At 50.4% G+C, this 72,089-nt stretch overlaps 1 protein-coding gene across 1 annotated transcript; it reads right to left on the reverse strand.

Moving 5' to 3' along the window:
- Nucleotides 1-12,679: 12,679 nt before the first annotated feature.
- Nucleotides 12,680-31,698, reverse strand: LOC141258655 (uncharacterized). Its single transcript, XM_073673611.1, has 7 exons — nt 30,544-31,698; nt 30,168-30,277; nt 26,214-26,340; nt 25,930-26,010; nt 25,689-25,787; nt 16,405-16,503; nt 12,680-15,883 (listed from the first exon to the last, which is right to left on the reverse strand). The coding sequence occupies exons 1-7, from the start codon at nt 31,490-31,492 to the stop codon at nt 15,441-15,443; spliced, it is 1,908 nt and encodes a 635-aa protein (XP_073529712.1). The 5' UTR covers nt 31,493-31,698; the 3' UTR covers nt 12,680-15,440.
- Between the last annotated feature and the right edge of the window lie 40,391 nt (nt 31,699-72,089).

The following is a 72,089-nucleotide window of genomic DNA, read 5'->3' on the forward strand; positions in this document are numbered from 1 at the left end:
TAGTCTGCATGAAATGCTTTCACCGACACTTCCCTAACAGACCAGCAGGCATTTGAAGGAGTCTCACTACAGCAGCATTGATTGCAGCTGGGCGAGGCTGGACCTCGTCTAGCACAGAGAGAGAGAGAATTAACTCCCTCACTGCCGAAAAACACAAAGCACCAAAAAGTCAGCTGCGAGAAGTCAGGCTGTGTAATCGTGACGATCTTCGTGGCGACACACCCGTGACAATATTTGACTCAGATCTTTCCTTTACTCCTTACTAGTGATGAGCGAGCATGTTCGCATAACGTGTTATCCGAGCATACTCGGATGTTATCAGAGTATCTTGTAGTGGTCAGATAATATGGTCGAGTCCGCGTGGCTGCATGTTTTGTGGCTATTAGACAGCTGCAACACATTATTATTATTATAGCACCATTTATCCCATGGCGCTTTACATGTGTAAAGGGGCATACATAGCAAAAACAATTACAATAATCTTGAACAAAACGAGTCAGCGACTGGTACAGGAGGAGCGAGGACCCTGCCCGCGAGGACTCACAATCTACAAGGGATGGGTGAGGATACAGTAGGTGAGGGTAGAGCTGGCCGTGCAGCGGTATGGTGGAGCAGTGGTTACTGCAGGTTGTAGGCTTATCGGAAGAGGTGGGTCTTCAGATACCTTTTGAAGGCTTCCATGGTAAGCGAGAGTCTGATATGTTGGGGTAGACAGTTCCAGAGTAGGGGCGATGCACGGGAGAAATCTTGTATGCGATTGTGGGAAGAGGAGATAAGAGGGGAGTAGAGAAGGAGATCTTGTGAGGATCGGAGGTTGCGTGTAGGTAAATATCGGGAGACTAGGTCACAGATGTATGGAGGAGACAGGTTGTGGATAGTTTTGTAGGCCAAGGTTAGAGTTTTTAACTGGAGTCTCTGGGCAATGGGGAGCCAGTGAAGGGATTGACAGAGAGGAGAGGCCGGGGGAATAGCAGGGGGACAGGTGGATTAATCGGGCAGCAGAGTTTAGGATAGATTGGAGGGGTGCGAGAGTGATAGGGGAGGTCACAAAAGAGGAGGTTGCAGTCGTCGAGGTGGGAGATGATGAGGGCGTGCACTAGTGTTTTTGCAGATTCGTGTTTAAGGAATGTGCGGATCCTGGAGACATTTTTTAGTTCAAGTTGGCAGGAAGTGGAAAGGGCTTGGATATGTGGTGTAAAGGAGAGTTCAGAGTCCAGGGTTACCCCGAGGCAGCAAGCTTGTGGGACTGGGGAGAGTGGACAGCCATTAACTTTGATGGATAGGTCAGATGGGGGGGTTAAGTGAGATGGGGGAAAGATGATGAATTCAGTTTTATCCATGTTAAGTTTTAGAAATCGGATGAAGGATGATATAGCAGACAGACATTGTGGGATTCTGGTTAGTAAGGAGGTGATATCGGGTCCAGAGAGGTAGGTCTGTGTGTCATCAACATAGAGGCGATACTGAAAGCCGTGAGACTCTATGGGTCGTCCCAGGCCAAAGGTGTAGATAGAGAAGAGCAGGGGTCCTAGGACTGAACCTTGGGGGACACCGACAGATAGGGGGCGAGATGAGGAGGTGGTGTGTGAGTGGGAGACACTGAATGTCCGGTCTGTTAGGTATGAAGAGATCCAAGATAGGGTCAAGTCTGTGATGCCAAGAGATGAGAGAGTCTGGAGTAAGAGGGAATGGTCCACTGTGTCGAATGCAGATGACAGGTCCAAGAGGAGGAGGAAAGAGTAATGTCACTTGGATTTGGTGGTTAGTAGGTCGTTGGTGACTTTAGTCAGGGCAATTTCAAATAAGTGATGTGGTCGGAAACCAGATTGTAAGTGGCTGAATAGGGAGCGGGATGAGAAGAGGGAGGACAGTTTAAAGTGGACGTGTTTTTGCAGTAGTTTTGAGGCAAAGGGGAGAAGTGATATGGGGTGATAGCTGGACATTGAGGATGGGTCAAGGGAGGGCTTTTTGAGGTTGGGTGTGATTGAGGCACATTTGAAGCATGAGGGGTAGACACCAGTTGTTAGTGACAGATTGAAGAGGTGGGTTAGGGTTGGAGTGAAGAGTGTGGTAAAGTTAGGGATGAGGTGGGACAGGATTGGGTCAAGTTCACAGGTAGTGAGATGTGATTTAAAGAGGAAACTTGTTCTTCTGTAATGGTGGAGAAGTTGGTTTTGGAGGAAGAAGGTTGAGTAGATATGAGGGGCTGTAGGGAATTTAGGCAAAAGCTTTGTCTGATGTCAATCTTCGGATTGAAGAATGAGGCAAAGTCTTGGAGGACTATAGAGGAGAGAGTGAAAACTAACAGAAACATTGTTTACTTTGTAGTCTCCTTTAGCTATGTGCTTAAAAGATAGCCAGTCAAAGTGTGGGTTACCTGACACCTGCCCTGACTAATTGCCGCTGAAGTAACTGCAAACTTGGCGCCGATGACATTTGGCGCAAGAAGACACGTGCATACACCCTACACATGCGCTCTATGAACTGGTAGCCAAAAGTGAACTGTATCTACCAGATGAAGCCACACTGATGCTGTAGAAAGTGGTAGGATTAGATCACTTAAAGTTCTGATTCAAACGTGATGGAGTAGGTAAGAGAGGAGGAAGTTGCAGCTCTGGAGTAGTAAAGGTTGCCTGGTCTTGTTCGTCTATCAGGGCTGAAATAAAATCCGTCAACTCGTAGACAGATGAATTACTTGTTCCGACAATTCCACAACTCCATCCAACAGCGATGTCCATATTGCCTCACCATTGGAATTCGTGGCCTGAATATTGCATTACGTCTCACCAGGTGGAGTAAATCGTGAAAGAGCAGTTATAATTCTGCACTTACACCAAAGACGTTGACATCAATGATCTGAATACTCAGACGGCAATTTGCCATATAAGCTGTCTTATGAAGCCATAATATCATTGGTATGCATCAGGCTGAAGAATAGTCAGAAGGGGTCAGGATGAGGAAGCAACACCCAGGCTGGATCCAGGAGTGCTAAAAACTAACTATTTCTCCATCAACAAGGAAAGGGCTGGGAATTACCCGTGCTGTCGTGGAGGGTCTTAGAAACTGAATTACCGGTAAGTCTAATTCTATTTTCGCCAATCCCCTCCACGACAGCACATCTGGAGTAATACCAAAGAATGAATCTTAGGGAGGGACAACAGCCTGAAGGACTTTCCTTCCAAATGCTAAGTCTTTATTTGACATTACATCTAATCTATAATGTTTAGCAAAGGTATGGACAGACGACCACGTAGCTGCCCTGCAAATCTGCTCGATGGATGCACAAGCCTTTTCAGCCCAAGAGACAGACATAGCTCTAGTGGAATGAGCTTTCAAGGATTCCGGAGGAGGCAAATCTTGAACTATGTATGTTTCACAAATTTCTTTTTTAATCCAATTCGCTAGCTTATTTTTTGCAATTTTCTTCCCTTTGTTGGGGCCTCCATATTGAACAAATAAGTTCTGATCCTTCCTCCAAGTTTCAGTCTGACTCAAGTAGTGGATTATTGTCCTTCTTACGCCCAATGCGTGGAATTCTTCTTCCTTGCTATTTGATGGTTTTTGGCAGAAGGACGGGAGAATTATGGACTGAGACATATGAAAATCATACGAAACCTTCTTTTCTTCCCAAGGTGTCAACTGGAGGATGATCCTGTCCTCCAAAATACGACAATAAGGTTCTCTGATGGACAGGGCTTGGATTTCACCCACTCTCCTGGCTGTAGTCAGAGCTATAAGCAATGCTGCTTTCCAAGACAATTTGTCTATGTGTGCATCGGATATTGGTTCGAAAGGATGCATAGCTAGGCCTCTAAGAACTATATTGAGATCCCAAGGTGGAATTATTTTAACTCTTGTTGGATTTATCCGAGAAGCAGCTGTCATGAATCTCCTAATCCATCTGTTCAGGGCCAAATCAGTATCAAAATAGGAGCTTAAAGCCGAGACTTGACATTAAGTCTGCTTGGTCTCAATCCTTTAGACAGACCGTTCTGCAGGAAGTCCAAGAATCTGGCCATGTCCGGCCGAAAGGGATCTAATGGACGAGGTTCATACCATAGTTTGAAAGCTTTCCAGATTTTTTCATAGATGGAATTCGTGACCTGTTTTATGCAGTGTATGGATCACCTCCACTGAGAAGCCTCTGGCTCTTAAGAGGGCCATCTCAGAAGCCAAGCCGCTAAAGACAAATTGTGAGGGGCCGGATGGTAGATCGGGCCCTGATGCAGCAGATTGTGGATTTGAGGAAGCATCAACGGATCCTCCATTTTTAGACTGTTCAATGTTCCGAACCATGCTCTTTTTGGCCACATTGGAGCTATTAGAATCGTCTTGACTCTTTCCGACCTGATTTTTTGTAAGGTCCTTGGTAGCAACGGAATAGGGGGAAAAGCATAAGTGAGTCAGACTTCCCAAGGGTGAGTGAATGGATCTACCCCTGTTGCTGAATCCTCGGGGTCCAAGGAGAAAAAAGCTCTTACTTTCGCGTTTTTCTGGTTCGCAAACAAATCCACCTCTGGATATCCCCACTTTTGTACAATCATCTGAAATATCTTTGAGTTCAGACTCCACTCCCCTGGATGAATGTCTTTCCTGCTCAATAGATCTGCCTGATAGTTGTTGGAGCCCCTCAGGTGCAGAGCCGACAAGGATAGTAGATGATGCTTTGCCCAGTGGAAGATCCTTTCTGAGATCATTTGCAATCTCCAGTTTTTTGTACTTCCCTGATGTCTCAAGTGGGCTAAGGTTGTCATATTGTCCGAGTAGACCCGGACATGTGACCCCTGAAGTAGAGAATTGGCCGCTCATAGGGTTTCTTCCACCGCTTTCAACTCTCTTAGGTTCGAGGATTGTTCTGCAATTTCTTGCGACCAGATTCCTTGAAAGGCCACGTGGGAGACTACTGCCCCTCATCCCCTTTTGCTTGCGTCTGTTTTGACCGATAACAAGGGAAGTTGAATCCATGTTGAACCTTTCTCCAGATTTTCTGGACAGAGCCACCACCTTAAAGATGCTTTCACCTTCTCTGGCAGATAAATCCTGCTGGTGAGGGAACTTGGGAGATCTGTCCCAACGGGAAAGGATGTAGTTTTGAAGGACCCTTGAATGCGCTTGAGCCCAAGGTACAGCTTGAATAGATGAGGTCATGGTCCCGAGGACGGACATGGCGAATCCTTCAAACTCTGCTCCGGTTTTTCAGCGCATAAACTTTCGATCTTAACTGAATTTGTTTCTCTTTTGGCAAAAAGAGACTTTCTGCTGAGAGTCCAGGAGAATTCCCAAGAAAGTCTTCCTGGTGGAGGGAATCAGATCTAACTTCTTGTAATTTATCAGCCATCCCAAATGATTCCAGAATCTGGAGAGTCATCTGAAGGTCTCTTTCCAAACTTGGAACTGAGGGAGCCATCACTAAAAAAATCATCTAAATAGGGGACAATGCTGATATTCCGCCTTCTTAGACAGGCTACCACCTCTGCCATGATCTTTGTAAATAAACTGGGTGCTGACGAAATTCCGAAGGGGAGTACATTGAACTGAAAATGGAGTACCCTTTGATTCTGATTTATGGCAAATCTGAGGAATTTCCTGTAGGCTGGGTGAATTGGCACATGGTAGTATGCCTCTTGCAGGTCTATTCTTGCCAAGACAAACCCTTCCCCAATCAACAGAATCGTGGACCTTATCGACTCCATCTTAAACCTTCTGTATTTCACATATTGGTTGAGATGTTTTAGATTGAGGATTATCCAGTAGGAACCTGAAACCTTTTTCAACAGAAACACTCGAGAATAATGACCTTCTCCTTGTTCTATGTGAGGCACTGGTGATATAACTCCCGAGTTTTGAAGAGTCTGAAGACCTGTCATTAGGATCTTTTGTAATCTTGCAGAAGGTAAGGACGTTACTTCTACCCTTCTTGGAGGGTAGGTAGCAAAGTCTATTTCGGCTCCTACCGCCACCATGTCCAGGATCTCCCTGTCCGTAGATATTAGCTGCCATTGTGGCAGGAAGCTTGCAATCCTGCCTCCTACCTTCTTGGCGTCATTGTCTGTCTTGCCTTCAACTTTGAAAGATATTCTTCCCTCTTCCCCCTTTTGGGTAACTCCAGCGACCGGTTTTACCCTTGCCTCTATACTGAAATGCTTGCTGCTGTTGCTGCTGAATGGGAAGAAATGGTCTCTTCCTGAAGTTCCTTGAAATCTTCGGCTCTGGCAGAGACTTCTTTTTGTCAGATGCTTTCTCCAACAGCTCGTCCAAGACTGCTCCAAACATACACTCTCCTTTAAATGGGATGGAACAAAGCTTAGACTTTGATGCGTTGTCCCCACTCCACATCTTCAACCATAAAGCTCTTCTTGTGGAATTAGATAAGGCTGTCGATCTTGCCGCAATCTTGACAGACTCCGCTGAGGCATCAGCTAGGAATCCAGTGGCTTTTTGTAGCAAAGGAAGAGATGCAAGGAGGTCCTCCTGAGGAGTACCCTTCCAGAGATGTTCCTCTAGTTGTTGTAGCCAGGGGAACATGGAAAATGCTACACAAGTCGAAGCGATATTCGTCTTCAGTGTAGCTGCCGATGTTTCCCCATGTCTTCCTCAGCAAACTGTCCATCTTCCTATCCATAGGACGAGTCTTCAAAGGGAAGGGTTATTTTCTTCGCTACCCTTGCCACTGGCACATCCACTTTCGGAATTTCCGTCCATAGTTAAGCCGTATTTTCATCCAGAGGGAATCTATCCTTCATTTCTCCCGTAACACAATGTTTTTTCAGGTGACTCCCATTCATCCATTATCAGACTCCGAATGTTGTCATGCACTGGGAGCAATAATTTCTTCTTGGATTTCAGACCCCCAAACATCTCGTCCTGAACTGTACGGGTCTTCTTCTCCTCTTCCACCTGCATTGTGTCTCTCACTTGCAACAAAAATTCTTCCATATTTTCGGCAGAAAAGTAATACTTCTTATTCTCCTCACGTTCTTCACTTAGAACACCTTCCTCAGGTTCTTCCATGGATCCCAATTCTTCTGAATCAGAGGTATCCCTAACCGTATACTTTCTCCTTTTCGGTGGAGATGGACCCTCAGCTCTGGCTTGCGAAAATGAAATGACTGCGAGGAGGCTAGGGAGGATTGTATTTCCTGCCGAACCATTCCCCTGACTTCTTCCATAAGGGAAGGCTGTTCCTCCTTCACAATGCTGTTAGTACATTTCTGGCATAGGGGTTTCTTATGCCCTGAAGCAAGCTTTTTTTTCTACAAATGGCACATTTGAGAATTATAGCATTTTCTCCCACTCTCGGTGCAGGATCCTTGTCTCCCTAAAATTAGAAAGGGGAGATTTTAAAATACAATTTGGGATCCTGCTCAAAAGAGAGTTGGGAACAACCTTGGCCCTAAGTACTTACTGGGGCCGGGTTAGCGCTGGGCTCTGCAGACGCAGGCTTTGAGATAACACCCTAAATAGCAGCAGAATATTCTGTCCTACCTTAATGGTGTCTTCTCATCTGGGTCTTTTATAGATGAGATCGATATCCAGCGGCAAATTTCCACCTATCAGGTGAAAGATCCTCTATTCCTGGGCCAAAACCGCGGTTTCCAGTTTGAATTTCCCGCCGCGGCCCCATGCATTTCACGGTGGAACGCAACTGGAAGTGACGTCCCGCAGGCCGAATACCCGACTTCCGACGCATGCTGCATGCGCGCCAGAATGCTGCCATGGAGGACAGAGGAGACTCCGGCTGGGGAGCTACAGGAGGCCCCCAGCCCCAACCTCACTTAACTTTACCCATAGGCGCAGGCAAGTGAGGACGTCCCGCTCCAGAGGGAACGGGAGCTGCCAGGGAAGGAAGGCCGGAGGCGATCGCTCCCTGCAGCCCGGCACAGTTAAATTTAGTAGGGCCCTGCTCACCAGCCGCAGCCACCCTAGGTAACCTCTTCATCCTATAGGGACAGGAAAACACTGGGGGTAGTATCGGGGAGGGGCTATTTAACCTCTTGTTTTCCTGTCCCTAATTAGGATGGGGAGGCTACCTCCAGGTGTGCTGTCGTGGAGGGGATTGGAGAAATACACACTACTAAACTGTCTCCGGCGTATGAGTCACTTGAACGTTTTCCGTGTGCAACGTTAGTCACCGAAACGTCTCCAGAGTGTGAGGTCAGTCACCAGAACGTTTCCCTTTTGTGAGGTCAGTCAACAGAAGTCTCCAGTATGAGAGTTCAGTCACCGGAAAATCTCCTGCGTGCGAAGTCAGTCAGCTAAAGTCTCCTGTGTGCGGTCCATTTTATACCGATTCTGACTCCATCAAAATGGACTCCGACTCCACAGCCCTGTGTGCAAGGGCAGTCATCGGAAAGTCTCCCGTGTACAAGGTCAGTCACCAGAACATCTCCCGTGAGAGAGTTTAATCACTGGAACGTCTTCCGTGTGCGAATTCAGTCACTGGAACATCTCCCACGTGTGATGTCAGTCACCAGAACGTCTGTGTGCGACATCCATCATCAGAACGTCTCCTGTGTGACATAAATCATTGGAACGTCTTCCATTTGCGAGGTCAGTCACTAGAACATCTTACGTGTGCGACGTCAGTCACCAGATCGTCTCCTGCGTGCTACGTCCATCATCTGAACATCTATGTGCCACGTCAGTCACCGGAATGTCTCCTGTGTGTGACGTCCATCACCGGAACGTCTCCTGCATGCTACGTCCATCATCTGAACATCTATGTGCCACGTCAGTCACCGGAATGTCTCCTGTGTGTGACGTCCATCACCGGAACGTCTCCTGCATGCTACGTCCATCATCTGAACATCTATGTGCCACGTCAGTCACCGGAATGTCTCCTGTGTGCGACGTCCATCACTGGAACGTCTCGAATTTGAGGTCAATCACTGCAACGTCTCCGTGTGACATCAGGAATATCTCCCATTTGTAGCATCAGTCGAATGCTGTCCCCACTTGGCACAACGATTACGCTCTACCTGTGAGGATAACGCGGACTCTAGTATATAAAACAGATTTATTGCTGGATATGTCACTACAGGAACAGGACGTTAGAAAAGGTAAAATTAGAAAACAATGTAACGTCGTACATAAGACAGCCTACAATAAGAGTTTGTGTAAAGGCGATGAGATCACAGCGGTCAGTCCGTGCACCATTATAGGAAGGACCTCTGACCTAACTACTAAGAGTGCAAATCTCATCTACACGGCAGAGACTGGCGCCATCACCCTGGAAGTCCTACGCCTGCCCTCCTGTCAGTGCAGCGAGGGCCGGGCGACCGTGTCTTGTGCTTGTCATGTACAGTAGCCAGGACATATCACACCATGGGACAGCGCCCCTGCTGGACACACCTGGTCATACCCTAAATGTAGTGTCTACAACCACCAGCATGGCTGACTACAACTGAGAATCCCACGGTTTTGCTCTGTGACTCCGACTGGATAATGAAACTGAAGGACGATGTTGTAACAGCTTGGTCATTGGCTACGGGGCCACCCAACGACACAAGCCAGGGGCCACAGAGCTGACCACAGACCTGAATGCTGGGACCATAACATGGAGCAGCGAGACTCTGTACCAGTCAGTAATAAAGGAGATGATTTCCGTACATTAAAGTCTACACCACCTGTAAAATCCCTAGCAATATGGTGTAAAAACCACATCTGGTGGCACATGGTTACTAGATGCAGCAGAAGATGGCAGCAGTTTCTATATCCCTGTGCAATAAAATCATAGGGCAAAAGTAAATGCCCCCTCCTCATGTCTAGTAGTCCAGAAGCAGAAACTGTGGAGGACAATATGGGGGAATGATGCCGCGACTTGTGACCTCTATAACGGCAGCATGTTCATCTTCAGTAAAAGCTGTGAGTATTCACCATTGGATTTAACCCTTTCATAACCACCCGACAAGGATGACTTTTCATCAGAAGGGTCCGTCAGTGACCCGAGCTCAGAAGCAAATCCAGACCAATGTCGAGTCCACACGTCAGGACCTGATACCTAAAACGCTGAACGCAAATCCAGAGCATCAAAGGTGGGAGGGGGGCACTTATTTATCAGCACCTGATGTCTGAACGTCAATGCATTAGCGTGTCCCTAAAGTCTGGACACATAGGCAAAAGACATATTTACAAGAAATTACGTTTATTAGCATTTTTATTGAAATGGAATATTAAATAGCTTCAATATGATTCCCATCATTTATGATGAAAATGTTGATGAGCTTTGCAAAATTCTATTAATGTTAATTAAATTAATTACAATGATCGGTAATAAGAATTACCATATGTCCAGACTTTAGGGACACGCTGTAGTATAGAAGCTAAGAATGAGGAGGTGAAGAGACAGAGAGGGGGCACTTATTATTCCCATGGAGGTTTGTATAACTTTCTGGTCACATCCAGAGCTGCAGTCACTATTCTGCTGGTACATCCAGAGCTGCAGTCACTATTCTGCTGGTACATTCAGAGCAAAAGTCACTATTCTGCTGGTATATTCAGAGCAAAAGTCACTATTCTGCTGGTACATCCAGAGCTGCAGTCACTATTCTGCTGGTACATCCAGAGCTGCAGTCACTATTCTGCTGGTACATCCAGAGCTGCAGTCACTATTCTGCTGGTACAGCCAGAGCTGCAGTCACTATTCTGCTGGTACATCCAGAGCTGCAGTCACTATTCTGCTGATACATCCAGAGCTGCAGTCACTATTCTGCTGGTACATCCAGAGCTGCAGTCACTATTCTGCTGGTACATCCACAGCTGCAGTCACTATTCTGCTGGTACATCCACAGCTGCAGTCACTATTCTGCTGGTACATCCACAGCTGCAGTCACTATTCTGCTGGTACAGCCAGAGCTGCAGTCACTATTCTGCTGGTACAGCCAGAGCTGCAGTCACTATTCTGCTGGTACAGCCAGAGCTGCAGTCACTATTCTGCTGGTACAGCCAGAGCTGCAGTCACTATTCTGCTGGTACAGCCAGAGCTGCAGTCACTATTCTGCTGGTACAGCCAGAGCTGCAGTCACTATTCTGCTGGTACAGCCAGAGCTGCAGTCACTATTCTGCTGGTACAGCCAGAGCTGCAGTCACTATTCTGCTGGTACATCCACAGCTGCAGTCACTATTCTGCTGGTACATCCACAGCTGCAGTCACTATTCTGCTGGTACATCCACAGCTGCAGTCACTATTCTGCTGGTACATCCACAGCTGCAGTCACTATTCTGCTGGTACATCCACAGCTGCAGTCACTATTCTGCTGGTACATCCACAGCTGCAGTCACTATTCTGCTGGTACAGCCAGAGCTGCAGTCACTATTCTGCTGGTACAGCCAGAGCTGCAGTCACTATTCTGCTGGTACAGCCAGAGCTGCAGTCACTATTCTGCTGGTACAGCCAGAGCTGCAGTCACTATTCTCCTGGTACAGCCAGAGCTGCAGTCACTATTCTCCTGGTACAGCCAGAGCTGCAGTCACTATTCTGCTGGTACATCCAGAGCTGCAGTCACTATTCTGCTGGTACATCCAGAGCTGCAGTCACTATTCTGCTGGTACATCCAGAGCTGCAGTCACTATTCTGCTGGTACATCCAGAGCTGCAGTCACTATTCTGCTGGTACATCCAGAGCTGCAGTCACTATTCTGCTGGTACATCCAGAGCTGCAGTCACTATTCTGCTGGTACATCCAGAGCTGCAGTCACTATTCTGCTGGTACCTCCACAGCTGCAGTCACTATTCTGCTGGTACCTCCACAGCTGCAGTCACTATTCTGCTGGTACCTCCACAGCTGCAGTCACTATTCTGCTGGTACCTCCACAGCTGCAGTCACTATTCTGCTGGTACCTCCACAGCTGCAGTCACTATTCTGCTGGTACCTCCACAGCTGCAGTCACTATTCTGCTGGTACATCCACAGCTGCAGTCACTATTCTGCTGGTACATCCACAGCTGCAGTCACTATTCTGCTGGTACATCCACAGCTGCAGTCACTATTCTGCTGGTACAGCCAGAGCTGCAGTCACTATTCTGCTGGTACAGCCAGAGCTGCAGTCACTATTCTGCTGGTACAGCCAGAGCTGCAGTCACTATTCTGCTGGTACAGCCAGAGCTGCAGTCACTATTCTGCTGGTACAGCCAGAGCTGCAGTCACTATTCTGCTGGTACATCCAGAGCTGCAGTCACTATTCTGCTGGTACAGCCAGAGCTGCAGTCACTATTCTGCTTGTACAGCCAGAGCTGCAGTCACTATTCTGCTTGTACAGCCAGAGCTGCAGTCACTATTCTGCTGGTACAGCCAGAGCTGCAGTCACTATTCTGCTGGTACAGCCAGAGCTGCAGTCACTATTCTGCTGGTACAGCCAGAGCTGCAGTCACTATTCTGCTGGTACAGCCAGAGCTGCAGTCACTATTCTGCTGGTAAAGCCAGAGCTGCAGTCACTATTCTGCTGGTAAAGCCAGAGCTGCAGTCACTATTCTGCTGGTACAGCCAGAGCTGCAGTCACTATTCTGCTGGTACAGCCAGAGCTGCAGTCACTATTCTGCTGGTACAGCCAGAGCTGCAGTCACTATTCTGCTGGTACAGCCAGAGCTGCAGTCACTATTCTGCTGATACATCCAAGATGTCACATACATTATTGTGAAAAAGTTTTAGGCAGGTGTGGATAAAAAATGCTGTAAAGTAAGAATGCTATAAAAGAAGGGTTTATTGTTGTCAATTAAAAAAAATGTAAACTATTAGGTAAATGAACAAAAGAAAAGTCTGAGTCCCATCAACATTAGGTGAGCGCCCATCGCCTTCATCACTTCTTCTCAATCACAGGTTATGATGCAGAAACATCTTGGAGAACCTCCCCCAGATCTTCTGTGTTAGGGCTGTAGAGTCTGGAAGCCAAACCACCGATGCAGACTCCTCAATTTCCCTGACTCCCGACTCACTACTGAGCGTGTACATAAAGTGCAGCAGATTCATCTCAACTAAAAGCCGAGATCCTGAGATCAGGAACAGAACAGACATTTATAGGACATTTCAGAACTCTCCCAAATTCTTCTGAAAACATTTACAACACATCCTGCATTGAACTACTGTACAGAATCTATTATATATTTTAGGAGTCGGTTCATTTTATACTGACTCCACCAAAATGGACACCAACTCTGACTCTAGCTCCACCGACTCATCAGGGCGCTGGATCGTCACACCTAAAACTCCCATTTCTTAGTGACGTTGGCTGGATGTTGGGGTGGGGGTGGGGGGTGGAAAGGTCGTTGCCCGGCTGCAGAATAAATTTGGAGCTAGATGCCTCCTAATGGTACTATAGGATGGAGGAGGTATCTCCTGGATTTCTCAGCATGGAGGACACCATTAATCCTAACCAAATCCACAACTCCGTGCAGCCACAAACTTGTGGAACTTCCCAGTGAGGTCTGGTTTACGGACGCAGTTCTTTCAAAATGACCACAGTTCTCCGGACAGTAGATGAAGTTAGTGGGTCTCACTGGTTGCTGCGAGTTCTGAGCTGATGGCACTGCTGAACATCCTTCAATTTAGAAGGGAGTCTCAACTGCTGAACTAAGTTTCCTCGGCCGACTGTCATCCTCATCAACAATGCCCATTTCTTGGTATCCTCAATGCTGATAAATACATGCAGATGCATCATGCAATACAATCGGGGAGGTGCCCAGCTCCAAATTTACAAGTACCCCAAACATCAAACCAATGTCATTATGAGGGAGGAGTCCTGGCTGGAGGTGACGATCCGGCCCCGGAGCCCTGATCTCACATCATCACTACTGTCTGGGATCACATGAAGAGACAGAAGAATCTGCACAAGCCTCATATACACAAGATCTGGGGGGAAGTTCTCCAATATGTTTGGCACAACCTCCTGTCACGATCCTCCATAACTTGTGTGCAAGTGAATAGAAGAAGTGGTGGAGGCGACGGGTGGTCACCTAATATTGATAGAATCCTACAATGTTAAGAGTTGGAAGGGTCCTCCAGGGTCATCTGGTCCAATGCAGGATTCACTAAATCATCTCAGACAGATGTCTGTCCACACTATGTTTGAAGACTTCCATTGAAGGAGACCTCACCACCTCTCGTGGCCGCCTGTTCCACTCATTGATCACCCTCACTGTCAAAAAGTGTCTTCTAATATCTAATCTGTATCTTCTCCCATTCAGTTTCATCCCATTGCTACTTGTGTTGCTGATCCCTCTACAGTGTGACAGCCGTTCAGATATTTGCAGGCAGCTATTAAGTCTCCTCTCTTACAGCTTATCATTTAAGCTTTAACCATTCCTCATAGGACATGGTTTGCAGACCGGTCACCATCCTGGCAGCTTTTCTCTGAACTTGCTCAAATTTCTTCATGTCTTTTTTTTTTAAGATGTGGTGCCCAGAACATGATGGAGGTAATGGACAGTCACCTGATTTCGGAAGTGACGGGTGGTGACCAAATATTGATAGGATTTACATTTCTCTTTTATTCATAAAAAGAATGTATCAACACTTCAATTTTTGAAAGTTTCTTACTCGGTAACAACTTTATCCCACACCTACCTAAAACTTTTGTATGGTAATATATAACCAACCCTCCAGTTTAAGTCCAGCGTCCAACAGTGTCATGTAGAGAAGGTTATGGAGACTGTGGTGGCACACAACCTTGTTATCGGTGGTCCGGCACTGAAATGAAGGAACTGATGTAGGGAGGTAATTGCAGAATTGTGACTCTGGAAGTGATGGGAGTATAACAAATGATACTGGATGATGTACTAAAGATCCTAATTGTATCCACCAAGTAGAAGGCAAACAGTCGCCATATAATTCTGCCCAATGCTTAGGAGCCACTGTCTTCAGTTGTCGGGAGTACCGCTGTAAAAAACCCTTCTTTTTATATGATGGAAGTAATGGGCTGCCAAAGCCACCATCAGACTGTTACTGTTAGTAGGGTATTCTTCACCCCGCACCCTCCTTAGCTCCGCCTACACAATATTTGTAATTAAAATAAAAACAAACATTAAAACACATAAAAGCTAAAACCAATGATACAACAGTGCCGACGGCCCCACATATAATACTGTCTGACGCTTCCAATAACCGTGGTGCCGTCCTATAAAAATGCCCAAGTCTGGCCCAGTCCTAGAGCCGTGTCCAGCACTGCTCAGGATGGCAGAGGAGCGAAACAGACCAATCCCAGTGCCAAGGCAGCCGCTAGGGGTGATGCCAATGTAGCCAGGCTATAAAAGGAAGACTGGGATCTTAAAATAAGGCACGGCTGTGGCGCTAACACTGTCCTTGCCTCGTGCCTACCAGTGTCCATTATGCTGGGCGATATGAAACGTAGATCGCCAGCGGGAATAACATCTCTACAAAAAGGAAGACTGCGCACTCCTCATAATAAATTATGATCCAGTGTAGACGATAGAGGGTCGCCACTGAAAACCTCATCCCACCGGGCCCTGCAGCTGGCAGAAGTTGGGGTTAGCGTCAGCAACCTGACGAGTGGTGCTCTGAAGGAAGCTGTTGGTGCCGTGCAACGGGTTTAGAGTGCCCCCACACTGAGGGCAGGACTGGTGCGTCTCTGGCACGTGGGTGCGGTTACTGAAGGTGCGCTCACACAGGTCGCACTGCAGGAGCTTCTCATGGGGCATCCAGTCACCTCGCTCTTTGGGGGAAAGCTTACGGCCCAGCAGCCGCTGCTTGGGATCGTCTTCATCCAAGTCATCGTCTTCAGAATCTGCAGTTTGCTCATAACTCCGTCTCTGAGGCGGACGCCGCTTCCTCTTGCCAGGACGGGGTCGAGTGGTTACGCAGAGAGTGGAGATACCTGGTAGTGGCTCCCGATTACAGGAGAAGCTTGGCTGCGACAATGAGATGATGTCTGCATCTGTGGAAGAACAAGACCATGACTACATGTATGATACGGAAGATATTGTGCTCACCGGATGAAGTGTAACTCATGGAATGGAATATCTGATCACATGTAGCCTGCCCAACGGGAGGAAGGACCGCTGACAGAGGAAGGCCCGCTGACAGAGGAAGGCCCGCTGACAGAGGAAGGCCCGCTGACAGAGGAAGGCCCGCTGACAGAGGAAGGCCCGCTGACAGAGGAAGGCCCGCTGACAGAGGAAGGCCCGCTGACAGAGGAAGGCCCGCTGACAGAGGAAGGCCCGCTGACTTAGCACTTGGCGACTTGAGACCAGTAAAGGCATCCAGGGCACTCTAGTAACATGTCGTTGGCCACAGCTAGGAGTTATCAGTTTAGTGTAGACGACGTGACCAGAACTAAGTGTTGTGGTCAGAGACCTGGAGCGGCCATCTTACCCAGTACGCTATAACATTTCTGTGAATGTGCCATCTACCCCATCCGGGGCGCCTAAACAGGACGTGGAGGACAGATTTACAAACCTGAGTCAGCAGGCAGTGCTTGCTCCTTGCAGTCGTCGGGAGAAAACGTGTCTTCTTTTAAGTTCCACAAGGAAAGATCAGGATCGAATCCGGGGATACCTGGAATCAAAAGGCAAATCAGAAATACAGCCGCCACATCCACCGCGCTACACCAGTAATACAGCCGCCACCTCCACCGCGCTACACCAGTAATACAGCCGCCACCTCCACCGCGCTACACCAGTAATACAGCCGCCACCTCCACCACACTACACCAGTAATACAGCCTCCACTTCCACCGCGCTACACCACTAATACAGCCGCCACCTCCACCGCGCTACAACAGTAATACAGCCGCCACCTCCACCACACTACACCAGTAATACAGCCTCCACCTCCACCGCGCTACACCAGTAATACAGCCGCCACCTCCACCACACTACACCAGTAATACAGCCTCCACTTCCACCGCGCTACACCAGTAATACAGCCGCCACCTCCACCGCGCTACACCAGTAATACAGCCGCCATCTCCACCACACTACACCAGTAATACAGCCGCCACATCCACCGCGCTACACCAGTAATACAGCCGCCACCTCCACCGCGCTACACCAGTAATACAGCCGCCACCTCCACCACGCTACACCAGAAATACAGCCTCCACTTCCACCGCGCTACACCAGTAATACAGCCGCCACCTCCACCACACTACACCAGTAATACAGCCGCCACCTCCACCACACTACACCAGTAATACAGCCGTCAACTCCACCGCGCTACACCAGTAATACAGCCGCCACCTCCACCACACTACACCAGTAATACAGCCATCACCTCCACCGCGCTACACCAGTAATACAGCCGTCACCTCCACCGCGCTACACCAGTAATACAGCCGCCACCTCCACCACACTACACCAGTTATACAGCCGTCACCTCCACCGCGCTACACCAGTAATACAGCCGTCACCTCCACCACACTACACCAGTAATACAGCCGTCACCTCCACCGAGCTACACCAGTAATACAGCCGCCACCTCCACCACACTACACCAGTAATACAGCCGCCACCTCCACCACACGGCACCAGTAATACAGCCGTCACCTCCACCGCGCTACACCAGTAATACAGCCGCCACCTCCTCCGCGCTACACCAGTAATACAGCCGCCACCTCCACCGCGTTACACCAGTAATACAGCTGTCCCCTCCACCACACTACACCAGTAATACAGCCGCCACCTCCACCACGCTGCACCAGTAATACAGCCGTCACCTCCACAGCGCTGCACCAGTAATACAGCCGCCACCCCCACCGCGCTGCACCAGTAATACAGCCACCACCTCCACCGCGCTGCACCAGTAATACAGCCGCCACCTCCACCGCGCTGCACCAGTAATACAGCCGCCACCTCCACCGCGCTGCACCAGTAATACAGCCGCCACCTCCTCCGCGCTACACCAGTAACACAGCCTCCACCTCCACCGCGCTGCACCAGTAATACAGCCGCCACCTCCACCACACTACACCAGTAATACAGCCGCCACCTCCACCGCGCTGCACCAGTAATACAGCCGTCACCTCCACCGAGCTACACCAGTAATACAGCCGCCACCTCCACCGTGCTACACCAATACAGCCGCCACCTCCACCACACTACACCAGTAATACAGCCTCCACTTCCACCGCGCTACACCAGTAATACAGCCGCCACCTCCACCGCGCTACACCAGTAATACAGCCGCCACCTCCACCACACTACACCAGTAATACAGCCGCCACATCCACCGCGCTACACCAGTAATACAGCCGCCACCTCCACCGCGCTACACCAGTAATACAGCCGCCACCTCCACCACGCTACACCAGTAATACAGCCTCCACTTCCACCGCGCTACACCAGTAATACAGCCGCCACCTCCACCACACTACACCAGTAATACAGCCGCCACCTCCACCACACTACACCAGTAATACAGCCGTCACCTCCACCGCGCTACACCAGTAATACAGCCGCCACCTCCACCACGCTGCACCAGTAATACAGCCGCCACCTCCACCGCGCTGCACCAGTAATACAGCCGCCACCTCCTCCGCGCTACACCAGTAATACAGCCTCCACCTCCACCGCGCTGCACCAGTAATACAGCCGCCACCTCCACCACACTACACCAGTAATACAGCCGCCACCTCCACCGCGCTGCACCAGTAATACAGCCGTCACCTCCACCGCGTTGCACCAGTAATACAGCCGTCACCTCCACCGCGCTACACCAGTAGTACAGCCGTCACCTCCACCGCGCTGCACCAGTAATACAGCCGCCACCTCCTCCGCGCTACACCAGTAATACAGCCGCCACCTCCTCCGCGCTACACCAGTAATACAGCCGCCACCTCCTCCGCGCTACACCAGTAATACAGCCGCCACCTCCACCACACACCACCAGTAATACAGAAGCCACCTCCACTGCGCTACACCAGTAATACAGCCGTCACCTCCACCGCGCTACACCAGTAATACAGCCGCCACCTCCTCCGCGCTACACCAGTAATACAGCCGCCACCTCCACCACGCTACACAAGTAATACAGCTGCCACCTCCACCACACTACACCAGTAATACAGCCGCCACCTCCACCACACCAGTAATACAGCCGCCACCTCCACCGCGCTGCACCAGTAATACAGCCGTCACCTCCACCGCGCTACACCAGTAATACAGCCGTCACCTCCACCGCGCTACACCAGTAATACAGCCGCCACCTCCACCGCGCTACACCAGTAATACAGCCGCCACCTCCACCACGCTACACCAGTAATACAGCCGTCACCTCCACCGCGCTACACCAGCAATACAGCCGCCACCTCCACCACACTACACCAGTAATACAGCCGTCACCTCCACCGCGCTACACCAGTAATACAGCCGTCACCTCCACCGCGCTACACCAGTAATACAGCCGCCACCTCCACCACACTACACCAGTAATACAGCCGCCACCTCCACCGCGCTGCACCAGTAATACAGCCGCCACCTCCACCGTGCTACACCAGTAATAGTCGCCACCTCCACCGCGCTACACCAGTAATACAGCCGTCACCTCCACCGCGCTACACCAGTAATACAGCCGTCACCTCCACCGCGCTACACCAGTAATACAGCCGCCACCTCCTCCGCGCTACACCAGTAATACAGCCGCCACCTCCACCACACTACACCAGTAATACAGCCGCCACCTCCACCACACTACACCAGTAATACAGCCGTCACCTCCACCACGCTACACCAGTAATACAACGGCCACCCCCACCGCGCTGCACCAGTAATACAGCCGCCACCCCCACCGCGCTGCACCAGTAATACAGCCGCCACCTCCACCACGCTACACCAGTAATACAGCCGTCACCTCCACCACACTACACCAGTAATACAGCCGCCACCTCCACCACACTACACCAGTAATACAGCCGTCACCTCCACCGCGCTGCAGCAGTAATACAGCCGCCACCTCCACCGCGCTACACCTGTAATACAGCCGCCACCTCCACCGCGCTGCACCAGTAATACAGCCTCCACCTCCACCGCGCTGCAGCAGTAATACAGCCGCCACCTCCACCGCGCTACACCAGTAAAACAGCCGCCACCTCCACCACACTACACCAGTAATACAGCCGCCACCTCCACCGCGCTGCATCAGTAATACAGCCGCCACCTCCACCGCGCTACACCAGTAATACAGCCGCCACCTCCACCGCGCTACACCAGTAATACAGCCGCCACCTCCACCACACTACACCAGTAATACAGCCGCCATCTCCACCACACTACACCAGTAATACAGCCGTCACCTCCACCGCGCTACACCAGTAATACAGCCGCCAACTCCACCGCGCTACACCAGTAATACAGCAGCCACCTCCACCGCGCTACACCAGTAATACAGCCACCACCTCCACCACACTACACCAATAATACAGCCGTCACCTCCACCGCGCTGCACCAGTAATACAGCCGGCACCTCCTCCGCGCTACACCAGTAATACAGCCGCCACCTCCTCCGCGCTACACCAGTAATACAGCCGCCACCTCCACCACACTACTCCAGTAATACAGCCGCCACCTCCACCACACTACACCAGTAATACAGCCGCCACCTCCACCACACTACACCAGTAATACAGCCGCCACCTCCACCACACTACACCAGTAATACAGCCGCCACCTCCACCACACTACACCAGTAATACAGCCTCCACCTCCACCGCGCTGCACCAGTAATACAGCCTCCACCTCCACCGCGCTGCAGCAGTAATACAGCCGCCACCTCCACCGCGCTACACCAGTAATACAGCCGCCACCTCCACCACACTACACCAGTAATACAGCCGCCACGTCCACCGCGCTACACCAGTAATACAACCGTCACCTCCACCACGCTACACCAGTAATACAGCCGTCACCTCCACCGCGCTGCAGCAGTAATACAGCCGTCACCTCCACCGCGCTGCACCAGTAATACAGCCGCCACCTCCACCGCGCTGCACCAGTAATACAGCCGCCACCTCCACCACACTACACCAGTAATACAGCCGTCACCTCCACCGCGCTACACCAGTAATACAGCCGCCACCTCCACCGCGCTGCACCAGTAATACAGCCGCCACCTCCACCGCGCTGCACCAGTAATACAGCCGCCACCTCCTCCGCGCTACACCAGTAATACAGCCTCCACCTCCACCGCGCTGCACCAGTAATACAGCCGCCACCTCCACCACACTACACCAGTAATACAGCCGCCACCTCCTCCGCGCTACACCAATAATACAGCCGCCACCTCCACCACACACCACCAGTAATACAGAAGCCACCTCCACTGCGCTACACCAGTAATACAGCCGCCACCTCCACCACACCAGTAATACAGCCGCCACCTCCACCGCGCTGCACCAGTAATACAGCCGTCACCTCCACCGCGCTACACCAGTAATACAGCCGCCACCTCCACCGCGCTACACCAGTAATACAGCCGCCACCTCCACCGCGCTACACCAGTAATACAGCCGTCACCTCCACCGCACTACACCAGTAATACAGCCGCCACCTCCATCGCGCTGCACCAGTAATACAGCCGCCACCTCCACCGTGCTACACCAGTAATACAGTCGCCACCTCCACCGCGCTACACCAGTAATACAGCCGTCACCTCCACCGCGCTACACCAGTAATACAGCCGCCACCTCCTCCGCGCTACACCAGTAATACAGCCGCCACCTCCACCACACTACACCAGTAATACAGCCGCCACCTCCACCACACTACACCAGTAATACAACCGTCACCTCCACCGCGCTACACCAGTAATACAGCCGTCACCTCCACCGCGCTGCAGCAGTAATACAGCCGCCACCTCCACCGCGCTACACCTGTAATACAGCCGCCACCTCCACCGCGCTGCACCAGTAATACAGCCTCCACCTCCACCGCGCTGCAGCAGTAATACAGCCGCCACCTCCACCGCGCTACACCAGTAAAACAGCCGCCACCTCCACCACACTACACCAGTAATACAGCCGCCACCTCCACCGCGCTGCATCAGTATTACAGCCGCCACCTCCACCGCGCTACACCAGTAATACAGCCGCCATCTCCACCACACTACACCAGTAATACAGCAGTCACCTCCACCGCGCTACACCAGTAATACAGCCGCCATCTCCACCACACTACACCAGTAATACAGCCGCCATCTCCACCACACTACACCAGTAATACAGCCGTCACCTCCACCGCGCTACACCAGTAATACAGCCGCCAACTCCACCGCGCTACACCAGTAATACAGCAGCCACCTCCACCGCGCTACACCAGTAATACAGCCGCCACCTCCACCGCGCTACACCAGTAATACAGCCACCACCTCCACCACACTACACCAATAATACAGCCGTCACCTCCACCGCGCTGCACCAGTAATACAGCCGTCACCTCCACCGCGCTACACCAGTAATACAGCCGCCACCTCCTCCGCGCTACACCAGTAATACAGCCGCCACCTCCACCACACTACACCAGTAATACAGCCGCCACCTCCACCACACTACACCAGTAATACAGCCGCCACCTCCACCACACTACACCAGTAATACAGCCGCCACCTCCACCACACTACACCAGTAATACAGCCGCCACCTCCACCGCGCTGCACCAGTAATACAGCCTCCACCTCCACCGCGCTGCAGCAGTAATACAGCCGCCACCTCCACCGCGCTGCAGCAGTAATACAGCCGCCACCTCCACCACACTACACCAGTAATACAGCCGCCACGTCCACCGCGCTGCACCAGTAATACAGCCGCCACCTCCACCGCGCTACACCAGTAATACAGCCGCCACCTCCACCGCGCTACACCAGTAATACAGCCGCCACCTCCACCGCGCTACACCAGTAATACAGCCGTCACCTCCACCGCGCTGCAGCAGTAATACAGCCGTCACCTCCACCGCGCTGCACCAGTAATACAGCCGCCACCTCCACCGCGCTGCACCAGTAATACAGCCGCCACCTCCACCACGCTGCACCAGTAATACAGCCGCCACCTCCACCACGCTGCACCAGTAATACAGCCGCCACCTCCACCGCGCTGCACAAGTAATACAGGCGCCACCTCCACCGCGCTGCACCAGTAATACAGCCGTCACCTCCACCGCGCTGCACCAGTAATACAGCCCCAACCTCCATCACGCTGCACCAGTAATACAGCCCCAACCTCCACCGCGCTGCACCAGTAATACAGCCGCCACCTCCACCGCGCTGCACCAGTAATACAGCCGCCACCTCCACCGCGCTGCACCAGTAATACAGCCCCAACCTCCACCGCGCTGCACCAGTAATACAGCCCCAACCTCCACCGCGCTGCACCAGTAATACAGCTGTCACCTCCACCGCGCTGCACCAGTAATGCAGCCGTCACCTCCACCACACTACACCAGTAATATAGCCGCCACCTCCACCACACTACACCAGTAATACAGCCGTCACCTCCACCGCGCTACACCAGTAATACAGCCCCAACCTCCACCACGCTGCACCAGTAATACAGCCGCCACCTCCACCGCGCTACGCCAGTAATACAGCCGCCACCTCCACCGCGCTACGCCAGTAATACAGCCGTCACCTCCACCGCGCTGCACCAGTAATACAGCCGCCACCTCCACCGCGCTACGCCAGTAATACAGCCGCCACCTCCACCGCGCTACGCCAGTAATACAGCCGTCACCTCCACCGCGCTGCGCCAGTAATACAGCCGCCACCTCCACCGCGCTGCACCAGTAATACAGCCGCCACCTCCACCGCGCTGCACCAGTAATACAGCCGCCACCTCCACCGCGCTGCACCAGTAATACAGCCGCCACCTCCACCGCGCTGCACCAGTAATACAGCCGCCACCTCCACCGCGCTGCACCAGTAATACAGCCGCCACCTCCACCGCGCTGCACCAGTAATACAGCCGCCACCTCCACCGCGCTGCACCAGTAATACAGCCGCCACCTCCACCGCGCTGCACCAGTAATACAGCCGCCACCTCCACCGCGCTACACCAGTAATACAGCCGCCACCTCCACCGCGCTGCACCAGTAATACAGCCGCCACCTCCACCGCGCTGCACCAGTAATACAGCCGCCACCTCCACCGCGCTGCAGCAGTAATAAAGCCGCCACCTCCACCGCGCTGCACCAGTAATACAGCCGCCACCTCCACCGCGCTGCACCAGTAATACAGCCGCCACCTCCACCGCGCTGCACCAGTAATACAGCCGCCACCTCCATCGCGCTGCACCAGTAATACAGCCGCCACCTCCACCGCGCTGCATCAGTAATACAGCCGCCACCTCCACCGCGCTGCACCAGTAATACAGCCGCCACCTCCACCGCGCTGCACCAGTAATACAGCCGCCACCTCCACCGCGCTACACCAGTAATACAGCCGCCACCTCCACCGCGCTGCACCAGTAATACAGCCGCCACCTCCACCGCGCTGCACCAGTAATACAGCCGCCACCTCCACCGCGCTACACCAGTAATACAGCCGCCACCTCCACCGCGCTACACCAGTAATACAGCCACCACCTCCACCACACTACACCAATAATACAGCCGTCACCTCCACCGCGCTGCACCAGTAATACAGCCACCACCTCCACCAGTAATACAGCCACAACCTCCACCGCGCTGCACCAGTAATACAGCCGTCACCTCCACCGCGCTACACCAGTAATACAGCCGCCACCTCCACCGCGCTGCACCAGTAATACAGCCGCCACCTCCACCGCGCTACACCAGTAATACAGCCGCCACCTCCACCGCGCTGCACCAGTAATACAGCCGCCACCTCCACCGCGCTACACCAGTAATACAGCCGCCACCTCCACCGCGCTGCACCAGTAATACAGCCGCCACCTCCACCGCGCTGCACCAGAAATACAGCCGCCACCTCCTCCGCGTTACACCAGTAATACAGCCGCCACCTCCACCGCGCTACACCAGTAATACAGCCGCCACCTCCACCGCGCTGCACCAGTAATACAGCCGCCACCTCCTCCGCGCTACACCAGTAATATAGCCGCCACCTCCTCCGCGCTACACCAGTAATACAGCCGCCACCTCCTCCGCGCTACACCAGTAATACAGCCGCCACCTCCACCGCGCTACACCAGTAATACAGCCGCCACCTCCACCACGCTGCACCAGTAATACAGCCGCCACCTCCACCGCGCTACACCAGTAATACAGCCGCCACCTCCACCGCGCTGCACCAGTAATACAGCCGCCACCTCCACCGCGCTACACCACTAATACAGCCGCCACCTCCACCGCGCTACACCACTAATACAGCCGCCACCTCCACCGCGCTACACCACTAATACAGCCGCCACCTCCACCGCGCTACACCACTAATACAGCCGCCACCTCCACCGCGCTACACCAGTAATACAGCCGCCACCTCCACCGCGCTGAACCAGTAATACAGCCGCCACCTCCACCGCGCTGCACCAGTCATACAGCCGCCACCTCCACCGCGCTACACCAGTAATAGAGCCGCCACCTCCACCGCGCTACACCAGTAATACAGCCGCCACCTCCACCGCGCTACACCAGTAATACAGCCGCCACCTCCACCGCGCTGCACCAGTAATACAGCCGCCACCTCCACCGCGCTGCACCAGTGATACAGATTACAATAGAAGACGGTATAGTGATCGCAGCTCTGGCTGTGACTGGAGCATTGTATAGCAGACTCACTCGGGCTGGATGTCTCGCGCTCCTCCTCCTGTTGCTCGTGGTCTCCGCCGTCGTGTCTCACCCTCAGTAAGATGTCTGGAGTGATGCTGGAATCTTGTGCTGTTAGGAGAGGAAGCGGAAGTATGATCGGCCATGAAGGACCATTCCCTCCAACACTGGACAATCCTACAGCAGAGCGTCCCCCGTACCAGGCCACATGTGGGCACTAGACTAGGAGGTCACCCCCAGCCTCCACACTCACACTGTTCGGGCTCCGGACTCCTCTTCTCCTGCTCCTCGTCTTTGATCTTCAGAAGGACGTCTCCATTTATGATCTTATACCCTGCAGAGAAGGAGTAAACCATCAAATCTCTCCAGAAATAGGGCAAATCCGAAAAATCCATCAATGACATCAACTGTGCCAAAACCCTTACATAAAACCATTGTAAAACACCGGTACCTCCCCCACCGAGTCCGAGCCCAAGCTGCAGCCTTCATACTGTGGCACAGGACGCCCATACACCATAGTACGGTGCCTCATCTTACCCATGCCCTCCAGTGCTGCATGGATCTCCCGCATCACGTTCTTGTACAGCTCTTTCTGCCATTCCGTCATCCTCTTCCATTCCTTTGTAGAGAAATATGCCGCCACATCATGGAAGGTGACCACACCCTGGAGGAGATCGGAGACACGAGACCGGTGACCAAACGAAAGATGCAAAGAAACGACACCGAAAACTGCTGTACACACCAATCACATGATTCCCGGAGAGACTGCAACGGGCGACCTACTGATCCTGAGTTACATCCTGTATTATACTCCAGAGCTGCACTCACTATTCTGCTGGTGCAGTCACTGTGTACATACATTACATTACTGATCCTGAGTTACATCCTGTATTATACTCCAGAGCTGCACTCACTATTCTGCTGGTGCAGTCACTGTGTACAGACATTACATTACTGATCCTGAGTTACATCCTGTATTATACTCCAGAGCTGCACTCACTATTCTGCTGGTGCAGTCACTGTGTACATATATTACATTACAGATCCTGAGTTACCTCCTGTATTATACTCCAGAGCTGCACTCACTATTCTGCTGGTGCAGTCACTGTGTACATACATTACATTACTGATCCTGAGTTACATCTTGTATTATACTCCAGAGCTGCACTCACTATTCTGCTGGCGCAGTCACTGTGTACTTACATTACATTACTGATCCTGAGTTACATCCTGTATTATACTCCAGAGCTGCACTCACTATTCTGCTGGTGCAGTCACTGTGTACATACATTACATTACTGATCCTGAGTTACATCCTGTATTATACCCCAGGGCTGCACTCACTATTCTGCTGGTGCAGTCACTGTGTACATACATTACATTACTGATCCTGAGTTACATCCTGTATTATACTCCGGAGCTGCACTCACTATTCTGCTGGTGCAGTCACTGTGTACATACATTACTGATCCTGAGTCACATCCTGTATTATACTCCAGAGCTGCACTCACTATTCTGCTGGTGCAGTCACTGTGTACATACATTATATTACTGATCCTGAGTTACCTCCTGTATTATACTCCAGAGCTGCACTCACTATTCTGCTGGTGCAGTCACTGTGTACATATATTACATTACTGATCCTGAGTTACATCCAGTATTATACTCCAGAGCTGCGCTCACTATTCTGCTGGTGCAGTCACTGTGTACATACATTACATTACTGATCCTGAGTTACCTCCTGTATTATACCCCAGAGCTGCACTCACTATTCTGCTGGTGCAGTCACTGTGTATATACATTACATTACTGATCCTGAGTTACATCCTGTATTATACTCCAGAGCTGCACTCACTATTCTGCTGGTGCAGTCACTGTGTACATATATTACATTACTGATCCTGAGTTACATCCTGTATTATACTCCAGAGCTGCGCTCACTATTCTGCTGGTGCAGTCACTGTGTACATACATTACATTACTGATCCTGAGTTACATCCTGTATTATACTCCAGAGCTGCTCTCACTATTCTGCTGGTGCAGTCACTGTGTACATACATTACATTACTGATCCTGAGTTACATCCTGTATTATACTCCAGAGCTGCACTCACTATTCTGCTGGTGCAGACACTGTGTACATACATTACATTACTGATCCTGAGTTACATCCTGTATTATACTCCAGAGCTGCACTCACTATTCTGCTGGTGCAGTCACTGTGTACATACATTACATTACTGATCCTGAGTTACCTCCTGTATTATACCCCAGAGCTGCACTCACTATTCTGCTGGTGCAGTCACTGTGTACATACAATACATTACTGATCCTCAGTTACATCCGGTATTATACCCCAGAGCTGCACTCACTATTCTGCTGCTGCAGTCACTGTGTACATACATTACATTACTGATCCTGAGTTACATCCTGTATTATACTCCGGAGCTGCACTCACTATTCTGCTGGTGCAGTCACTGTGTACATACATTACATTACTGATCCTGAGTCACATCCTGTATTATACTCCAGAGCTGCACTCACTATTCTGCTGGTGCAGTCACTGTGTACATACATTATATTACTGATCCTGAGTTACCTCCTGTATTATACTCCAGAGCTGCACTCACTATTCTGCTGGTGCAGTCACTGTGTACATATATTACATTACTGATCCTGAGTTACATCCAGTATTATACTCCAGAGCTGCGCTCACTATTCTGCTGGTGCAGTCACTGTGTACATACATTACTGATCCTGAGTTACCTCCTGTATTATACCCCAGAGCTGCACTCACTATTCTGCTGGTGCAGTCACTGTGTATATACATTACATTACAGATCCTGAGTTACCTCCTGTATTATACTCCAGAGCTGCACTCACTATTCTGCTGGTGCAGTCACAGTGTACATATATTACATTACTGATCCTGAGTTACATCCTGTATTATACTCCAGAGCTGCGCTCACTATTCTGCTGGTGCAGTCACTGTGTACATACATTACATTACTGATCCTGAGTTACATCCTGTATTATACTCCAGAGCTGCTCTCACTATTCTGCTGGTGCAGTCACTGTGTACATACATTACATTACTGATCCTGAGTTACATCCTGTATTATACTCCAGAGCTGCACTCACTATTCTGCTGGTACAGTCACTGTGTACATACATTACATTACTGATCCTGAGTTACATCCTGTATTATACTCCAGAGCTGCACTCACTATTCTGCTGGTGCAGTCACTGTGTACATACATTACATTACTGATCCTGAGTTACATCCTGTATTATACTCCAGAGCTGCACTCACTATTCTGCTGGTGCAGTCACTGTGTACATACATTACATTACTGATCCTGAGTTACATCCTGTATTATACTCCAGAGCTGCACTCACTATTCTGCTGGTGCAGTCACTGTGTACATACATTACATTACTGATCCTGAGTTACATCCTGTATTATACTGCAGAGCTGCACTCACTATTCTGCTGGTGCAGTCACTGTGTACATACATTACTGATCCTGAGTTACATCCTGTATTATACTCCAGAGCTGCACTCACTATTCTGCTGGTGCAGTCACTGTGTACATACATTACATTACTGATCCTGAGTTACCTCCTGTATTATGCTCCAGAGCTGCACTCACTATTCTGCTGGTGCAGTCACTGTGTACATATATTACATTACTGATCCTGAGTTACATCCTGTATTATACTCCAGAGCTGCACTCACTATTCTGTTGGTGCAGTCACTGTGTACATACATTACATTACTGATCCTGAGTTACCTCCTGTATTATACCCCAGAGCTGCACTCACTATTCTGCTGGTGCAGTCACTGTGTACATACAATACATTACTGATCCTCAGTTACATCCGGTATTATACCCCAGAGCTGCACTCACTATTCTGCTGGTGCAGTCACTGTGTACATACATTACATTACTGATCCTGAGTTACCTCCTGTATTATACTCCAGAGCTGCACTCACTATTCTGCTGGTGCAGTCACTGTGTACATACATTACATTACTGATCCTGAGTTACATCCTGTATTATACTCCAGAGCTGCACTCACTATTCTGCTGGTGCAGTCACTGTGTAGATACATTACATTCCTGATCCTGAGTTACATCCTGTATTATACTCCAGAGCTGCACTCACTATTCTGCTGGTGCAGTCACTGTGTACATACATTACATTACTGATCCTGAGTTACATCCTGTATTATACTCCAGAGCTGCACTCACTATTCTGCTGGTGTAGTCACTGTGTACATACATTACATTACTGATCCTGAGTTACCTCCTGTATTATACTCCAGAGCTGCACTCACTATTCTGCTGGTGCAGTCACTGTGTACATACATTACATTACTGATCCTGAGTTACATCCTGTATTATACTCCAGAGCTGCAGTCACTATTTTGGTGCAGCAGAATAGTGAGTGCAGTTCCGGGGTATAGTTCAGGATGTGCGGTTCCCTCACCCGTCCGGGGATGAGGCTCTTCTCCTGCTCGCTCAGCTCAGCTGGCTCTTCCCACTCTTCCTTGATGGATGGGGAGCAGCGGTTCGGGTCGGTGTAAGGCGGCTCCTCATCTATAACAGAGGGATGATAACAGTTAGCAGCGGCGGATCTGCCCCTTCATCTTTCTGAGACCCCAGAACACGAGATGATTGGGGCGGAGTATTCAGGAGCCGCTCTCCCCAGCCCGACCACGGGTCTCCTAACCCCACATTGTGTCCTCCCCGTGAGCGGTGGGATCGGGTCAGGAGACTCGCGCTCGGGCCAGTAGGTGCGGTTGTGGGGGGAGTGTTTATGGGGACCCCCGAGGTCGGGGTCAGCAGCTGCCATGGTTACGCACCATCTTTCTTTACTGTGTGGCCGTTGCTCCCGCAGCCGTTCACGGTCTCGCCGTCCGCCCCTCCGCTCTTGGGCTGGGCCGACAGGCCGGCGGCCATCTTTAGGTGCTTCATGATGCCTCTGATCCTGGCCTCGCCCACGGGCAGGTTCTTGAACCAGCGGGCGTATCCGGGGCGATGGTCGGGCTGGGGCGTGAGGTAGAAGGGCGAGTCCCTGGCCTTCATCTTGTCGGGCCGCTCCTGCGCGTACTTCTCGTAGGCCTTCACCACGTCGCGGTCGGGCTGCTCGGGGCTCTCGTAGATCTGCATCCGCATGGTGTGCACGGGGTGCAGGCGGCCGCGGCCGGCGCTCAGCTTCTTGGTGTGCTCCAGGTACTTCCTGCCCTGGGGGTCGGACTTCAGGGCGATGTCGCCCCAGCGGAGGCCGTGCTGCTCCAGGGTGCGGAGGCTGAAGTGGAGGCCGATGTTGAAGAAGAGCATGTGCAGCAGGGCGGTGGGGCTGTGCAGGCCGATGGCGCCGGTGGCGTAGAGGCGCTCGATGTCGCGCTCGCTCAGCGGCTCCCCCTGGTGGCCGGGCTGCGGCCCGCGGCTCAGCGTCTTCAGGTAGGACTGCCGCTCCCGCATGGCGCCCACCGTCTTCTTGAACTTGGTCTCCTTGGAGCGGTAGATGGCGTGCGGGTAGCCGCTGCGCTCGAAGTGGCGGTCCAGGCTGCCCAGGATGCCGCGCAGCGTGCCCGCCTCGTACTCGGAGCCGTCCGGCTTGCGGTGGGTGCGGATGAAGGTGGACAGGTGCTCGTCCAGCTCCGCCACCGGGATGGACAGCAGGGGGCGCTCCTCCCGCGCCCGGCTCAGGAACGACTGCACGATCCGCAGGTCAAACTTGGTCTTCTTCAAGGTGTTCTTGTTGTCGGAGAGACCGGGCTCCGCCATCTTCCTCTGTGATGAGCTCATAGCCGATGGATGAGATCATCAGCAGCCGGTGACGTCACAGCTATGACGACGCCGCCGCCAACTCTGACCGCGCTGCGCTCCTCAGGACGCTCCGCAGACCGGGGACAGCGCCGTGCAACAGCGGAGAGCAACTACACCGGGAACAGAAGCCTGCACGAGCGGCGCGACCACACGGCGCCTGCGCACTGCTGAGGGGGCTGACTGCGCATGCGGGGAGGGAGGAGCGACTGTGACGGCGGATGTGGCGTACAGAGCATGCGCACAAGGCGCCAGACGCTGAGGGAAGCGAACGTAGAAAGAGTTGAGCGCTCTGTGAGGACGGAGCTCAGTGTGAGGCGAGCCGGGAGATAGCGGAGATATACACCCGACACACTATATACACCCGAGTATACACACCCGACCGAGTATATACACCCGACCGAGTATATACACCCGAGTATACACACCCGACCGAGTATATACACCCGACACACTATATACACCCGAGTATACACACCCGACCGAGTATATACACCCGACCGAGTATATACACCCGAGTATACACACCCGACCGAGTATATACACCCGAGTATACACACCCGACCGAGTATATACACCCGACCGAGTATATACACCCGACAGAGTATATACACACCCCACAGAGTATATACACCCGAGTATATACACACCCGACCGAGTATATACACACCCGACCGAGTATATACACCCGACCGAGTATATACACACCCCACAGAGTATATACACCCGACAGAGTATATACACCCGACACACTATATACACCCGAGTATACACACCCGACCGAGTATATACACCCGACAGAGTATATACACACCCCACAGAGTATATACACCCGACCGAGCATATACACCCGACACACTATATACACCCGAGTATACACACCCGACCGAGTATATACACCCGACAGAGTATATACACACCCCACAGAGTATATACACCCGAGTATACACACCCGACCGAGTATATACACACCCCACAGAGTATATACACCCGACAGAGTATACACACCCGACCGAGTATATACACACCCCACAGAGTATATACACCCGAGTATATACACCCGAGTATACACACCCGACCGAGTATATACACACCCCACAGAGTATATACACCCGACAGAGTATACACACCCGACCGAGTATATACATCCGACAGAGTATATACACACCCCACAAAGTATATACACCCGAGTATACACACCCGACACAGTATATACACCCGAGTATACACACCCCACAGAGTATATACACCCGAGTATACACACCCGACCGAGTATATACACACCCCACAGAGTATATACACCCGACAGAGTATACACACCCGACCGAGTATATACACCCGACCGAGTATATACACACCCCACAGAGTATATACACCCGAGTATACACACCCGACCGAGTATATTCACCCGACCGAGTATATACACACCCCACAGAGTATATACACCCGAGTATACACACCCGACCGAGTATATACACCCGACCGAGTATATACACACCCCACAGAGTATATACACCCGAGTATACACACCCGACCGAGTATATACACACCCCACAGAGTATATACACCCGACAGAGTATACACACCCGACCGAGTATATACACCCGACAGAGTATATACACACCCCACAAAGTATATACACCCGAGTATACACACCCGACACAGTATATACACCCGAGTATACACACCCGACAGAGTATATACACACCCCACAGAGTATACACACCCGACACAGTATATACACCCCACAGAGTATATACACCCGAGTATATACACCCGACAGAGTATATACACACCCGACACAGTATATACACCCCACAGAGTATATACACACCCGACACAGTATATACACCCCACAGAGTATATACACCCGACAGAGTATATACACACCCGACACAGTATATACACCCCACAGAGTATATACACCCGACAGAGTATATACACACCCGACACAGTATATACACCCCACAGAGTATATACACCCGACACCGTATATACACACCCCACAGAGTATATACACCCGACAGAGTATATACACACCCGACACAGTATATACACCCCACAGAGTATATACACCCGAGTATACACATCCGACCGAGTATATACACCCGACCGAGTATATACACACCCCACAGAGTATATACACACCGAGCACAGTATATACACCCGACCGAGTATATACACACCCAGCACAGTATATACACCCGAGCATACACACCCAACCGAGTATATACACCCGACACAGTATATACAACCGAGTATACACACCCGACCGAGTATATACACACCCAGCACAGTATATACACCCGAGCATACACACCCGACCGAGTATATACACCCGACACAGTATATACACCCGAGTATACACACCCGACCGAGTATATACACACCCAGCACAGTATATACACCCGAGCATACACACCCGACCGAGTATATACACCCGACACAGTATATACACCCGAGTATACACACCCGACCGAGTATATACACCCGACAGAGTATATACACACCAAGCACAGTATATACACCCGAGCATACACACCCGACCGAGTATATACACCCGACAGAGTATATACACACCCAGCACAGTATATACACCCGAGCATACACACCCGACCGAGTATATACACCCGACAGAGTATATACACACCAAGCACAGTATATACACCCGAGCATACACACCCGACCGAGTATATACACCCGACAGAGTATATACACACCCAGCACAGTATATACACCCGAGCATACACACCCGACCGAGTATATACACCCGACAGAGTATATACACACCAAGCACAGTATATACACCCGAGCATACACACCCGACCGAGTATATACACCCGACAGAGTATATACGCACCCAGCACAGTATATACACCCGAGCATACACACCCGACCGAGTATATGCACCCGACAGAGTATATACACACCAAGCACAGTATATACACCCGAGCATACACACCCGACCGAGTATATACACCCGACAGAGTATATACACACCCGGCCGAGTATATACACCCGACAGAGTATATACACACCCAGCACAGTATATACACCCGAGCATACACACCCGACCGAGTATATACACCCGACAGAGTATATACACACCCAGCACAGTATATACACCCGAGTATACACACCCGACCGAGTATATACACACCCAGCACAGTATATACACCCGAGCATACACACCCGACCGAGTATATACACCCGACACAGTATATACACCCGAGTATACACACCCGACCGAGTATATACACCCGACAGAGTATATACACACCCAGCACAGTTTATACACCCGAGCATACACACCCGACAGAGTATATACACACCAAGCACAGTATATACACCCGAGTATACACACCCGACAGAGTATATACACCCGAGTATACACACCCGACAGAGTATATACACCCGACAGAGTATATACACACCCGACAGAGTATATACACACCCGACCGAGTATATACACACCCTACAAAGTATATACACACCCGACCGAGTATATACACCCGAGTATACACACCCGACAGTATATACACCCGACAGAGTATATACACACCCGACAGAGTATATACACACCCGACCGAGTATATACACACCCTACAAAGTATATACACACCCGACACAGTATATACACCCGAGTATACTCAGCCGAGTATATACACCGGACAGAGTATATACACACCCGACAGAGTATATACACCCGAGTATACACACCCGACACAGTATATACACCCGAGTATACACAGCCGAGTATATGCACCGGACAGAGTGTATACACACCCGACTGAGTATATACACCCAAGTATACACACCCGACACAGTATATACACACCCTACAGAGTATATATACACCTGACATAATATATACACCCGACATAATATATACACCCGACCGAGTATATGCACACCCAACAGAGTATATACACACCCGAGTATACACACCCGACCGAGTATATACACACCAGACAGAGTATATACACCCGAGTATACACAGTATATACACCCGAGTATACACACCCGACCGAGTATATACACCCGAGTATACACACCCAACAGAATATATACACACCCGACACAGTATATATACACCCGACCGAGTATACACACCCGACCGAGTATATACACCCGACAGCGTATATACACACCCGACAGAGTATATACACACCCGACACAGTATATACACCCGAGTATATACACACCCGACCGAGTATATACACACCCGACACAGTATATACACCCGAGTATACACACCCGACCGAGTATATACACACCCGACACAGTATATACACCCGAACGAGTATATATACACCCGAACGAGTATATACACACCCGATCGAGTATATTCACCCGACAGAGTATATACACACCCGACCGAGTATATACACCCGACCGAGTATATACACCCGACAGAGTATATACACACCCGACACAGTATATACACCCGATTATACACACCCGACCGAGTATATACACACCCGGCACAGTATATACACCCGAGTATACACACCTGACCGAGTATATACAGTACAGACCAAAAGTTTGGACACACCATCTCATTTAAAGATTTTTCTCTATTTTACTAACTATGAAAATTGTACATTCACACTGAAGGCATCAAAACTATGAATTAACACATGTGGAATTATATACTTAACAAAAAAGTGTGAAACAACTGAAAATATGTCTTATATTCTAGGTTCTTCAAAGTAGCCACCTTTTGCTTTGATGACTGCTTTGCACACTCTTGGCAATCTCTTGATGAGCTTCAAGAGGTAGTCACCGGAATTGGTTTTCACTTCACAGGTGTGCCCGGTCAGGTTTAATAAGTGGGATTTCTTGCCTTATAAATGGGGTTGGGACCATCAGTTGTGTTGTGCAAAAGTCTGGTGGATACACAGCTGATAGTCCTACTGAATAGACTGTTAGAATTTGTATTATGGCAAGAAAAAAGCAGCTAAGTAAAGAAAAACGAGTGGCCATCAATACTTTAAGAAATGAAGGTCAGTCAGTCTGAAAAATTGGGAAAACTTTGAAAGTGTCCCCAAGTGCAGTTGCAAAAACCATCAAGCGCTACAAAAAAACTGGCTCACATGAGGACCGCCCCAGGAAAGGAAGACCAAGAGTCACCTCAGCTTCTGAGCATAAGTTTATCCGAGTCACCAGCCTCAGAAATCGTAGGTTAACAGCAGCTCAGATTAGAGACCAGGTCAATGCCACACAGAGTTCTAGCAGCAGACACATCTCTACAACAACTGTTAAGAGGAGACTTTGTGCAGCAGGTCTTCATGGTAAAATAGCTGCTAGGAAACCACTGCTAAGGACAGGCAACAAGCAGAAGAGACTTGTTTGGGCTAGAGAACACAAGGAATGGACATTAGACCAGTGGAAATCTGTGCTTTGGTCTGATGAGTCCAAATTTGAGATCTTTGGTTCCAACCACCGTGTCTTTGTGCGACACAGAAAAGGTGAACGGATGGACTCTACATGCCTGGTTCCCACCGTGAAGCATGGAGGAGGAGGTGTGATGGTGTGGGGGTGCTTTGCTGGTGACACTGTTGGGGATTTATTCAAAATTGAAGGCATACTGAACCAGCATGGCTACCACAGCATCTTGCAGCGGCATGCTATTCCTTCTGGTTTGCGTTTAGTTGGACCATCATTTATTTTTCAACAGAACAATGACCCCAAACACACCTCCAGGCTGTGCAAGGGCTATTCGACCAAGAAGGAGAGTGATGGGGTGCTACGCCAGATGACCTGGCCTCCACAGTCACCAGACCTGAACCCAATCGAGATGGTTTGGGGTGAGCTGGACCGCAGAGTGAAGGCAAAAGGGCCAACAAGTGCTAAGCATCTCTGGGAACTCCTTCAAGATTGTTGGAAGACCATTTCCAGTGACTACCTCTTGAAGCTCATCAAGAGAATGTCAAGAGTGTTCAAAGCAGTCATCAAAGCAAAAGGTGGCTACTGTGAAGACCCTAGAATATAAGACATATTTTCAGCTGTTTCACACTTTTTTGTTAAGTATATAATTCCACATGTGTTAATTCATAATTTTGTTGCCTTCAGTGTGAATGTACAATTTTCATAGTCATGAAAATACAGAAAAATCTTTAAATGAGAAGGTGTGTCCAAACTTTTGGTCTGTACTGTACACACCCGACACAGTATATACACCCGACAGAGTATATACACACCCGACCGAGTATATGCACCCGACACAGTATATACACACCCGACCAAGTATATACACACCCGACACAGTATATACACCCGAGTATACACACCCGACCGAGTATATACACCCGACAGAGTATATACACACCCGACACAGTATATACATCCGAGTATACACACCCGACCGAGTATATACACACCCGGCACAGTATATACACCCGAGTATACACACCCGACCGAGTATATACACACCCGACACAGTATATACACCCGACACAGTATATACACCCGACAGTATATACACACACCCGACAGAGTATATACACCCGACAGAGTATACACACCCGACAGAGTATATACACCCGACAGAGTATACACACCCGCCAGAGTATATACACACCCTACAAAGTATATACACACCCGACCGAGTATATACACCCGACAGTATATACACCCAAGTATACACACCCAACAGAGTATATACACACCCGACACAGTATATACACCCGAGTATACACAGCCGAGAATATACACCGGACAGAGTATATACACACCCGACACAGTATATACACCCGACAGAGTATATACACACCCGACACAGTATATACACACCCGACCGAGTATATACACACCCGACAGAGTATATACACACCCGACAGAGTATATACACCCGAGTATACACACCCGACCGAGTATATACACCAGACAGAGTATATACACACCCGACAGAGTATATACACACCCGACACAGTATATACACCCGAGTATACACACCCGACCGAGTATATACGCACCCGGCACAGTATATACACCCCAGTATACACACCCGACACAGTATATACACCCGACAGAGTATTTACACACACCCAACAGAGTATATACACACCCAACACAGTATATACACCCGAGTATACACAGCCGAGAATATACACCGGACAGAGTATATACACACCCGACAGAGTATATACACACCCGACAGAGTATATACACACCCGACCGAGTATATACACACCCTACAAAGTATATACACACCCGACACAGTATATACACCCGACAGTATATACACCCAAGTATACACACCCAACAGAGTATATACACACCCGACACAGTATATACACCCGAGTATACACAGCCGAGAATATACACCGGACAGAGTATATACACACCCGACAGAGTATATACACCCGAGTATACACACCCGACACAGTATATACACCCGAGTATACACAGCCGAGTATATGCACCGGACAGAGCGTATACACACCCGACAGAGTATATACACCCAAGTATACACACCCGACAGAGTATATACACACACCTGACACAGTATATACACACCCTACAGAGTATATATACACCCGACATAATATATACACCCGACCGAGTATATACACCCGACATAATATATACACCCGACAGAGTATATACACACCCGAGTATATACACCCGACATAATATATACACACCCGACAGAGTATATACACCCGAGTATACACACCCGACCGAGTATATACACCCGAGTATACACACCCCAGAGTATATACACTCGACCGAGTATACACACCCGACTATATACACCCGACCGAGTATACACACCCGACTATATACACCCGACCGAGTATATACACCCGAGTATACACACCCGACTATATTCAGTATATACACCCGAGTATACACAGTATACACACCCGACTGAGTATATACACCCGAATGAGTATATACACTCGAGTATATACACCCAAGTATACACACCCTTATATATACGCCCGACTATATACAGTATACACACCCGGATATATATGTGGCACCCCAGGGGTCTGGTTTCCACAGTAACAGCAATGTTATGTCTGAGAGCAGGTGGGAGGTCTCTTGGTCAGGGATCCTATGCATGCCACACCTCCTGCCCAGTCCTGGGAGGGGAAGAACTTCCCCTATATAAACCTAGGGCTGAGGCAGGGTTAGTGAGTAGAGAAGAAGTAGAGACAGAGAAAAGAAGCAAATATAGGAACAGAACATCAGGAGCTCTGTGGGAGCAGTGTTACAAGGAGTCAGGGGCTGGCAGCTGCAGAGCTCGCCCTGACTGGGAAGATTTCTTACCGGACCCGGAGTCCGAGGCTGTGGGGACTAACTCCTACCCAGCAGCAGAATCCGTCAGGCAGGGGATTCCAGGTCCTCTGGCCAAGAAACCCGAAGGCACGGTCACACGCATGGGACCAGCACCGCCGTCGTGGAGCGGAAGCTACTAGAAGGCCCCGAGTCACCGGCTATACGGGTGAGCACCACACGGCACACTCAGGGACGTGGGCTACTTTTACCCGCCTCTAGCAAGGTAGCCAGAAGAGTACAGTTAGTTTGGGAGGCCTACAACTCCGCCTGGCCAGGGGAGATCCCATCTGCTCAAGGACTGACCAGGCCCCAATCGCTAGCCAGTACTCCGGGAGGGTCTATCTTTGTCACCAGTAAAGACCCTGAACTACACCGTACCGTCTCCGAGTGGTTCCTGCTACCCCCATCGTCCACGTCGGCTGCCCTGAGGCCATACCCCTCCCGTTGGGGGTTATACTATCACGCTGCACAATCCTACCACCGGCCTCAGCGGTCTGCCCTGCAGCGGCAGCTCCATAGCTGCATTCAACGGGTGGCGTAGTCGTCCAACATCTACCGCTAATACAGCGCCACTTAGTCTGACTCCCTGGGCACGGACCAGGTCACCGCCACGAGACTACTACCCTCAACAGATCCGGCTCCGGGTAAGCTCCCGCGTGCGCAACGCTGCGCGACACAGGCCCAGGGGTGCGTCAACTTTTGGCGTAGTCGGCAGGATTTCGTGCCCGCAACCACCGGGTACTGCGTGCCTGAAAAAGACTGTTCAAACTTACCTGTGGTGAAGATTCCCGCCATCCGGCGCCATCTTCCGCTTCCTTCCCGCCATCGGTGGAGTTTTCCCGCCATCCGGCGCCATCTTCAGCCTTCTTCCCGCCATACGTGGAGTTTTCCCGCCATTGGACGCCATCTTGAGGACGCCGCGCGGGAAGAAGAGGGGCGTGGACTCCGAAAGCGCGCGAGAACTGAAGCCCCGCCTCAAGTCCGGACGTTGCGTAAGGTCCTGGAAGGAGCCCAGCAGACGCCGACGTCACAGGAGCGCAACGGAAGGTCCTCAACCCTGACGATCCACTGCGGAGCCGCGGCCTACGGAAGAGGATCATCGCAAGGTAGGCCACGGTCCACTAGGGGGGAGAAGGATGCCGGATACGGAGGAGAGCTTCACCGCTTCAACCCCCGCCAGCGCCACCGCTGTTGCGGTCATGCCTTTCACCATGCCCTATATCCCGGGGGCAGCCTGGCTACCCCAGTACTCAGGGGAGTCACATACCCTGCATGACTTTAGAGAAAAGCTGGATAGCCTCTTCCAGGTGTACCCCCTCACAGAGAAGCAAAAAGTGAGCATCCTGGTGGCCCAATTAACCGGGGCAGCCCAAAGGGAGGTAAAGTCCTGGCCACCTGGGGGGAGGACTGTCGCAGGGATACTAACCCGGCTGAGGGACACCTTTGATACCCGCACCTCAGCCGAGATCAAGCTCAGATTCTACGGGTGCAAACAGCGGGCACATGAGAGTATAAGGGACTATGCATTAAACCTACAAGAAGCCCTGAGAGCCATTAAGCAGACCGACCCTGACGGCGTGGGAGACGAGGACAGGCTGTTAACTGAACAATTTATAGAGGGTTTACATTGCAATGCCCACCGAACCCAGTTGCGGGCAATGGCCTTACAGGACCCTCATCTGGGATTTGCACAGTTCAAGGACAGAGCCATCCGGGTGCTCCGAGAACCGGCACCAGGTGGCGTTGTGACCCACAGACGCCCCACTACCACTTACCACCAGGAGGCGGCGCCCTTGTCGGCAGGGCCTGTGGGAGCTGATGCGCAGGCTTTGAGCAATGACCCGGCTCCAGACCTGCACCATCAGGTCCAAGAGCTAGCTAAAAGCGTTGCTGCGCTAACCCGAACTGTGCAGTCTTTGCAGGTTTCTACTCCAGGGAAGATCCAGCTGGCATCCGGACCGGAAGACATCCCGTGGCGTCGACCAAGGAGGACCCCACCGGCCAGAGGAAGACCCAGCGACCGATACAACGAGGACGGACGACCCATCTGCCGCCGCTGTAATCAACCCGGACATATGGCAAGGTACTGTCCTTTAAACTGGCACAACCTAGGGTAGAGGGCCAACCCCTAGGAAAAAGATCATCAGGCCCATCGAACTGGCGCGACAAATATGTGGGAGGACGTCCAGTCTTGCCTGTGGTACTGGATGGCATTCCTATGAGTGCCCTACTGGACACCGGGTCACAGGTCACCACCATCCCGTACGTGCTCTTCAAGCAGTACTGGAATGACTCGGATATTACCCGCTACCCTGACGACGACTTGAGTATCATCGCCAGCAATGGTCAGCCCGTGCCACAGATCGGATTTAAAGAGGTGACCATTAAAATTGGTAGAGTTGAACTGGCAGCACAGGGACTGATCATTGTAGACATTGACAAACACGAGAGTCACCCAAAGATAACTCTAGGAACTAATGTAATTGAAAATTGTCTTGCAGAGGTGATTTTCCTTTTACAGCAGGTTGCCAAGAACGCCAGCTCCGGCGAGCAGCGAGTGCTCCAAAAAGAGATCCGGGCACTGATGCGACGGCAACAGGTGGAACTCTCCGGCGGTGAGATTGGTAGCGTGAGAATGTGTGACCCTTTCCCTATTGCCATGCCCCCAAAAAGTGAAATGATGATTTGGTGCCGGGCAGCTATTGGTCTGAGAGGTAGAGATTACCAGGCAATGGTAGAACCAGTTTACTCAGACAGCAGGCCCACCATCTTGACAGCTCGGGGGGTGGTTAATGTACGCCATGGGAGGGTGCCCGTTCGCATAATCAATATCGGGAAGAGGGAAGTGTACCTGCCCCGGTATGCCACGCTAGCCAAATTATATACCATTAACCAAAATGCTATACAATCTGTGGAACCCTTGCCTCCATCTCACCCGGAGGAAGGTAACGGCTCTAAGAAAACAATGGAGGACTGGTGTCAGCAACTACATTTGGGTACTGACTCCACTCCCTCACACCAGAAACAGGGAGTCTATCGGGTGGTTCAAGAGTACGAGAGAGTGTTTAGTAAACACCCGTTAGACTTCGGGCGAGTCAAGGGGGTAGAACACCACATCCCCACGGGAGACCATCCTCCCATAAAAGAGAGGTATCGACCCGTACCCCCTGCACACTACCAACGCGCCAAGGGGATGCTTAGAGACATGAAGGAGGCTGGGGTGATCAGGGATAGCTGTAGCCCCTGGGCAGCTCCACTAGTCTTAGTCAAAAAGAAAGACAACACCATGAGGATGTGTGTAGATTACCGGAAAATCAACCGTATCACACACAAGGATGCGTACCCCTTACCAAGGATAGAGGAGTCTTTGGCTGCTTTAAGATCTGCTAACTTCTTCTCTACCTTGGATCTCACTAGTGGGTACTGGCAGGTTCCTGTAGCAGAGGCGGACCGGGAGAAGACCGCCTTCACCACCCCGATGGGACTTAGCGAGTTTACCTGCATGCCGTTCGGACTCTGCAACGCACCAGGAACCTTCCAACGATTAATGGAGTGCTGTCTGGGCCACAGAAACTTCGAGACGGTCCTGTTGTACCTGGACGATGTCATCGTATATTCTAAGACTTATGAGGACCACCTGAAACACCTGGCGGAAGTGTTCGAAGCTCTGGCAAGCTACGGCCTAAAGGTGAAACCCTCCAAGTGTCACCTCCTGAAACCAAAGGTGCACTACCTGGGACACGTGGTGAGCGCTGACTGAGTGGCTCCCGACCCTGATAAGATCACCGCAATTAAGGAATGGCCAAGTCCCTCCAGTGTAAAGGAAGTGCGGCAGTTCCTCGGGTTGGTAGGCTACTACCGCAGGTTCATCCCCGGTTTCACCAAAAAGGCAGCTCCTATGCAGGACCTCCTGATAGGCCAGTCCCGGAAGGCCAAGAACCAGAAGCCGCCCTTCAGATGGGAGAAGTTGGAAGAAGAGTCCTTCCGCCAGCTGAAGATGGCCCTCACGGGGGATGAAATCCTGGCGTACCCGGATTACAGCCAGCCCTTTATCCTCTACACCGACGCAAGTAACATCGGGCTAGGAGCCGTGCTGTCCCAGATCCAGCAGGGGAAAGAGCGAGTAATCGCTTACGCCAGCCGAAAACTGCGACCCACCGAAAGAAACCCTGAGAATTACAGCTCATTTAAGCTAGAGTTCCTGGCAGTGGTGTGGGCAGTCACCGAACGCTTTAAGCACTACCTCGCTTCTTCCCGGTTCGTCGTGTACACGGATAACAACCCGTTGACACACCTGGACACGGCAAGACTCGGTGCCCTAGAGCAGAGATGGATGGCCCGCCTGTCCAACTACGAGTTCACCATCAAATACCGGGCAGGACGCTCCAATACCAACGCGGACGCCCTGTCCAGGATGCCAAACCTACCGGACGTAGGAGAAGATCCAGAGGGACTGGAAGAAGTCGAACTCCCCGCGTTTCACCGTCATGGGACTATCCAGTATTCCCATCGGGTAGGGAGTAAGCAAGGCGCTACGCTTAACCCCTTACCTCACTACAACTGGGCGGAAACGCAAGACAGTGACCCTGCCGTCCGGCTGGTGAAGGAGATGCTGACTCGGCCAGAGGCTCGCCTTGACCCAGACACTCCGGAGGAAGCCAAGCAACTGTGGGCAGAAAAGAGTAGACTGTTTCTTTACAAGGGGAAGTTGTGCCGCAGGATGGTTAACTCCCGGACGCATGAACTAATCTGGCAAGTAGTGGTGCCACGACGAGACGCAGCCATGGTGATGGAGGCATACCACGATGGAGCTGGGCATTTCGGATGGAAGAAGCTGGAGTTCCTGCTGCGCGGGCGGTTCCATTGGGTAGGCATGAGGGGAACCATCGAGAGGTGGTGCAGAGACTGTGGCCCGTGCAACCTGAGGAGGAAGGACCGTGCCAGCCAGAAGACTCCCCTGCAGTCCATCGTCACCCGGCAGCCGTTGGAACTGGTAGCCTTGGATCATGTAAAACTGACCCCAAGCAGAAGTGGCTACGTCTACGCGTTAACCATCGTGGATCATTACTCCCGGTTCTTGGTTGTCGTCCCCGTCAAGGACTTAACGGCTCAAACAGCAGCTAGAGCCTTCCAGCAGCACTTCTGCCGTCCACACGGGTACCCGGACCAAGTGCTGACGGACCAGGGACCTGCCTTTGAAGCGGAGGTCTTCCAGGAATTCTGCAATCTGTATGGCTGCCGGAAGATAAGGACGACACCCTATCATCCGCAAACTAATGGACTTTGTGAGAAAATGAACCAGGTGGTAATGGATCTTCTGAAAACGTTGCCCCTGGAAGAACGCAGTCTGTGGCCTGAGAAGCTGCCCGATCTGGTGGACCTATACAACCACATCCCGGTAGGTTCCACCAACTGTACCCCGGCTTACCTAATGAGGGCGAGACCTGGTAAGTTACCTGTTGACCTGGAAATGGGAGTCCTGACACCCGAGGACACTTCACCAGAAGCAGACTGGGACACAGAGAGGCAGCAGCAGTACCGGAAAGTACAGGAGAGCGTGGAGCGAAGTCTCTGTCAGGCTAGGGAGAGACAAGAGAAACCTTACAACCAGTATGCTCGCGCTGTTCCCCTGGTGCCCGGAGAGCAGGTCTTGAAGAGGAAAAGACGGCTCCACAAGTTGGACGACCAGTGGGAGAAGGACCCGTACACTGTACTGCCCTCAAGCCACGAGAACCCGAAGGTCTGTACCATCAGTAAAGACGGAGGGGAGACCACAGCCATTGTATCCTGGGATCACCTGAAGAAGTGTCCTGAACAGCTACGGAACCCTGAAGAGGAACAAGAAGACCATCGACCCGTAGAGGAAAGGGAAGATATGGTTAGTACTGTGCTCGGAGACTTCCCTCGGTCTTGGACTCAAGTCAATGGTGCAGTTGTGGTACCCGTACTCACCTTCCTCCAACCAGCATCCCAAGCACCTACGGGGCAACAGGTAGAGCTGGAAGAACAGCCGGTCCAGGAGGCAGAAGACCCCACACCAGCAGACCAGGAGGATCAACCCTCTGCTTGCAGTGAGCCTGCCATATCCCTAGTGAGCCAAAGGGCCCGTAGACAGCTGCCCAGTTTACCCTTGACAGCTCCTACACCCTGTAGTTCAGGGCCAGACAGTCAGCTCCGTAGGTCCACTAGGGCCACTAGAGGCCAGTTACCCGCACGTTGGAGGATTTGAAGTGTATAAATTGTTTTATTTGTGGTTACCTGTTTTTCTTGTTGCTTGTGTATAATTATGTGTTTCTAGTTGTTTATAGGAGTCTTTGGTGGATTTACCGGGAATCCTGTGTACATAGTTGGAGCGTAACCCAGGACGGACTAAAGACTGTTAAGGACTCGGGGCAGGACAGACCCCTACCTGGTTACGTCTCCCTGTTTTGGTGAAATGGACACCTTGCTTTCTTCAAAGACTGCACCCGGTTGCGGACACGCCGTAACCATCTTATTGTGTTTTTCTTATTGTATTATTATTGTTTATACCTTGTTGTGTTTAGTCCCGGAGTACTAAATTTCACTAGGGGGGAATGTGGCACCCCAGGGGTCTGGTTTCCACAGTAACAGCAATGTTATGTCTGAGAGCAGGTGGGAGGTCTCTTGGTCAGGAATCCTATGCATGCCACACCTGCTGCCCAGTCCTGGGAGGGGAAGAACTTCCCCTATATAAACCTAGGGCTGAGGCAGGGTTAGTGAGTAGAGAAGAAGTAGAGACAGAGAAAAGAAGCAAATATAGGAACAGAACATCAGGAGCTCTGTGGGAGCAGTGTTACAAGGAGTCAGGGGCTGGCAGCTGCAGAGCTCGCCCTGACTGGGAAGATTTCTTACCGGACCCGGAGTCCGAGGCTGTGGGGACTAACTCCTACCCAGCATCAGAATCCGTCAGGCAGGGGATTCCAGGTCCTCTGGCCAAGAAACCCGAAGGCACGGTCACACGCATGGGACCAGCACCGCCGTCGTGGAGCGGAAGCTACTAGAAAGCCCCGAGTCACCGGCTATACGGGTGAGCACCACACGGCACACTCAGGGACGTGGGCTACTTTTACCCGCCTCTAGCAAGGTAGCCAGAAGAGTACAGTTAGTTTGGGAGGCCTACAACTCCGCCTGGCCAGGGGAGATCCCATCTGCTCAAGGACTGACCAGGCCCCAATCGCTAGCCAGTACTCCGGGAGGGTCTATCTTTGTCACCAGTAAAGACCCTGAACTACACCGTACCGTCTCCGAGTGGTTCCTGCTACCCCCATCGTCCACGTCGGCTGCCCTGAGGCCATACCCCTCCCGTTGGGGGTTATACTATCACGCTGCACAATCCTACCACCGGCCTCAGCGGTCTGCCCTGCAGCGGCAGCTCCATAGCTGCATTGAACGGGTGGCGTAGTCGTCCAACATCTACCGCTAATACAGCGCCACTTAGTCTGACTCCCTGGGCACGGACCAGGTCACCGCCACGAGACTACTACCCTCAACAGATCCGGCTCCGGGTAAGCTCCCGCGTGCGCAACGCTGCGCGACACAGGCCCAGGGGTGCGTCATATACACCCGACCGAGTATACACACCCGACTATATACAGTATACACACCCTGATATATACACCCGACTGAGTATACACACCTGACTATATACAGTATATACACCCGAGTATACACTCCTGGATATATACACCCGACTATATATAGTATACACACCCAAGTATATACACCCGAGTATACACACCCGACTATATACAGTATACACACTCGAGTATACATGACCCGGATATATGCAGCCAAATATATACACCCGAATATATACAGTATACACACCCGAGTATATACACCTTGATGTATACACCCGACTATATACACCCAAGTATGTACAGTATATATACACCCGAGTATACATACCCGACTATATACAGTATACACACCCGGATATATACACCCGAGTGTACATCACCCGGATATATACAACTGAGTATATACAGCCAAATACACTGCTCAAAAACATAAAGGAAACACTGAAATCCCCCATCCTAGATCTGAATGAATGAAATCTCCTCATTGAATACTTTGTTCTGTAGAAGCTGAATGTGCCGACAACAAAATCACACAACAATCATCAAAGGAAATCACATTTATTACCCAATGGAGGCCTGGATGTGGAGTCACCCCCAAAATTACAGTGGAAATCCCACTACAGGCCGATCCAACTGTGATGTAATGTCCTTAAAACGAGTCACAATGAGGCTGAGTATTGTGTGTGGCCTCCACGTGCCTGTATGACCTCCCTACAACGCCTGGGCATGCTCCTGATGAGGCTGAGTATTGTGTGTGGCCTCCACGTGCCTGTATGACCTCCCTACAACGCCTGGGCATGCTCCTGATGAGGCTGAGTATTGTGTGTGGCCTCCACGTGCCTGTATGACCTCCCTACAAAGCCTGGGCATGCTCCTGATGAGGCTGAGTATTGTGTGTGGCCTCCACGTGCCTGTATGACCTCCCTACAACGCCTGGACATGCTCCTGATAAGGCTGAGTATTGTGTGTGGCCTCCACGTGCCTGTATGACCTCCCTACAACGCCCGGGCATGCTCCTGATGAGGCTGAGTATTGTGTGTGGCCTCCATGTGCCTGTATGACCTCCCTACAACGCCTGGGCATGCTACTGATGAGGCTGAGTATTGTGTGTGGCCTCCACGTGCCTGTATGACCTCCCTACAACGCCTGGGCATGCTCCTGATGAGGCTGAGTATTGTGTGTGGCCTCCACATGCCTGTATGACCTCCCTACAACACCTGGGCATGCTCCTGATGAGGCTGAGTATTGTGTGTGGCCTCCACGTACCTGTATGACCTCCCTACAACGCCTGGGCATGCTCCTGATGAGGCTGAGTATTGTGTGTGGCCTCCACGTGCCTGTATGACCTCCCTACAACTCCTGGGCATGCTCCTGATGAGGCTGAGTATTGTGTGTGGCCTCCACGTGCCTGTATGACCTCCCTACAACGCCCGGGCATGCTCCTGATGAGGCTGAGGATTGTGTGTGGCCTCCACGTGCCTGTATGACCTCCCTACAACGCCTGGGCATGCTCGAGATGAGGCTGAGTATTGTGTGTGGCCTCCACGTGCCTGTATGACCTCCCTACAACGCCTGGGCATGCTCCTGATGAGGCTGAGTATTGTGTGTGGCCTCCACGTGCCTGTATGACCTCCCTACAACGCCTGGGCATGCTCCTGATGAGGCTGAGTATTGTGTGTGGCCTCCACGTGCCTGTATGACCTCCCTACAACGCCCGGGCATGCTCCTGATGAGGCTGAGTATTGTGTGTGGCCTCCACGTGCTTGTATGACCTCCCTACAACGCCCGGGCATGCTCCTGATGAGGCTGAGTATTGTGTGTGGCCTCCATGTGCCTATATGACCTTCCTACAACGCCCGGGCATGCTGCTGATGAGGCTGAGTATTGTGTGTGGCCTCCACGTGCCTGTATGACCTCCCTACAATGCCTGGGCATGCTCCTGATGAGGCTGAGTATTGTGTGTGGCCTCCACGTGCCTATATGACCTCCCTACAATGCCTGGCCATGCTCCTGATGAGGCTGAGTATTGTATGTGGCCTCCCTACAACACCTGGCCATACTCCTGATGAGTCTCAGTATTGTGTGTGGCCTCCACGTGCCTGTATGAACTCCCTACAACGCCTGGGCATGCTCCTGATGAGGCTGAGTTTTGTGTGTGGCCTCCACGTGCCTGTATGACCTCCCTACAACACCTGGCCATGCTCCTGATAAGGCTCAGTATTGTGTGTGGCCTCCACGTGCCTGTATGTCCTCCCTACATCGCCTGGGCATGCTCCTGATGAGGCTCAGTATTGTGTGTGGCCTCCACGTGCCTGTATGACCTCCCTACAATGCCTGGGCATGCTCCTGATGAGGCTGAGTATTGTGTGTGGCCTCCACGTGCCTGTATGACCTCCCTACAACGCCTGGGCATGCTCCTGATGAGGCTGAGTATTGTGTGTGGCCTCCACATGCCTGTATGACCCCCCTACAACGCCTGGGCATGCTCCCGATGAGGCTGAGTATTGTGTGTGGCCTCCACGTGCCTGTATGACCTCCCTACAACGCCTGGGCATGCTCCTGATGAGGCTGAGTATTGTGTGTGGCCTCCACGTGCCTGTATGTCCTCCCTACATCGCCTGGGCATGCTCCTGATGAGGCTCAGTATTGTGTGTGGCCTCCACGTGCCTGTATGACCTCCCTACAACGCCTGGGCATGCTCCTGATGAGGCTGAGTATTGTGTGTGGCCTCCACGTGCCTGTATGACCTCCCTACAACGCCCAGGCATGCTCCTGATGAGGCTGAGTATTGTGTGTGGCCTCCATGTGCCTGTATGACCTTCCTACAACGCCCGGGCATGCTGCTGATGAGGCTGAGTATTGTGTGTGTCCTCCACGTGCCTGTATGACCTCCCTACAACGCCTGGGCATGCTCCTGATGAGGCTGAGTATTGTGTGTGGCCTCCACGTGCCTATATGACCTCCCTACAATGCCTGGCCATGCTCCTGATGAGGCTGAGTATTGTATGTGGCCTCCCTACAACACCTGGCCATACTCCTGATGAGTCTCAGTATTGTGTGTGGCCTCCACGTGCCTGTATGACCTCCCTACAACGCCTGGGCATGCTCCTGATAAGGCTCAGTATTGTGTGTGGCCTCCACGTGCCTGTATGTCCTCCCTACATCGCCTGGGCATGCTCCTGATGAGGCTCAGTATTGTGTGTGGCCTCCACGTGCCTGTATGACCTCCCTACAATGCCTGGGCATGCTCCTGATGAGGCTGAGTATTGTGTGTGGCCTCCACGTGCCTGTATGACCTCCTTACAACGCCTGGGCATGCTCCTGATGAGGCTGAGTATTGTGTGTGGCCTCCACATGCCTGTATGACCCCCCTACAACGCCTGGGCATGCTCCCGATGAGGCTGAGTATTGTGTGTGGCCTCCACGTGCCTGTATGACCTCCCTACAATGCCTGGGCATGCTCCTGATGAGGCTGAGTATTGTGTGTGGCCTCCACGTGCCTGTATGACCTCCCTACAACGCCTGGGCATGCTCCTGATGAGGCTGAGTATTGTGTGTGGCCTCCACGTGCCTGTATGTCCTCCCTACATCGCCTGGGCATGCTCCTGATGAGGCTCAGTATTGTGTGTGGCCTCCACGTGTCTGTATGACCTCCCTACAACGCCTGGGCATGCTCCTGATGAGGCTGAGTATTGTGTGTGGCCTCCACGTGCCTGTATGACCTCCCTACAACGCCCAGGCATGCTCCTGATGAGGCTGAGTATTGTGTGTGGCCTCCATGTGCCTGTATGACCTTCCTACAACGCCCGGGCATGCTGCTGATGAGGCTGAGTATTGTGTGTGTCCTCCACGTGCCTGTATGACCTCCCTACAACGCCTGGGCATGCTCCTGATGAGGCTGAGTATTGTGTGTGGCCTCCACGTACCTATATGACCTCCCTACAATTCCTGGCCATGCTCCTGATGAGGCTGAGTATTGTATGTGGCCTCCCTACAACACCTGGCCATACTCCTGATGAGGCTGAGTATTGTGTGTGGCCTCCACGTGCCTGTATGACCTCCCTACAACACCTGGCCATGCTCCTGATAAGGCTCAGTATTGTGTGTGGCCTCCACGTGCCTGTATGTCCTCCCTACATCGCCTGGGCATGCTCCTGATGAGGCTCAGTATTATGTGTGGCCTCCACGTGCCTGTATGACCTCCCTACAATGCCTGGGCATGCTCCTGATGAGGCTGAGTATTGTGTGTGGCCTCCACGTGCCTGTATGACCTCCCTACAACGCCTGGGCATGCTCCTGATGAGGCTGAGTATTGTGTGTGGCCTCCACATGCCTGTATGACCCCCCTACAACGCCTGGGCATGCTCCCGATGAGGCTGAGTATTGTGTGTGGCCTCCACGTGCCTGTATGACCTCCCTACAATGCCTGGGCATGCTCCTGATGAGGCTGAGTATTGTGTGTGGCCTCCACGTGCCTGTATGACCTCCCTACAACGCCTGGGCATGCTCCTGATGAGGCTGAGTATTGTGTGTGGCCTCCACATGCCTGTATGACCCCCCTACAACGCCTGGGCATGCTCCTGATGAGGCTGAGTATTGTGTGTGGCCTCCACGTGCCTGTATGACCCCCCTACAACGCCTGGGCATGCTCCCAATGAGGCTGAGTATTGTGTGTGGCCTCCACGTGCCTGTATGACCTCCCTACAACGCCTGGGCATGCTCCTGATGAGGTTGCTGATGGTCTCCTGTGGGATCTCCTCCCAGACCTGGACTAAAGCATCCGCCAACTCCTGGACAGTCTGTGGTGCAACGTGACTTTGGTGGATGGAGTGAGACATGATGTCCCAGATGTGCTCAATCGGATTCAGGTCTGGGGAACGGGCGGGCCAGTCCATAGCTTCAATGCCTTCATCTTGTAGGAACTGCTGACACACTCCATCCACTTGAGGTCTGGCATTGTCCTGCATTAGGAGGAACCCAGGGCCAACCGTACCAGCGTATGGTCTCACAAGGGGTCTGAGGATCTCATCTCGGTACCTAATGACAGTCAGGCTACCTGTGGCGAGCACATGGAGGGCTGTGCAGCCCTCTAAAGAAATGCCACCCCACACCATTACTGACCCACTGCTAAACCGGTCATGCTGAAGGAGGTTGCAGGCAGCAGATCGCTCTCCACGGCGTCTCCAGACTCTGTCACGTTTGTCACATGTGCTCAGTGTGAACCTGCTTTCATCTGTGAAGAGCACAGGGCGCCAGTGGTGACATTGCCAATCCTGGTGTTCTGTGACAAATGCCAAGCGTCCTGCACGGTGTTGGGCTGTGAGCACAATTCCCATCTGTGGACGTCGGGCCCTCATACCACCCTCATGGAGTCTGTTTCTAACCGTTTGTGCAGACACATGCACATTTGTGGCCTGCTGGAGGTCATTTTGCAGGGCTCTGGCAGTGCTCCTGTTCCTCCTTGCACAAAGGTGGAGGTAGCGGTCCTGCTGCTGGGTTGTTACCCTCCTACGGCCCCCTCCACGTCTCCTGGTGTACTGGCCTGTCTCCTGGTAGCGCCTCCAGCCTCTGAACACTACGCTGACGGACACAGCGAACCTTCTTGCCACAGCTCGCATTGATGTGCCATCCTGGACGAGCTGCACTACCTGAGCAACTTCTGTGGGTTGTAGAGTCCGTCTCATGCTACCATGAGTGTGAAAGCACAACCAACATTCAAGAGTGACCAAAACATCAGCCAGAAAGCATTGGTACTGAGATGTGGTCTGTGGCCCCCACCTGCAGAACCACTCCTTTATTGAGGGTGTCTTGATAATTGCCAATAAATTCCATCTATTGTCTATTCCATTTGCACAGCAGCATGTGAAATTGATTGTTAATCAGTGTTGCTTCCTAAGTGGACAGTTTGATTTCACAGAAGTTTAATTCACTTGGAGTTATATTCTGTTGTTTAAGTGTTCCCTTTATTTTTTTGAGCAGTGTATATAAACCCGAGTATACACACCCGGATATATGCACCCGAATATATACCGTACAGACCAAAAGTTTGGACACACCTTCTCATTTAAAGATTTTTCTGTATTTTCATGACTATGAAAGTTGTACATTCACACTAAAGGCATCAAAACTATGAATTACCACATGTGGAATTATATACTTAACAAAAAAGTGTGAAACAACTGAAAATATGTCTTATATTCTAGGTTCTTCAAAGTAGCCACCTTCTGCTTTGATGACTGCTTTGCACACTCTTGGCATTCTCTTGATGAGCTTCAAGAGGTAGTCACCGGAAATGGTCTTCCAACAATCTTGAAGGAGTTCCCAGAGATGCTTAGCACTTGTTGGCCCTTTTGCCTTCACTCTGCGGTCCAGCTCACCCCAAACCATCTCGATTGGGTTCAGGTCTGGTGACTGTGGAGGCCAGGTCATCTGGTGTAGCACCCCATCACTCTCCTTCTTGGTCAAATAGCCCTTACACAGCCTGGAGGTGTGTTTGGGGTCATTGTCCTGTTGAAAAATAAATGATGGTCCAACTAAACGCAAACCGGATGGAATAACATGCCGCTGCAAGATGCTGTGGTAGCCATGCTGGTTCAGTATGCCTTCAATTTTGAATAAATCCCCAACAGTGTCACCAGCAAAGCCCCCCCACACCATCACACCTCCTCCTCCATGCTTCACGGTGGGAACCAGGCATGTAGAGTCCATCCGTTTACCTTTTCTGTTTCGCACAAAGACACGGTGGTTGGAACCAAAGATCTCAAATTTGGACTCATCAGACCAAAGCACAGATTTCCACTGGTCTAATGTCCATTCCTTGTGTTCTTTAGCCCTAACAAGTCTCTTCTGCTTGTTGCCTGTCCTTAGCAGTGGTTTCCTATCAGCTATTTTACCATGAAGGCCTGCTGCACAAAGTCTCCTCTTAACAGTTGTTGTAGAGATGTGTCTGCTGCTAGAACTCTGTGTGGCATTGACCTGGTCTCTAATCTGAGCTGCTGTTAACCTGCGATTTCTGAGGCTGGTGACTCGGATAAACTTATCCTCAGAAGCTGAGGTGACTCTTGGTCTTCCTTTCCTGGGTGCGGTCCTCATGTGAACCAGTTTCTTTGTAGCGCTTGATGGTTTTTGCAACTGCACTTGGGGACACATTCAAAGTTTTCCCAATTTTTCGGACTGACTGACCTTCATTTCTTAAAGTAATGATGGCCACTCGTTTTTCTTTACTTAGCTGCTTTTTTCTTGCCATAATACAAATTCTAACAGTCTATTCAGTAGGACTATCAGCTGTGTATCCACCAGACTGCTGCACAACACAACTGATGGTCCCAACTCCATTTATAAGGCAAGAAATCCCACTTATTAAACCTGACAGGGCACACCTGTGAAGTGAAAACCATTTCCGTTGACTACCTCTTGAAGCTCATCAAGAGAATGCCAAGAGTGTGCAAAGCCGTCATCAAAGCAAAAGGTGGCTACTGTGAAGAACCTAGAATATAAGACATATTTTCAGTTGTTTCACACTTTTTTGTTAAGTATATAATTCCACATGTGTTAATTCATAGTTTTGATGCCTTCAGTGAGAATGTACAGTTTTCATAGTCATGAACATACAGAAAAATCTTTATATGAGAAGGTGTGTCCAAACTTTTGGTCTGTACTGTACACCCGAGTATATACACCCTAGTATACACACCCAGATATATACATCTGAGTATATACACCTGAGTATATATACACCCCCGAATGTATACAGAATATACACACCCGAGTATATACACCCAAATATATACAGTGGGGAAAAAAGTATTTAGTCATCCACCAATTGTGCAAGTTCTCCCACTTAAAAAGATGAGGTCGGTCTGTAATTGACATCATAGGTCGACCTCAACTATGAGAGAGAAAATGAGAAAACAAATACTGAAAATCACATTGTCTGATTTGAAAAGACATTTTTTTCAAATTTTCGTGGAAAATAAGTACTTGGTCAATTAAAAACAAGCAAGATTTCTGGCTCTCACAGACCTGTAACGTCTTCTTCAAGAGGCTCCTCTGTCCTCCACTCATTACCTGTAGTACTGGCTCCTGTTTGAACTTGTTATCAGTATAAAAGACACTTGTCCGCAACCTCAAACAGTCAGACTCCAAACTCCACTATGGTGAAGACCAAAGAGCTGTCGAACGACACCAGAAACAAAATTGTAGCCCTGCACCAGGCTGGGAAGACAATCTGCAATAGGCAAGCAGCTTGGTGTGAGGAAATCAACTGTGGGAGCAATAATTAGAAAATGGAAGACATACAAGACCACTGATAATCTCCCTCGATCTGGGGCTTCACACAAGATCTCACTCTGTGGGGTCAAAATGATCTCAAGAACAGTGAGCAAAAATCCTAGAACCACACGGGGGGACCTAGTGAATGACCTGCAGAGAGCTGGGACCAACGTTACACAGGCTACCATCAGTAACACACTACGCCGCCAGGGACTCAGATCTTGCAGTGCCAGACGTGTCCCCCTGCTTAAGCCATTACATGTCCTGGCCCATCTGAAGTTTGCTATAAAGCATTTGGATGATCCAGAAGAATATTGGGAGAATGTCATATGGTCAGATGAAACCAAAGTTGAACTGTTTGGTAGAAACACAACTCGGCGTGTTTCTAGGAGAAAGAATGCTGAGTTGCATCCAAAGAACACCATACCTACTGTGAAGCATGGGGGTAGCAACATCATGCTTTGGGGCTGTTTCTCTTCCAAGGGACCAGGGCGTCTGTTCCGTGTACATGAAAGAATGAATGGGGCCACGTATCGTGAGATTTTGAGTGCAAGCCTCCTTCCATCAGCAAGGGCATTGAAGATGAAACGTGGCTGGGTCTTTTAGCATGACAATGATTCCAAGCACACCGCCCGGGCAATGAAGGAGTGGCTTCATAAGAAGCATTTCAAGGTCCTGGAGTGGCCTAGCCAGTCTCCAGATCTAAGCCCTATAGAAAACCTTTGGAGGGAGTTGAAAGGCCGTGTTGCCCAGCGACAGCCCCAAAACATCACTGCTCTAGAGGAGATCTGCATGGAGGAATGGGCCAACAGACTAGCAACAGCGTGTGCCAACCTTGTGAAGACGTACAGAAAACGTTTCACCTCTGTCATTGCCAACAAAGGATATAACAAAGTATTGAGATAAACTTTTGTAATTGACCAAATACTTATTTTCCACAAAAATTTTAACAAAATTTCTTTCCAAATCAGAGAATGTGATTTTCAGGATTTGTTTTCTCATTTTGTCTCTCATAGTTGAGGTCGACCTATGATGTCAGTTACAGGCCGACCTCATCTTTTTAAGTGGGAGAACTTTCACAATTGGTGGCTGACTAAATACTTTTTTCCCCACTGTACACCAGAGTATAAACAGTATATAAACACCTGAATATAAACAGTATATATATACCCGAGCATATACCCAAATATACAGTATACACCCAAGTATAAGCATTATATATACACCCGAGTATACACAGTATATATACACCCGAGTATAAACAGTATATATACACCCGAGTATACACAGTTTATATATACACCCGAATATACACAGTATATATTCACCTGAGTATATACACTCGACTATACCCTGTATATATACACCCAAGTATACACAGTATATATGTACACAGTATATATAAAATATATATACACCCGAGTATATACAGTGGGTACAGAAAGTACAAGCGGTGCGGGCACGATCGCCGCTGGGTGTCAGCTGATTGTCACAGCTGACACCCGGGGCTATGTGCAGGGAGCGGTCCTGCACCGCTCCCGGCACATTAACCCCCGCAAAGCTGCGATCGAAGTCGATCGCAGCATTGCGATGGCTAAGGAGAGGTGATCGTATACTCACCTCCTCTTCCAACCTCCAGCGCTGTCTGCCGCGGCTTCCAGGATGTTGCCATGACAACCCGATGTCGTCATGACAACATCCGGGTCACGACAGCAGGAAGATTTTTTGGACATGCGCAGTGCATTTCCAAACTATCTTCTCCCTGTCCAGCGCTGACAGCCTGCATGGCACAGGGATGGTGCTCCATTCCTGTGCCATGCAGGCGATCAGAGTAAAAAAAATGAAAGTCCCATAGAGGGACAAAGTAAAAAAACTGTCAGAAAGTGAAAAAAAAAATTTAAAAAAAAAATTTAAAAATAATCCACCAAAAATAAAAATATAATGTACCCATCAATAAATATTATGAAAAAAAAACAATAAAAGTACACATATTTGGTATCGCTGCGTCCGGAACGACCTGACCTATAAAACTGTCCCACTAGTTAACCCCTTCAGTGAACACGGTAAAAAAAAAAAAAAAACTAAGCAAAAAACTATGCTTCATCACCATAACGCCAAACATAAAATGGAATAACACGCGATCAAAAAGACGAATGTAAATAAAAATGGTACCGCTGAAAACGACATCTCGTCCCGCAAAAAACAAGCCACCATACAGCTCCATCAGCCGAAAAATAAAAAAGTTATAGCTCTCAGAATAAAGCGATGCTAAAAAATAATTTTTTCTATAAAATAGCTTTTATTATGTAAAAGCGCCAAAACATAGAAAAACGATATAAATGTGGTACCGCTGTAAACGTACTGACCCAAAGAATAAAGCTGCCTTATCAATTTTACCACACGCAGAGTAGAATAAAAAAATAAAAAAAAACAATTCCTGAATTGTTGCTTTTTGTTTATTCTGCCTCCCAAAAATCGGAATAGAATGCGATCAAAAAATGTCACGTGCCTGAAAATGACACCAATAAAAACGTCAACTCATCCTGCAAAAAACAAGCCATCACATGACTCTGTCTGCCAAAATATGGAAAAATTATAGCTCTCAAAATATGGCGATGCAAAAACTAGATTTTACAAAAAATACGTCTTTTAGTGTGTGACAGCTGTCAATCATAAAACCTCCATATGATTCTGGTATCGCTGTAATCGCACCGACGCAAAGAATAAAGTTGTCTAATCACTTATACCGCACGAGGAACGGCGTAAAAAATAAACTCTCGGGTTAGGGTTGTGCTAGCGTTAGGGTTGTGCTAGGGTTAGGGTTGGGCTAGGGTTAGGGCTTGGGTTGGGGTTAGGGTTGGGCTAGGGTTAGGGCTGGGTTTGGGGTTAGGGTTGTGATGGGGTTGGGATTTTTTTCAAAAGTGAGAAAAAAAGATGACGATATGGCGACTAGTGTTGAGCGCAAGTGCTCACTACTTGAGTTTGCATCGGGTGCTCTGGTATGCATTGAGTATCGTGGGTATTTGAGTGACATGCTCGAGTCTCTGCCCCATATGCTTCGCGGCCAAAAAAACTTTGCGGGTATTGCCTGCCATGTTCGAGCGATCCCCACATGTTTTTTTTGGGGTGTCTAATAACCGTGAAACATGCGGGGCAGGGACTCGAGCATGTCACTCGAGCACATGCAGTACATGGTGCATACCTGATTACCCGATGCAAACTCAAGTAGCGAGGACTTGAGCTCAAGACTAATGACAACTCATTCAATATGATGACCTAATGTTATAAAATTCTGTGTCGTACCTCTGGGTTCAAAATGTTCACTATACCTCTTGAAAAAATCCTTGAGGGGTCTAGTTTCCAAAATGGGGTCACTTGTGGGGGGTTTCCACTGTTTAGGCTCACAGGGGCTCTCCAAACGCGACATGGTGTCCGCTAATAAATTGAATGGAAAATCGGCTCAAATTGTTAGCGGACACCATGTTGCATTTGGAGAGCCCCTGTGTGCTTAAACATTTGAGCTCCCCCACAAGTGGCCCCATTTTGGAAACTAAACCCCCAAGGCACCTATTTAGATGCATAGTGAGCACTTGTAACCCCCAGGTGCTTCACAAATTGATTCGTAAAAATGAAAAAGTGGAAAAAAACACTTTTTTTATTTTTACGGATTAATTTGTGAAGCACCTGGGGGTTCCAAGTGCTCGCTATACATCTAGACAGGTGTCTTGGGGGGGTCTAGTTTCCAAAATGGGGTCACTTGTGGGAGAGCTCCAATGTTTAGGTACACAGGGGCTCTCAAAACGCGACATGGTGTCCGCTAACAATTTGAGACGATTTTCCAATTCAATTTGTTAGCGGACACCATGTTGGTTTGGAGCGCCCCTGTGAGCCTAAACATTGGAGATCCCCCACAAGTGACCCCAGTTTGGAAACTAGACTCCCCAAGGCACCTATCTAGATGCTTAGTTAGCACTTGGAACCCCCTGGTGCTTCACAAATTAATCCGTAAAAATAAAAAAGTGTTTTTTTTCCACTTTTTCATTTTTACGAATCAATTTGTGAAGCACCTGGGGGTTCCAAGTGCTCACTCTACATCTAGATAGGTGCCTTGGGGTTCTAGTTTCCAAAGTGGGGTCACTTGTGGGGGAGCTCCAATGTTTAGGCACACAGGGGCTCTCCAAACGCAACCTGGTGTCCGCTAACAATTTTAGTCGATTTTCCATTCAATTTGTTAGCGGACACCATGTCGCATTTGGAGAGCCCCTGTGAGCCTAAACATTGGAGCTCCCCCACAAGTGACCCCATTTTGGAAACTAGACCCCCCAAGACACCTATCTAGATGCATAGTGAGCACTTGTAACCCCCAGATGCTTCACAAAATGATTCGTAAAAATGAAAAAGTGGAAAAAAAAAATTGTATTTTTACTGGTTAATTTGTGAAGCACTTGGGGGTTCCAAGTGCTCACTATGCATCTAGATAGGTGCCTTGGGGGGTCTAGTTTCCAAAATGGGGTCACTTGTGGGGGAGCTCCAATGTTTAGGCTCACAGGGTGTCAGGCAAAATGTATTTTTGTCCTAGTTTTAAAAATGAGATATGTCTTAAATCTCCACCCCCTGCTCATTTGGAAGAGGCTACATAGAACTACTCTTGCTCCCCCCCCCAAACAAGGAATTTTTATGACCGCCATAAAACCTCAGCCCACAGAAAGCTTACTGGTATACCCTGGATTTTCCCTCCAATCCTATTGTCTAACTGTACAAACTTTTAATGTCGATTTTAATAATGCACATGACTGTCACAAACACAGGGACCACATTTTTGAGATATTCACCTTTTTCCAATTGTGGTTTTCGTGGCTGGGTGGTGTGGTTGGTGTGGTGTGGTTTTCGTGGCTGGGAGACCACCAGGAACCGTGGAAATGGATTCTGAGCTTCTGAGCATCATAGATATATCATATTTGATATCCATCTTCATGAATATTGGTGACGGCAAACATGATATCTCCATCTTGGATGTGGGACACCCCCATACCAAAATATGAAATCTGAAGGATTTTTATGTCTTATGCAGTGGGGTGGGTTCACAAAACCGAGCCCCCATGTGAGGTAAACAACATGGGTGTCTCCTAGAGTTTTGGCCCCTTACTAAAAACCAGAACGGCCATTTTACTTAATTCTTACCCGGGACGTCAGATGCATGCACTCCTCGCTGCGTGGAAGAATCACATTTAATTTCCAGGGAGCCGTCCCCCCCACAGAATCTGAGACCATCACCTCGTGGCGCAGGTTTTGCTATTATTTTCCCCTTTTATTTTAATAACTCTTTTATGCATATATGTAAATTGTCTCTGTTATAATATCTTGTATATCTTTTGTAAACACTGCCCACTTTCGGGAGTAAATTATTATTATTTACCAGCTTTGTTCTTCTTGTCCTATGTCGAGCAAACATGTTCCTCGCCCGCTAATTCACGTTACCTAACGGGTACCCGATCCACCTGTTAAGCGATCGGTGGTGGCAGTATACCAGTATTTATGTGACATTGTGGTTTGAGGGTGGCTGGACTGAGGTATATATACGTTCCTGGAAGGAACTGGTGGTATATATACGTCCTGTCACATCACGTGCCACAATAGTCGACATAAATTAGAGCAGCTGAGCCCGTGCTTATCCTCGGTTAATACCGTGTTTGGCCAGCAGGATAAGGGGGCGCCAGAGGGCTGCAAGGTCTGACCAAGTGTTTCCCTGACAAGTTAGTGGCAGCGGTGGGATCATAGGACATTAGTGATCTGGTTTGAGCAATCATTCCTCTCACTAAAAACTTGCACGGTTCTTACCTGGACCCTGCACAAAAGTTTTGAAGATCGAACTCAGTGTTTATTAGATCTGAGACAATACTGTATGTGTAGCAGTTACCCCTACCCATCTTCGTTTTTTCTTTTCTATTTTTATTTTGGTGACCATGGTCGTAGTTGGGGAGTTCTGGTACAGCCAGCAGAAAAAGGATACTCTTATTGGAATATGTATAACCAAAGGCATTGACCCCCTCGGCAAAAACAAAGAACAAATGGCTGCTGCACTGGCGCAACTTCTCCAGACCTCAGCAGGGCCAGGGGTCAGCCGAGATATGGACAGTACTGCTGCAGGGATCCCACCTGTAGACGCACGCCGCGTCAGCGACCAGGGCAGCGTGGACCCCTATCTGCAGATGGCTCTACATCAACTTCGGCAGAGGATCATGAAGGACGGCTGAAAGTAATTCAGCAGCACCAGGAGGCTGCCGAGCGGCGAGCGGAGGCCGAGAGAGCCGAGCGAGCCGAGTGAGAGGCCGAGCGAGCCCAGAGAGAGGCCGAGTGAACCCAGCGAGAGGCCCAAGCCCAGAGGGCCCATGAACTGCAGATGGCCCAACTCGGGATCCCAGCATCCACCTCACGGAGCAGTGAGACCAACAATGCGACCCTGTTTAAGCCCGGTCCAGAGCATTTTCCTGTGATGGAAAAGGACTGCGACCTCGACACCTTTCTGAGGGGTTTTGAAAAGACTTGCAGACAGTACCAGCTGCCTGAGGAACAGTGGGCACGATACTTAACTGCAGGGCTGCGAGGCAAAGCTCTGGATGTGTTTGTGGCTCTTCCTCAGAGCCTCGATGGGAACTATGATGCCATTAAGCAGGCCCTAATCCAGAGGTTCCAACTGACTCCTGAGGTGTACCGTAAAAAGTTCCGTAACCTCCAACATGGACCGCACGACAGTTACAGCGATGTGGTGCATGGGCTCCGAACCAACTTTGAGCAGTGGATCCAAGGACTGTCAGCGACTACCTTTGAGCAGCTAAAGGATCTGATGATGAAAGACCAGTTCCTGCATCTGTGTCCGACTGAGGTACGGCAGTTCGTGATGGATCGAGAGCCACCAGATGCCAATAAAGCAGCGCAGATCGCAGACACCTACGAGGCCAACCGGAGACCAGAGGTACGGAAGCCGGTCGTCGCCAGCTGGAAAGGGGGTAGGCCATCAACCACCATTCCTGCCCCTGCCAGCCGACCTTCTGGAGGCCTTTTCCCCGTTACAAATGCCCAGCCTGCATCTGATGCCCGCAGTTGTTATTTCTGCAACCAGACTGGTCATCTCAGCGCCACTTGCCCAGAGAAGCAGAGGAAGAACCCCCCATCCAAGGCCCCAGGGCCTAATGCATCAGTTCTTTTGGTGGGTGGGCCGGTTGAGAGGGCCTGTGAAAACTTGCAGTCTGTCATGGTGGGGGACACTGTCACTGTAGGCCTCAAGGACACTGGGGCCGAACGAACCCTCATCCGACCCGAACTGGTGTCCCCTGAAGCGCTTATTCCGGGAAAGACCCTGACTGTCACCGGGATTGGGGGCGTCCGATGCCCCTTTGCCCATGGCCCGGGTTTTTATTGATTGGGGTACGGGGAGTGGGGTGAAGGAAGTGGGAATATCTGAAAATCAACCTGCAAATGTTTTGTTGGGAAATGATTTGGGGAGGATGTTTGCTTATTATGTCCCTGACCCCCCTCCTCGATCTGATACGGTTGGTAAGGTTAATGCTGATACTGTGAATGTCAATGCTTTACCTGCTGGTAATGATAATGATGATGATGATGATGTACTTGAAGGTACATGAAACCTCAGCCATGTTACGCTGCGGGGTGATATTGCTGAGGATCCCCTAGCAGGAACAAGTGTCAGTGCTAAGGGTAATGGGGAGAGGCACGGGGACCATAAAGCAGGTGGTGCTGTGCCAGCGACCAGTGTCACAACAGATGGTGACTTGGCTGATGGTGGCTGCTCCATACGTAGCACTGTGCCTGAGGTAATGGGAGAGGATGGCGAATTAGTACTCATAGCCGCACAGGCTGATGGGACGGTGTTATTCCCCGGGGAGACGGCCTATATAGCCTGTTACCCGCAGTCAGAGTGCCCAGAACGCAAGTAACGCCCTGCCTTCTGGACTCTCCTCGGACAGAGGAATAACAGAATCAGGTATGGACCCAGAGCCTGTCCCAGAGGGTCCCAGTGAGGACGTGGCCTTAACCTCACTTCTGGCTTCCTCCAGCCAGGAGTTTCAGGCAGCTCTGCACTCAGATGCTAGCCTAGGGACGTTAAGGAGCCTCTCTGAGAGGCCCACCTCCGAGTCGGATAAGGAGAGGGTATTCTGGGACCAAGGAAGGTTGTACCGGGAGACAGTTTCCTGTACCCCCCAACAGGAGTGGCTGAGGGAAAGACAGCTGGTCATCTCCTACCAATTCAGGGATGAGTTGTTGCGGATCGCCCATGAAATTCCACTCGCTGGACACTTGGGGGTCAGCAAAACCAAGGCTCGGCTGTCTCACCACTTTTATTGGCCCAAATTGAGGACGGATGTGGTGAACTACTGTCGCTCCTGTACCACATGTCAAAGAGTGGGAAAGGCAGGGCCGGCTCCCAAAGCCCCCCTGATCTCTTTGCCAGTGATAGAGGAGCCTTTCCAGAGGATTGCTGTGGACATTGTGGGACCACTGGCCATACCCGGCAGCTCTGGAAAACGTTTCATCCTTATCGTGGTAGACTATGCTACCCGGTATCCGGAGGCCGTAGCCCTGTCCTCAATTAGGGCGGATAAGGTGGTGGATGCCCTCTTGGCCATCTTTTCGTGAGTAGGCTTTCCCAGGGAGATGCTTACCGACCAGGGGACCCAGTTCATGTCATGCTTAATGGAGGCCCTATGTAAGAAAATGCAGGTGCAGCATCTGGTATCGAGTGCGTATCATCCCCAAACCAATGGTTTGTGTGAGCGTTTCAACGGTACCCTCAAACAGATGTTAAAAATGCTGGTTGAGACCCAGGGACGCGACTGGGAGCGTTACCTCCCACACCTGCTATTTGCTTACAGAGAGGTTCCACAGGCCTCGACGGGGTTCTCCCCATTTGAGCTCCTGTATGGCAGGCGTGTCCGAGGACCCCTTGGGTTGATAAGGGAATTCTGGGAAGAAGAGCCGAGCTCCCCAGGAGTGTCCATCATGGAGTATGTCATGCGCATCTGTGACAAGATGCAGACCTTGACGCAGTTGGTGCATGACAACATGGCGCAAGCCCAGGCTGACCAGAAGCATTGGTACAACCAGAACGCCCGAGAGCGGACCTACCAGGTGGGTCAGAAGGTGTGGGTGCTGGTCCCCATACCAAAGGACAAGCTTCAGGCGGCCTGGGAAGGCCCATACATCATTCACCAACAGCTCAACCCGGTCACCTACGTGATCACTCTTGACCACGCACGGGGTAGGCGGAAGGCTTTTTCACGTTAATATGATGATGGCTCATCAAGAACGTAGAGCCTGCGTCCTACTGGTCTGCAGCCTGCCCGAGGATGGGGAGGACGACCCCCTCTTGGACATGCTGGCCCAAGCAAAGGCCAGCGGGTCCCTAGAGGATGTAAAGATAAGCGCCTTGCTATCCACAGACCAGAGGTCTCAGATGCGAGCAGTGCTGAAACCCTTCCAAGCAGTGTTCAACAACCTGCCTGGCAGGACTGAAGTGGCGGTCCATGAAGTGGACACCGGGAATCATGCCCCACTCCGGCGGACAGCCTATCGAATCTCCAACGAGGTGCAGCATGTCATGCTCCAAGAGGTCGAGGAGATGCTGAAGTTGGGGGTGATTAAGCGGTCCAAAAGCGCGTGGGCCTCACCTGTGGTCCTGGTGCCAAAGAAGGACCGGACCACCCGGTTCTGTGTGGACTACAGGGGGCTCAACGCTATCACAGCCTCTGACGCACAACCAATGCCACGCATTGAGGAGCTGCTGGAGCGGTTAGCCAGCGCGAGCTATCTCTCCATTATGGATCTGAGTCGGGGATATTGGCAGATTCCCTTGATCCAGGGGCCCAGGAGAAGTCCGCCTTTATCACCCCCTTTGGATTGTATAAGTCCACGGTCATGCCTTTTGGCATGAAAAATGCCCTTTCACTTTCCAGCGAATGGTCAACCACCTGCTTCAGGGACTGGAGAGGTACGCAGTGGCGTACCTGGATGACATTGCCGTCTTCAGTCCCACCTGGGAGGATCACCTCGAGCATCTGCAGCAGATGCTCCGGCGCATTCACCAGGCGGGCGTGACCATCATCAAGCAGCTCTCCTGTGCTAAAGGCTGTCGACGGCACACGGCCACTCTTCATAACGACCGACGCCAGTGAGTTTGGCCTCGGTGCTGTACTCAGCCAGGTCTACTCGGGGAACCAAGAACACCCCGTGTTGTACCTAAGTCGGAAACTGCTGCCTAAGTCGGAAACTGCTGCTGAGCGTTGTGGCCTATTCCACCATAGAGAAGGAGCGCCTGGCCATTGCATGGGCCCTCAACCGTTTACAGCCTTACTTGTACGGGCGCCCCTTCACTGTCGTGACTGACCACAACCCCCTGAGTTGGCTGCACACAATGTCCCGTGCCAACGGAAGGTTGTTACGCTGGAGCCTCACCCTCCAACAGTACGACTTTACCGTTCAACACCGCAAAGGCAGCGAGCATGGCAATGCCGATGGGTTGTCCCGGTGAGGGGAGCCTGCAGAGATACGCCTGGAGGAGCACCAGAAGGTCCTACCTCCATAGCGCAGTCTAAAAAGGGGGAGGTGTCAGGCAAAATGTATTTTTGTCCTAGTTTTAAAAGTGAGAGATGTCTTAAATCTCCACCCCCTGCTCAGTTGGAAGAGGCTACATAGAACTACTCTTGCTCCCCCCCAAACAAGGAATTTTTATGACCGCCATAAAACCTCAGCCCACAGCAAGCATACTGGCATACCCTGGATTTTCCCTCCAATCCTATTGTCTAACTGTACAAACTTTTAATGTCGATTTTAATAATGCACATGACTGTCACAAACACAGGGACCACATTTTTGAGATGTTCACCTTTTTCCAATTGTGATGGTGTGGTTTTCGTGGCTGGGAGACCACCAGGAACCTGGGAAATGGGTTCTGAGCTTCTGAGCATCATAGAGATATCATATTTGATATCCATCTTCATGAATATTGGTGATGGCAAACATGATGTGTCCATCTTGGATGTGGGACACCCCCATACCAAGATATGAAATCTGAAGGATTTTTATGTCTTATGCAGCGGGGTGGGTTCACACAACCGAGCCCCCATGTGAGGTAAACAACATGGGTGTCTCCTAGAGTTTTGGCCCTTTACTAAAAACCAGGACATCAGACGCATGCACTCCTCGCTGCGTGGAAGAATCACATTTAATTTCCGGGCAGCCGTACCCCCCACAGAATCTGAGACCATCACCTCGTGGCGCAGGTTTTGCTATTATTTTCCCCTTTTATTTTAATAACTGTTTTATGCATATATGTAAATTGTCTCTGTTATAATATCTTGTATATATTTTGTAAACACTGCCCACTTTCGGGAGTAAATCATTATTATTTACCAGCATTGTTCTTCTTGTCCTATGTCGAGCAAACACATTCCTCACCCGCTAATTCACGTTACCTAATGGGTACCCGATCCACCTGTTAAGCGATCGGTGGTGGCAGTATACCAGTATTTATGTGATATTGTGGTTTGAGGGTGGCTGAATGGAGGTATATATATGTTCCTGGAAGGAACTGGTGGTATATATACGTCCTGTCACATCACGTGCCACAATAGTCGACATAAATTAGAGCAGCTGCACCCGTGCTTATCCTCTGCCAATACCGTGTTTGGCCAGCAGGATAAGGGGGCGCCAGAGGGCTGCAAGGTCTGACCAAGTGTTTTCGTGACACAGGGGCTTTCCAAACGCGACATGGTGTCCACTAACAAATTGAATTGGAAAATCGGCTCAAATTGTTAGCGGACACCATGTTGCATTTGGAGAGCCCCTGTGAGCCTAAACATTGGAGCTCCCCCAGAAGTGACCCCATTTTGGAAACTAGACCCCCCAAGGCACCTATCTAGATGCATAGTGAGCACTTGGAACCCCCAGGTGCTTCACAAATTGATTCGTAAAAATGAAAAAGTGTTTTTTTCCACTTTTTCATTTTTACGGATTAATTTGTGAAGTACCTGGGGGTACCAAGTGCTCACTATGCATCTAGATTGGTGCCTTGGGGGGTCTAGTTTCCAAAATGGGGTCACTTGTGGGGAAGCTCCAATGTTTAGGCACACAGGGGCTCTCCAAACGCAATATTGCGTCCACTAATTATTCAAGCAAATTTTACAATCAAAAAGTCAAATGGCGCTCCTTGCCTTCCGAGCCCTGCCATGTGCCCAAACAGTGGTTTTTCCCCACATATGGGGTATCTGCGTGCCCAGGGGAAATTTAACAACAAATTTTGGTGTCCATTTTTTCTGGTTACCCCTGCGAAATTAAAAATAATTGGGTCTAAAGTAACATTTTTGTGAAAAAAGTTAAATGTTCATTTTTTTCTTCCACATTCCAAAAATACCTATGAAGCACCTGAAGTGTTAATAAAGTTCTTGAATGTGGTTTTGAGCACCGTGAGGGGTGCAGTTTTTAGAATGGTGTCACTTTGGGGTATTTTCTGTCATAAAGACCTCTCAAAGTGACTTCAAATGTGATGTGGTCCCTAAAAAAATGGTTTTGTAAATTTTGTTGGAAAAATGAGAAATCGCTGGTCAAATTTAACCCTTATAGCTCCCTAACAAAAAAAAATTTTGGTTCCAAAATTGTGCTGATGTAAAGTAGACATGTGGGAAATGTTACTTATTAACTATTTTGTGTGAAATATCTCTCTGATTTAAGGGCATAAAAATTCAAATTTTGAAAATTGCTAAATTTTCGCCAAATTTCCATTTTTTTCACAAATAAACGCAAGTGATATCGAAGAAATTTTACCACAATCATGAAGTACAATATGTCACGAAAAAACAATCTCAGAATCAGGGGGGATCCGTTGAAGCGTTCCAGAGTAATTACCTCATAAAGTGACAGTGGTCAGAATTGTAAAAATTGGCCTGGTCATTAACGTGCAAACCACCCTCGGGGGTAAAGGGGTTAATTTTTCGTGTTAAGGCTCATGCTCTTCTTTCTTCTTGGAGATTAGCAACCACGAAAATGAGAAAAAAATTGAAGATAATCTTTCTTAGCTTTTTTTCAACTGTCTCATCTTACTGATCTTCTGCTCTTCAGTTGTTGCTAAAAACTTTGTAGGATTAGTCTCCAATATGAAAGCAATGTCAGGGTTGGCATTGGTGTTATGCTGGTGGGTGTAGTTGCTTTTAAAACAATAGGCCATAGTTTAATTCTTGAAGTACTCATTGTTTTTTTGCATTTGGTGGTGTTTGGAATCTTTTTCCCTTTCTGAGCTAAGGCTTATGCTTTTATTTCTTTCTTGGTAACACTTTAGCTACCTTAGTGGGCAGAAAGCAAAGCTAATTGAGAGAATTTGTAGGCAGAGGTGGAAAAGCTACATAACTGATTCCAAAAACTCCTCTGTTTTTAGAGTTAGTGTTAAAAATGCCAAAAATGGCAGAGGTCTTAAGTAGTGTTGAGCCACCCCCGTAGTGTTCGAGGTCGATTCGGTTCCTCCAACACCCGTATGTTCGCTGAACTGTTTTTCGAACACCTTCGAACACCGTTAAAACCAATGGCAGGCAAACTAAAACACATAGTAACACATAAAAAACACCTTCAAAGGTGTCCAAAACCTGACAAACTGCTCAGAAAACACAACAAACACATGGAAAAGTGACAAGTACACATAGTCATGCGAAAAGAAAAGAGGTGGAGGAGTAAAAGGAGGGGGAGACACAGATATAGGCATGTCATGCCCTTCTAAAACCAAAAAAGTGCGAAGCCGATAGCGCCAGTCCGTTCCTGCCTGTGCGACCTCCGTGTCGCCGGGTTTGTGCCAGAGCTGCGGTGGACCCTGACGGCCAGTCCCCCTCTCCCAATACTGGTGCCTGTCCGCTGGTGGGTCGAGCGAGCACCCCCTGTGGTGGTCTAAGCTTTTTAATTTAAATTGTCTCTCTAATTTGAATGAATACACTTTAAATCCTTTTACAAGGATCTATTGGAGGGCAAGTTTCTTGCCAGCAGCTGCGTAATTCCAGCTCCAGTAGCGTCCACTAAAGCTGCTGCAGTTAAAAAGCTTTTTTAAGGATCGAGCTCGGCGGTCCACCGCAAGGCGTCCAACCGCCAGTCCCAGCCCCTATGCCTTGGGGTGCCTCCCGATGCTCTTCACTGAGTATCCCGGGGGCCCGAAGCATTTCCTTTGAAAAAATTAAGTGTCCAAACTACAGGTGGTGTAGCTTGCTTAACAGCTGGGATAATCCACTGACTAGCAGACACTGCTACTAGGCACAAAGTATTTCCTGGGCTAGATGCAGTTAAAAATTTGTAATTAGATACTCTCGTTGGATGCTGAGAAAGCATTCAATAGAGTCTCCTGGCACGCCATATATTATTCTCTTAAAAAGCTTGGGGTAGGGGTCTAGGGGACCCTTTTTTAGCCAAAATCACGGCTCTGTATCGTAATACATCACCTAGGCTGAAGATAAATGGAACTGTAGCACCCCGAGGGCTCGGTTGCTACAGAGGTATTGCACCTCACCCAGAGGTGTGATATCTCACTCTTAGGTAAGGATGGAGTGTGGATCAGGACCCCGAAACCTGCATGCATTACACCACATTGCCGTGGGGCAGGGCGACCAATATGCCCCTGAGATGGGCACGATAGTCCCTGTCCCTGGCTGGAGTGGGGGGAAGGAACACCGAGGAAAGGGAACCCTGTAGTGCACGAGCAGGGAGGAAGCAGTTCCTGGGTGCATTGAGAAGGGAGTATAAAAGGTGGGCACCATCTTAGTTCAGTGCAGAGAAGTCTGAGCAGAAGTGACAGGGAGCAGGGGCTCTGCATGAGCTCTGCTCCAGAGGCGGGCCAAGTAACAGAGGCCCAGGCCTGGAAGAGGAGCGGAGAAGGCTCCAGGAATGAGGAACGAAGAGATCCCAGGGGTGCAGACGGGCGAGTCGCCACAACACGCCCGAATCCACCTTCGTGGAGGGTTCAGGCCAAAGGGGGAGACCGGTCCCCGAAACTAGTGGAGGCGGGAAACGACCCTCAGCTAGAAACCGGAGGCTGTGACATTTTATGTGGCGCAGCCCCTCGCTACACCCGCTAGGAAGGCACCACATAGGGTCAGGGAAACTGGTGCCAAGTTTACCAAGAGGAGGCCCGAGGCAGCCGGACAGAAGCATTGGTAGGAAAGGCCAGACAAAGGGCACACAAAGGAGGTCCTGTGAAGAGCTCCAAAGTTATCTGGTAGCTGTCTGAGCCCCTCACCTGGTGAGCACAGTACGACGTGGGCAGTCGTTACCTGCAGAAGTGGTCTGGATAATAAGAACTGTGAGTAAAGGCCCTGGACTGCATCACTGACTCCGTGTCGTTACTGCTGCTGCCCTGCACCATGACCCCCATCCTCCGCATACACTGCCCTGAGGCTATACTCCTCCCTTGGGGAGTTATACTATGCTCTGCTGCACCCACAACACCAGCCTCAGCAGTCTGCCCTGCAGCGGCGGTTCACTCTGACCGCAATCCACGGGTGGCGTAGTCGGACATATAAACATCAAAACCACATAAATAGTTCTGCGACTGGTTTGACCGCCCTGAGCCACGGAACCGTGTCGCTGCCATGGAGACTACAACCCCCAGCATCCACCAAAAATGGTCCGGCTCTGGGTGTCCCAAGGCCCAGGGGGCGCATCAGAACATTTTCATCACCTTTCATAATCACCAATGGGACAAGGCAGGGATGTCCTCTGTCCCCTCTCTTATACATTCTAGTGACGGAGCACCTGCTCTCAGCAATTCGCCATAACCCCAATATTAGGTGGATTGAGGTGGGAGGCACCGAGTACAAGTGCTCTGCATTTGCTGATGATGTCCTAGTATATATCACTCAATCACATATATCCATCCCTGCTGTTATGGCTGAAATAGATCACTTTATTACATGGTCAAATTTTAAAATCAATGCAGCGAAGTCTGAGGCCCTCGATGTCTCCCCAAATCCATACAGGATTCCATCCAGTCCAACTTTCCCTTTGCCTGGCCCTCACAGGGTATCAAATACTTAGAAATTCCTATTCATAGAGAACTCTCCCGTCTATGTTATCTTAATTTTGGGCCCTTTATTGAACAACTCCATACAGACCACGGTTGACAAGTTAGAACTGTAAGATTCACTACGTGAACCACTGGTGTTTTGTGGAAAAGCACATGTACACTGTGTTCCAGATTATTATGCAAAAAGTGTTTAGGAGTGATAAGGGAAGAATTTGTTTGTTTGTCAGTTAAACTCATTGACGGTGATGTGTGTCAGGGCTCTTTTTATCACTGTAAGCAATTGCAGACAGCTGTGCTAATTAGTTTGGCAGGTGTGTCCAATGAAAGGCAAGACTACTTAAGAAGGCTGTCC

Source organism: Phyllobates terribilis, unplaced genomic scaffold, assembly GCF_046119375.1.
Source record: "Phyllobates terribilis strain yellow unplaced genomic scaffold, ASM4611937v1 Scaffold_3__8_contigs__length_932513732, whole genome shotgun sequence".
Taxonomy (NCBI): domain Eukaryota; kingdom Metazoa; phylum Chordata; class Amphibia; order Anura; family Dendrobatidae; genus Phyllobates; species Phyllobates terribilis.

Bases quoted from the DNA above. Each gene is read 5' to 3' on its own strand.
- LOC141258655 (XM_073673611.1), bottom strand. From the start codon at position 31,492: ATGAGCTCATCACAGAGGAAGATGGCGGAGCCCGGTCTCTCCGACAAC. The intron at 25,788-25,929 runs GTGAGTGTGGAG...CTCTCCTAACAG, and splicing joins GAGTCCGGAGCCCGAACAGT to CACAAGATTCCAGCATCACT. The intron at 16,504-25,688 runs GTGAGTCTGCTA...TTTTGATTCCAG, and splicing joins GCGCGAGACATCCAGCCCGA to GTATCCCCGGATTCGATCCT.